Source organism: Sciurus vulgaris (genome assembly GCF_902686455.1).
Source record: "Sciurus vulgaris genome assembly, chromosome: 2".
NCBI classification, from domain to species: Eukaryota; Metazoa; Chordata; class Mammalia; order Rodentia; family Sciuridae; genus Sciurus; species Sciurus vulgaris.
In genome coordinates, this window is record NC_136462.1 from 120,730,008 (window position 1) to 120,790,955 (window position 60,948).

A 60,948-nucleotide genomic window follows, 5' to 3' on the forward strand; every position below is an offset into this window, starting at 1 on the left:
CCTCGCTGACCTGAATATCTGCCCAGGAATGTTTTGCAAGCAAGAAATTAAGTCATATTGTAGATTATTTGCTGCCTAGAGTAACTGATACACACCGCTGGAGTCATGCTTGTTCAACATAATGATTATGAATGTATGTGTCCCTTTTAAAAATAATTATTAATAGTAACATACTAAATACCAGGTAATGAACCTGGTGATTTTAAATTGTTATTTTAACTATTATTGGTGATGGAGATTGAACCCATAGCCTCATACATGCTAAGTATGTGTTCTATCACTGAGCTATACCCCGAGACCTTATTTTTACTTTTTGAATAGCTTGAGTGCCACTTGTTATTTAACCAGTTCCCTAGTGATGAATATTTATGCTGTTAAGGTTTTTTTGTTTTTTTTTTTTTTTTTTTGCTATTGTTCTATATTCCATTCTTTCAAGTTCTTTCAATTGGTACTCTGCAAATACAAGGAATAGGTCAGCTTCACATCCAGCATTGTCTAGTTCTACTTACCAACTTGAGACTTCCTTAGTTTTAACCAAATTGCAAAGCTAATACACACCCCTATTGATTCTCTGCAGTACACTGTGGTAAAGTGCATATTGAAAAATAAACTCAAGTGGTTACGAGTCAAATATTTACATTGGCCAGAGGACCATAGCAAAGCGGCCTAATAGCATGGATTACAGTGAGACCTACCGGGTTCAAACCCTGGTTCTACTACCTGTAACATGTGATTGAACCACAAGTAAGTTACTGAACTCCTTCTAAGGATTGGGAGTATCAAATGATAATGAAGAGTTCAGCAGATGATAAAATTCAGTTAACAAGTACTATACTCTAGATTTTTCCTTTATAATTTTAAATTATTAAAGAAACCAAAAGTTAACCTTTAGTCTAAAGGCAGGACATACACCATAACTGCCTTTATTGTTTAGAAGAAAAATTGTGTTTCAGCCAGGGCCTGTGGTGAATGCCTGTAATCCCAGTGGCTGGAGAGGTGGAGGCAAGAGGAGTGATTCAAAGCCAGCCTTAGCAATTTAGCGAAGCCCTAAGCAACTTAGGGAGACCCTGTCTCTAAACAAAATATTAAAAGAGGCTGGGGATATGGCTCAGTAGTTAAGCGCCCCTGGGTTCAATCCTCAGTACAAAAAAAAAAAAAAAAGTTTTTCAAAAGATCAAATCATCGTTAAGTATTTTCCTTTTCAAAATGATTTTATTTCACATACTTCTAACTTGCTGGTTTCTTTTTTAAATGTGCTACTGACATCGTGACATCTTCACATGCCAACTACATTTTTGGTAATCATTTTTAATAAGTAGAGATTCCTCAAGTTCCGTGGCTATTCATTTGAATTTTGTAATCCAGATACTAGGGTTAGATTGTTATCAGGTCTGATCTTGCAGTGTATGTTCAGGAAATTCAGTCATTGCTGATGCCATAATTAATGTTAAAGGAAACAACACAGAGACTTCATAGCTTTGTGGAATGAGAAGGGAAGGAGTTGTAGAAACACACACAAATGTAAATACCATTCTTCTAGCACTTGAATTCCAGAAGTGAAACTGGAGGGCAGAACTGCCCATATTAGGAAATGATTCATTGCTTGAGGACCGCAGTGTTAAGCGAAGTAATTTACTCCTTTTTCTGTGGGTAGGGCATATAGAAAGGAATTGGTCAGGAGGATTTTACATCAGTTAACTTTATATAACTGCTTATTCTCTTCCCACATAATCTCAGTACCATTATAAGCATTATGAAATCAAACTTCCACTTTATTTTAGAGAAACTAAAGTTCAGTATTCAAAGGTGATTATTTCTGAGTCAGATTCCCCAGTAAGGTTACAAGTTAGTCCCTGAAATTGTAGAAGGGCTAAAAATCTATGTTGAGATTGATTTGTATCAATCCAGTTATTCAACATGTGCTCTTGTCATAAAGCAGTTGAGTAAAGGCCTAGAGTGAAAACAACTTTTTACTCTCTCTGATGTTGGATATATTTCACCTTAATAAAATGTCAGGAAATCCAGTATACTGTATTTAGCTTCCTTTAGCTAAGAATTAGGGATAAAATATCATTCAATTTGCAACAGAAACATAGTTATGTGGTATGTGCTGTGTCCTGCAATGAAGCAGAAGTCCAAACGTTTCAAATCTAACAAAACAAGACTCCTCACCCTGCATTTAGGAAACTCCTTTTCTACCAAACTTTCTCCAGAATGCCTTGTATTCTCTGAGTTCATGCTTCTAAAATACTTGCCTAGTGTCCTCTGTAACTTTTCTATAGTTTCTCATGCTGAAATTGATAGTGTGTGTATGTGTGTGTGTGTGTGTGTGTGAGAAACAAAGAAGAATTCCAATCAACCTTAATAATAGAAAATGTTCCTTACTGTCTTTCAGTATCAGAGTTTAGAAACAAAGGATTTTTGATATATGTAAACTTCCCAGGCTTGGGTGGGGGTCTGTGGACACATTGGCAGCAATTGGTTAGCCCCACAATTCTCCCAGTCAGCCAACTTCACTGCCAGGCTGACTTTGGCTTGGGCTTCCTCTCCTTAGTTTCACCAAAACTAACACTTGACAGAGTCTGGTTTATCACACTCTGTCAGATCAGGGGCCAGATGGCTCCTAAAGAGCTCTGACCAGAGGCACAGGACTGTGACCAGATGTCTTGTTTAAGGACAGATGGCTTGAATTGCCTCCTGCTCCCTTTAGCTCTGGCAATCTGTGGGACTGTTGAGTGCTGGAGCCACCACAGAAATCTGGATGGAGTTTGCAAAGACAGCTTTCAATTAAGAATCACAGAGGGCAGTGCAATACAATATTTTCAAAGATGAATCACTTTGGGATCAGCCTTTGCTTGTCTTCCAGGTCTGATCTCTTCTATTCCCAGGTGAGAAAAACAATAATAAAGGTAAGTCAGTTCATCAGAATGTTGGCAAGTCACGGTTATGAGTTTGGAAAGGAACTTTGCTTGTGAGAGCAAGTTGAAAGGGAATGTGGTAAGAGAACAGTTACCTTCAGGAGAATTTACTCCCAGGACTCATCACTTTGAAAAGTTCTTAAAGTTTAGCTTGGGGCCTCAGGAACTAGGTGCTGGCATTTCCTCAATGTTAAGTGGCTAATGGAAGCTGCCTTATCACACAACCAAGTCACCAGACCCAAATACCAATTGTCTGATTTAAAATACAAACAGTTTTATGAAAGAGGAGACCCAGGAGGCAGATGGATGGGTAGATGCCCTTCCCTACCCTTCCCATAGGATCACACTCTGGAAGCTCAATCAGGCTGCACATGATGTTACTGGTTCATCCACCCCCACAACTACCCGGGTCCCCTCAGGAATGTGTCTACTCCATACACCTCCTTTCAGGGACCCCTTCTGTCACATTCTTTCTATATACACATTTACTATTTATACCATTTCCTCAGCAGAAGCTTCACACATGCTAATAGAGGTTCCTTAGGTATTCCTTGATCTGAGGACAATAAGAACCTTTCATCCTCTGGTTACATTTTAATTTTCAGTGACAACAAAAGGAACAGTGACTTCAGGACAGTTCTTTCCTGCCTTACTAGGGCGATTAATCCTGAAAAACTTGTGGAGCAGATTCAAGTTGAAAATGCAATCATAAATAATTTTAAAGGCAAAACATTTAGTATCTTCTTTGAATCTCATTCTAAAAACTAAGTTTCATTAAGATAGAATTACATCAACAACACTGGCTATCAGAAAAACAGACTAAAGGAAATTTTTCCTCATTAGTTATGATTCACTATATTAGTATTTGCTAAAAGTTATTTATCTTCTGCTTCTCAGCTTCCATGCAGTGTACATTTAAGACTAAAATTATAATAAAATATACATAAAAATGATGCTTTGGACTGAGGGTGTAGTTCAGTGTTTGCTTACCATGGGCAAGGCCCTGGATTCAGAAAGAAAGGGAAAGAAAGGAAGAAAGGGAGAAAGAAAGGATTGAGGGAGGAAGAAGGTAGAGAAAGGAGAAAGGAGAAGGAAGGAAAAATAATATATGATATTCATACAATTCAACTTTTAAAAAAACATTTGCTACTGGGTGCAGTGGCACCCACTTGTAATCCCAGTGGCTTGGAAGGCTGAGGCAGGAGAATCTAGAGTTCAAAGCCAGCCTCAGCAAGGCCTAAGCAACTCAGTGAAGACCTGCCTCTAAATTAAAAAAAAAAAAATATATATATATATATATATATATATCTGGGCGAGGAGGCTGGGATGTGACTCAGTGGTTAAGTGCTCCTGGGTTCAATCCCCGGTTTAACAAAAAATTTTTTTTGCTGAAATGTATTGAATATGCAGTGACTTAATATGCATATATATGTGCATTAAACACTGTTTCAAAATCAAGGATATTGAAATGCCACCACAACTTTATAGTTAATTCGTGTAATTTTATATAAAAAGATTTTGAGGTACTTGGTTCCAGTTAGTGTCCTCAGAAAACGATGTGCATGCTTTTGTCCTTCATCACTTTATCTTAAACAGAGAGCTATAGCAGAGGTAGCGGGTAAATCCTGGAAAGCCAGGATGTCCCCATATCCCTTTATGCAAAGGTTTTAAGCCTTCCAAGTTTGCCTAGTGACAGACTGCAGATGAGAAAGGTCTGCCTTTTAGCCCCAGGACTTGTTACCCAAGGCATGTCAAGTGCTTAATTTTAATTTCTAACTCTGAATTGGTCACTAGAATTTTCTCTGTAATGACGTAAAGCAAATCGAATAATTTGAGATATCCTGCCCATGTGTACTTTCTTTCACTCTTGGCACAGATTTTGAATACACAAGGCAAAAGGAAGTTTGACTTTTTTTTTTTTTTTTAGGAATGGTACAGTAGCCTCCCTTATCCACAGGAGATACATTCCAAGACCCCCAATGGATCCCTGAAACCTCAGATCTCAGATACTACCAAACCCTATGTATATAGTATCATTTTTCTATACATATATGCCTATAATAAAGTTTAATTTATAGACACAGTAAGAAATTAACTGTGACTAATAAAATCAAACAAATATAACAATGTACTGTAATAAAAGTCATGTAAATGTGGTCTCACTTTCTGTCAAAGTAATTTATTGTACTTTTTTATTTTTCACTTACAGGAAGCCCTATACACATTCTTCTTGGGGTTTCCAAACTTCCAGCACCATTATTCTTGTGATCTGGAAACATTTTACCATAAGTAAAATTATGTTCATTTGATCATAAGGACTGTGATGCTGCAACAGTTGAACTAACAACTGATTGGCTACTAAGTCACTAACAGGCAGGTAACGTATACAGTATGGATATGCTAGATAAAAGGATGATTCACATCCTGGGGGGCAGGAAGGAGCAGAATGGTGTGAGATTTTATCATGCTACTCAGAACAGCAATTTAAAACTCATGCATTGTTTATTTCTGGAATTTCCCATTAATCATTTTGGACCGAGATTGACCATGGGTAACTAAAACTGCAAAAATGGAAACTGTAGATGAGGGGGAACAACTGTAATAGAATCAATTAAAACCATGCAAATTACATTATCTTTACTAAACAAGTTGAAATAATAATAAAAGATATAATATGGAAACTATCCCTTACATGTATTCTTTACACATTTTTGCTATAAATAGGCAAAACGATAAAACAATTTGATGGGAGAACTTAATTTAAGGTAACAGAGGCCAACTATATAAAGATGAAGTTTGGTGGGTCTCTTCTTCAGATGCTTAGCAGTTCCAAGTACACCAAACTAAATCCAACATGACTGACATAAAGAAATATCTTGAGTATCAGTTATCTTTTATTGCAAATTCTCACAATTTATTGATTTAACTCTAAAATAATAAACACTTATTATTTTTCATTAACCTGTGAGTTTACTGGAGAGTTCTGATCTTGGATAGTGTAGAATGGTCAGGCTCACATGTCTGGTGGTTGGCAGGCTAGTTGGTCTAAGATTCCACACTCATATGTCTGGCACTTGGTTAGATGTCAGATGGGGTAAGGACCATATATCTGCTATCATCCATCAGGTTAACCCAGTCATTCACATGATGGTGGAAGAAATCCCAGCAGCAAGAGAACTAGGCCCATTTGTAACCACTTTTATAAGACTCTCTTGCATCATGTTTGCTAATGCCCATGGGCCACAGCAAGATACATGACCAATTCTAGCTTCAGAGAATGGAATAATAGACTCTGCCTCTTGATGGGAGGAGCTCAAACCACTGGCTATTCTGTTCAGTCCATCACACTTTGAAAGCTAAAACAGAGATTCAATTACATTCTTTGCAATATGAATGGGTATATATCTCAGGACTTAACCATATTTCTGTGATGGGAAGAGGAGCACTTTTTGGTTTCAGTTACTGACATCATCTAGTAGGGTTGCTTTCCTGGGTCCTGAGGCAAAGAGATAAAACCAGAGGTATGTAAGAAGCTAGATCTTCCTAATGCCCTGTAGGCCCTGTGAAGGAATTTAGGCCTTGACCTCAGGAGCAATGGGAAGCCATAAAGCATTCTAAGAAGGAAAAAGATTGGAGCACTTGGGCTGCAGTGAGGACAGTTTCTCTGAATACTGACAGGAAGGGAAACTGAATGGAATAGTCATGGGATGTGAGATCAAGGGAAAGACCTTTTTTATTTTGCAAAAGATGGGTGCTATAGTTTGAATGCATCCCCCAAAGTTCATACACTGGAAACTTAATTTTCAATTGCAACAGTGTTTGGTGAGGGGGTCTAACAAGAGAGGTATGATAAGATCATGAGGGCTCTACCTTCATGAAAGAATTATTATTGCAGGAGAGACTTGTTTTAAAAGTTAACTTTGGTCCTCTCTTGCCCTCTTTTTAAAAAAATATTTTTATTAACTGTTGATGAACCTTTATTTACTTGTATGCAGTGTTGAGAATCAAACCCAGTGCATCACACATGCTAGGCAAGTGCTCTACCACTGACCCACAATCCCAGCTCATCTTGTGCCCTCTTGCCCTTCAGCTTTCCACTGAGATGACACAACAGTGAAGGTCCTCTTTAGATAAGATCAGGTGCATTCAAGATGGTATGGCTGTAGACATGAAGGTCCTCTTCCAATGGGGCACCTTAACATTGGACTTCCCAGCCTCCAGAACTAATTTTAAGTTTTTTTTTTTTTTTTTGGTAGATGGACACAATGTATTTAATTTATTTATTTTTAAATATTTTTAGATGTTGATAGACCATTATTCTATTCATTTATTTTTATGTAGCGCAGAGAATCAAACCCAGTGCCTCAAACATGCTAGGCAAGCACTCAACCACTAAGCCACAATCCCAGCCCCTATTTATTTATTTTTATTTGATGTTGAGGATTAAACCCAATGCCTCACACGTGCTAAGCAAACACTCTACCACTGAGCTACAACCCCTCAGCCCTAATTTTTTTATTTAAAATAAATTATTCCGCCTCAGGCATTGTTATAGCACTACAAAACAGATTAAGACAATGAGTGAAAAAAGTTTGCTTGAAATTGATGGAAGTATCCAGTATTGCAAGAGGCTAAAGGGAGATCCCAGAGAATTGAGAAGGGAAACTTGAACATCTATGAAAGGTTTGGCTTTTAAGAAAAATCACTTCATACAATAAAATTAACTTTATTTTTCTTATATACAATTCTAGGGATTTTAATACATGTATACAGTCATGTAACTACCACCAATATGCATTCAGAAAAGTTCTGTGATCACCAAACCTTCCTTTTTACTATCCCTTTAAAAATACCCCTCCATCCCTTTTAAGGTGCTGGGAATCACTTGACTTATGCCCCATTAATGAGGGCAAGAATGTAGCTTGGTGTGGTGGTGCATGCCTATAATCCCAGCAACTTGGAAGGCTGAGGCAAGAGGATTGCAAGTTTGAGGTTAGCCTTGGCAACTTAGCAAGGCCCTAAGCAACTTATTAAGACCCTATCTCAAATTAAAATGAAAATGGCTGGGAATACAGCTCAGTGGTAAAGTGCCCCTGCGTTCACTCCCCAGTACCAAAATATATTTTTTTCCAAGAATGTCATTTTTTAAACTGACTTGTTTCACTCAGCAAAACATGTTATATATTTATGTACTTCTTTGCAGTACTGGGGATTGAACTTTGTGCATGCTATGCAAGTGCTCTACCACTGAGCCACATTCCCAGCCCTTTACTTATTTAGAGACAGGGTCTAAATCACTGAGGCTGGTCTTAAACTTTCAATCCTCTTGCCTCAGTCTCCTAATCGCTGGGATTGCAGGTGTATGCCACTGTGCCAAGCTCAAAATATTTTACTGTAATGCTATAATGCCAAGTTATTGTGTATATCAATTCTGCATTCCTCTTTATTGCCAAGAAATATTCAATTGGGATTGGTTTCTGATAGTATCCCCCAGGTCAGTGACACCACTATTCTACCAGTTACTTGGGTCAAAAATATTGGTATTCTCCTTGACTCTTTCCTCTAACCTATACCAAAGCAGTCCCTCAGCAAATCTTGGTAGTTCCACTTTAAAAGTGCACCTGGAGTCTGACCACCTTTCACCACTTCCACTACCATCATCTAATTCAGGCCACCACCATCTTTTGACAGGATTAGTGCTTCCACTTTTACCTCTCTATCCTCATGTCTATTTTACACCCTGAGTTAGATGGTCCTTTTAGAAACTTAAATCTGATCAAATCATTCTTCTGCTTGAAACTCTCCAGTGGTTTCAGTGGTGACTGGCAAAGCTGTCGCCATGTCCTACAAAGCTCTGATTGGTTATACCTTTTTTTTTTTTAAATATACATATTTTTTAGTTGTAGGTGGACACAATACCTTTATTTTTATGTGGTGCTGAGGATCGAACCCAGGGTCTCATGCATGCTAAGCAAGCACTCAACCACTGAGCTACAACCCCAGCCCTACCTCTCTGATCTTATCTCCTACTGCTTTTCCCTTCATTCACTGGGCATCAATCATAGGGGTCTATTTCTATATCATGTCAAGCATGGTCCTGCCTCAGAGTATTTAAATTTGCTGTCTCTTCTCCTGGAATACTTTCTCTAGATATACACATGGTTCACCCTCCATCAAGTCAATTCCAGTTTCTGCTTAAGTGATCTTTATCAGTGAGTTCTTTTCTACCATTTAAAATAGAGGCTACCTGAGACTATTGTCTAATCCCTTCCCTGTTTTGGACTATATTTTTGTTTTTCTGTATCCCTGACTTAGTAAAGATCCTGGAGGACAGGAAATTTGCTTTGTCCAGTGTTCAATAAGCACTGAGATATTCCTAGCTGGCATATAATGAGAGTTCAATTAATATTGCTAAAAGTATAATTTATAGAAGAGAAAGACAGAACTGTAACACTTGTAAATAGATTTCAAAATGTCTGGGAATTCTACATTTTGTTACTTTATGGTAAGGTAATCAGGGGAAGTGGTACGGGAACTGTAGCATTAGAGATTTGCAGAGACAGTGGAGAGCAAGTTGACTAGATGAATATAATGAAGTTTCCAGTCAGAAGTTCAGAATCTGTTGAAAGTTTATAATCAATTTAGCGATGCCGATCTATGAAACAGGACAATTTTCCACAACAAAGTACAAGCATAAAGAAGTACATAGGTCCATACAGGATGGAGGTCTTGGAATATAGGGAGTGTTAGAGCAGGACTGACAGTAAGCAGTATTGTAATGGTGTATCGTTGAATCTATGGATAAGGAGGAAAGTTAAGAGTGGAGGGAGTTAATAGCTAAGAGATAAAATAGAGTCTTTCAGGAGATTAGAGGTTCCGATAAGCTGAAAGAACAGTTATGCTAGAATTCTTGAGCAGTTAAACTGAGAGGGTAACGGGCTGTGGCTGGATAGAGGTATGTTCAAATTACTGATTCATGCCGACACCGTGTTTCTGGTGACAAGGTTCAGGTGTTGACTGGGATTAGAAGCTGATGTAAGTGTTGCTAGAGATGAGGCTCGATGTTCAATGGATTGTCCACCTAAACTCAGAGATGATCAAGGTAGATCAGAGAGGAAAAAATAATACAAGGGAGCTTCATGCGCAAAACGACAAATGTTCACTACAGAGGTGGGTAAACGAACAGTAAGTCTTAAGAGGAAGCATCGGAGAAGCCAAGGGTTTTTACACGGAGTGACAATATTCGGCACACAGTCTCTACTTTTGAACCCTGGTAAGTGAGAATATTAATCCATGTGAGAGGGTTCCAGGGGATGTAGCATTTTCAGGGGACAGTCAGGTCTCAGTCGAAAGAAAAAGAAAAGTTGATCTAACAGCGGAAATGACTGAGAACAACCAATTTGAGAGTAGGAGACTGGGAGAGGACAGAAGCAAAAGAAAACTCCTAAGACTTTTTTATTAGACTTTTTCTCAACCTACCGTTTGCCCCACACCAACCTCCGCCACCAGAAAACACTCGAGAAACTCTGTAAAGCCCAGCTCTTTTCAACTCCCCGCGGAAGTCTCCCACCGGAACTCTCCTGTGTCGGTGCTTTCCTATTGGCTGAAGCTTCCGCCCGCTTCAACTCGCTTCCCCTCACGACTCAGTCGGGTGGGGCCGTCCCTAGAGTCACTTCCGCCTCGCCCCATCCCCCACCCCCGTTCCCTTTTTGGCTGCTTCCGGTCTCAAGCCCCGCCCCAGCTCGTGGGCCCCACCCTTCCCCCGCCCCTCCGGCCCGCGGTCCGGCCCCGCGGCGCCGCTTCCGGTGCGGGCCCCGCCCCGGCTGTGGCCCCCGGCTGCGGAGGAGTAGGAGACGCTGCTGCCGCGCCGGGCACGGAGCGGCTCCTTTGCCGCCGCGGACCGGGAGCGCCCGCACAGGTAGGCTGCGCGGGTCCTGGCTTTCTTGGCCGCCGCGGGAGTGAGGCTGTGGCAGGTGGAGGTGACCGAGGTGGGAGGGGAGGCAGGTGCGTAGGGGGAGACACGAAGGCGCGGGCCCGCGGAGCGCGGGGACCGCTGAGGAAAAGTGAGAGCGCTGGGGAGGAGCCCCGGGGCGTCCTGTTCCCCAAGGCATGATTTGAGATAAAGGTAAAGAGAAGGGTAAGGGATCCCACGGGAACCTAGGAGGCGAGGCTAGGTGGGGTTGGGGCGATCCGAGAAGAGCCAGTGAATTGACTGAGAGAGCTTGGTAGAGGTAAAAGTGATAGGGCTGGATAGGGTGGGGGGATAAAGAATGGGAGGGGGCCACCGGAGTGACCTGGGAGGGGAGATTGGAGGGGCCCGGGGCCAGAGGATCCGGCAGCGAAGGTAAAGGGAATGGTCAGCGAGGCCCGGCTCAAAGCTACAAGCTGTCGGTTTTGCCTGGCTTGGTGGTCTCGGAACTTTAGGGAGGAACTGTGTGAGGGGATGAAGTGGTTTAGATTTCTGAGACTTAAGTTCTGTAAATGTAGGCAGGTGGTATTGTTTGGATCTCTGGCTACTGAGGGGCTGGGAGAAGATGGGCTCTTTGGGGGAAGAATGTATATATTGAGTTGTAGAACTGAGTCATCTCAGTCTTACTGAAGAGGCTGTGGGAAACCTCCCCCTCTGCTGGGGACAGCATAGAGAACATGGTGCCACAAGACAAGAAGCAGCCGTTCAGTGACTGGCAGGACTTGGTTGAAAAATCATTTCGATTGTGACTCATTTTACAATTACAAGGACATTTTTTAATGACTACCAGATCATTTGCTTTATTCTTTAATTTTCTCGGACCCACGTTGGCTTTTTTTTTTTTTTTTTTAATGAACATTTTTGGGCTAGGCATGTAGTTCAGTGGTTGAGCACTTGCCTAGTATGTGCAAGGTCCTAGGTTCAATGAAATAAATAAATGAATATTTTTGCCAACTAGTTTTAACGGGGGTTTAAATTTTTTTATTCCTTTTGACACTAAGAAGAGCTAGAGCAGAATGAAAATATTGCTTCAGGCATATCTCAAACTCACACTTTCTGAAGTGCCAGGAGAGGAAGTAGAGGCAGTGTGAGGCAAATTGGAATTTGAATCTTTTGCAGCCTACAGAAGGCACAACCAGTGCTTCTAAAATGGAGAGAAAATGAGAAAATTTAATCTCAGCTTTTCTGCCTTGCTTTAAAGTTTGTATCTTTTGTACTCAAACCTATTTAAAAAACTTAATCCAAACCATTTTTATTGCTATGGATGTGGTTACTTCCCCATGAATTTTTAAAGGTGCTAAAGACATTTACATTTTTTTTTGATCTTTCAAACCCAATCCCAAAACACTGAAACAATGCAAGTATCAAGTCCCAACCTGTGCAGTGCAGCTTCTTTCATGTGATGACAAAATTGTACACCATGCTGCAAGTCCTGTTCACCCTAAAATTTGCTCCTGCGTAGTAATTCACTTATGGAGACTTGCTGAGAAAACATAACTCAAGTGAGGAGTCTGGAGAGGAGGGTGGGGGTAGAGGTGGAGAGGGTGTGAAAGGGGTATGTGTTTGGAGACTGGTAAGAATGCAGATAAACCTGCCCCCAGAATGCTTTTGGCCTGAAAGCCTTTTCTTTTTGTATTCGTCATAGAATGAGTATCATAACAGAAATTAATCAGAAAGAAAGGGAATGTGAAGATATTTACTTCACCATTTATAAAAGAGAAGCAGCATTAACTTGTGTAGATAATATTGATACCTGTTTCAAATTAATTAACTTTAAAATCTCCAGAGGAATTCTCCCTGTTTGTTTTTGAGCAAGGGTTGCAATTTGAGACTCTTGCCTCCTTGTGTGTTTCTTTCTTTCATGTTGTTGAAATTGGATTCTTTCTGAGGCTATAATGTCTAGTTTGCCTGCCTCAGTACACTCGACAAGCAGGCTGGCAATTTGATCTGGGAAATTTTCAAAGTTTAAACCCAAGAGCAGTTTGGTTGGTTTTGCTTCTTCTGTTAAGGGAAGTCATTCTGTCTGCCTGATAGCTCTGTGTCAGCTTGGATGGTAATATCCTTCTTCAGTGGGCCTGGGAATATAAGCAGTATTCTCTCTTTTGCTGGCAGGCCTTTTTTCTACTTTATTATTGTGACTTTCATAGTTATAATCCCTGTATAATATAAACCCAGTTGCCTTTTCAGCAATAAACAGATTGTTTGATAATGTAGAGGGAGAGAGATCTGAAAATAGATATTAGCAGCCTGAATATCATCTGAATTGCTTCTTTAAAAATTCTCAACAGTATACCACTACTGAGATTCACCCCATTTTTCCTCTTAGATCCTGTTCCTCTTCACACCTTTCCCTACCCACCCCTCAAAACCCCAACACTCATTGAAAATCTGGTTTAGAAGCACTAAATTTATGTTTAGTGTTCAGAACTTATGGCTCTTTACTGGAGAAAAGAAATCCTTTTATACCTGTTTTACATAGTTTTTTTTTTTTTTTTTTTTTTCCTTTGTGGTTTTGGTTAATCGAATAAAGTATAGACCCAGTGTGCCTGCTGGGCTGTGCTCAGGTTCAGAGCCATGCCAATTTGTGGGCAAAGCTTGAAGTAGTAATGGAACCACTGCAGCAGCAGCAGCAGCAGCAGCAGCAGCAGCAGCAGCAGCAGCAGCCACATCTGGCTCCTCTGCAAATGGATGCCAGAGAGAAGCAGGGACAGCAGATGAGAGAAGCCCAGTTCCTGTATGCCCCCAAACTAGTCACACAGCCAACTCACCTTTCTGCCACACCTGGGAGACCTTCTGGCAGCCCCGCTCTGGGTCCCTTAGCCAGAGTTCCACCAGCCACATCGGTGGCCCGAGTTTTTGAACGGAGCAACGTGAATTCAGAGCCTGAGGAAGAAGAAGGCGGTTTAGAAGATGAGGATGAGGATGAGGATGTTGCAGAGGTGGCTGAAAAAGGGGCCCAGGCTGCTTCCAAATATTTTCATGTGCAAAAAGCAACTCGCCAAGACCCCAGAGTAGCACCCATGTCCAGTCTGCTTCCAGCACCAGGGCTGCCACCACACGGACAACAAGCTAAAGAAGACCATACCAAAGATGCTTCCAAGGCCCCACCATCTGTCTCCACAGCTGGACAGCCAAGCTGGAATCTGGATGAGCAGCTTAAGCAGGTCAGTCTTTCGGCTAGAGGAAGCCATTTATTCCTAAAGGCTAGCTAGAAAGAGTACTGGATGCTCTGGGGCTGTGCCAGCCTGGGCCTGCTAACCCCACTTCACTGACCCTCACCTAGTCATGAATAGACTTTAAATAGTTTTTTTCACTTAATATTTGTTTTCTTGGGCTGGGGGTATAGCTTAGTGGTAATATATTTATTTAGTATGCCTGAGGCTTGAGGTTCAATCACCATCCCCACCAGTCCCACACACACACAAATTAACATTTGTTTTCTTGATTAAACCAATAGGATGCATAAGTTACTCTTAATGTAAACTGTTTCAAGTTTGACCTAAAAGAACATCAGTGCAATCTTTTTTTTTTTTTTTTTTTTTTTTTAAGGAAGAATGAGGTTGCAACAGTGTTATGTTTGTTATGAGGATGCATCTAAAAATGAAATGCATGACACTGGAGTTTTTCTAATAATGTAAAAGAACAATCTTGCCCAAGAGCTTCTTATTTCCAAGCTAACCCAGGATCATGCTCTTTAAGGGAGAGTTGTTGTCTTATAGCTGAACAGAGCTGACAAGAAGCTCTTGTACTGTGTATGTTTCCCAGTGAAGAGGCTTATAGACATGGTTTCATTTCACCCTTATATCATCCTCATAGAAAGAAAGAAGGGTGCACCTCAAAATTCCCTTTTTAGCCAAGGAAAACTTCTAAATATTCCTGAAGTGACTTCTAAACATCAGAGTCAGTTGGAAAACTTTTTTAAAAGACGGACTGTGGAGTCCTAATAAATTGTCTTGGAGGGTGGAGCCTTAGGGAATATGTATTCTCATTCTAAGCCTTTTAGTTTTAATTTATTTTTTCTTTATGATTTACACTGTAGTTTGTCCTCACTCAAACAATGAGATGGTTTAGGTCGGGAGTTCATGATAAAGCCATTAGTACCTGGATACTCAGAATATGCACATGCTCTTCATGTGTTCCAAGTGGTGCTATTTAGAAATTATTTTTTAAGAACTGTGGGTTAACACAGAACAACTGAAAGATGTAAGAAAGGTCCTTTGGAAACTTAAAAATCAAGCATCTTTGGATCAAGGAGTCCTGTGCAGTTGTCCTGTTTTACAACAGCAGTGTGTAGTAGATTCTAGAATGAGAAATAAGGCTCAAATCCCATCTTTTCGTATCTTACCTCTGTGGTTGCTCTAAGCCTGTGTCTTGTCATCTGTGGAGTAAAAGTAATGAAGGTGCCTCTCGAGGATACTGTGAGGATTAATGAGCTAGTCCATGTGAGCATCTGTGCAGTGCCAAGCACATGGTAGCTAGTAGTGCTCCAGGAGCTGTCTTATGCAGACAGTGCCATCTTCTCCTGCATCTACACTGACGTGCCTCTGAACCAGAGAAAGTACTGAGATGTACAAAGGATTTCCCTCACATGACCCTGGGAGATAGCAGTAGAGCTAGGACTAGAATCAGAGAATCCCAACTTCCACGACAGCAAGCTCCCTGGCTGCCAGCCCAGACCGGCCTCCTGGCTGATTGCTTTGGTTTAGCAAAACATCTGTGAGTTGCTGGCAGCCCCGCACTGCTGTATGGTTGGCAGAGTTCCATGCTGGCCGCTGAGTCAGCTCATAGCGGGATCCTGCCCTGACAGCGCTGGGAAAGTTCAGGCTTGAGGCGACTGGGCTGCCCCCACCTTGGCAGCTGGCCAGCCTCTGCGTGTGTGCGGTCGTTCCTAGAAAGTATAGCCGCGTGCAAGGAACAAGTGGAGCTCCAGAGCCTGTCTGTCTTCAGGAAGTGCAGCAGGTGTTGAGGTCAAGCCATTAGAGCTTTGAAAAAAGACTCTTCAGAACTGGCTTGTGTGTGCACAGACGTGTGTGCTGTGGCAAGGCAGACTTCCTCAAGTTCTGGACTGCAGCCACTGCGTGGCTACAGAACTCAGCACTCTGGGGGCTGGCTGTTGGCATTTGAAACCCTTTGAGTTCATTTAGGTTCCTGAAACACACTCACTAATTATAGACTGCCTGGCAGATCACTTGCCAAAATGTTTTTATAAATGGCAGAGTATCTGAGGCCTAATCCCTCACCCTAAGTTTACCTCCCCAGTGAATTTGGAAATCAAGAACTGGGTCAGGGAGGCATTGGGCAACACTGACTTAAAATCTTAGATGGACATCTCCAATTCCTCTCATGGATTTTATTTTTCAAAATGAGTTTGGTGTTTTCCTTTATCTAAATCTTGATTTTTAAAGAAGTAGTATGCTTGGGGATTAAAATTTTTTTAATTGTGTTTTAAAAGGAAGACTAAAAATCTATCCTTGAGTCTTGCAAACTATGAGACTAGCTGTTTATTGTTTAGTCTTTTGGTTTTTTGTTTTGTTTTGTTTTTTTTTAATGTAACTTCTAGAGAGCATAATTTGGGCTGCTCTTGCCTCAGCAATTGAAAGACTTTTTTACAGTTGACATAAGATCTTATAGTTAATGTGTTACAGTGTCCATTTTCTTTTAAACTACAAATTTGTACAGAAGGCTTCTTTGTGCCAGGGGTATGCTCCTTGAAATAAGTCATGTCTTTCCAAGGAACTGGCATGATGGCACTGTGGAAACCTCAAGGTGAATTGGAGTAAATTACTTTGTCCAGGGTCAGCTAAAGCCAAATCTCCAGTCTGTGCTTTTGTGTAGATATTTCTAAGATAGATAGATAGATAGATAGATAGATAGATAGATAGATAGATAGATAGATAGATAGATGATAGATAGATAGATAGATAGATAGATAGATAGATAGATAGATAGATAGATAATTTTTTGCAGTACTGGGGATTGACCTCAGAAGCACTTTACCACTAAGCAACATTCCCCAGCCCTTTTTATTTTGAGATGGGGTCTTACTAAGTTGCCCAGGCTGACCTCCAACTTGAGGTCTTTCTGCCTCAGCCTCCAGAATTGTTGGGATTTCAGGCATGCACTACCACATCTGGCTATGATATAAGTATTTTAAAACAGAGTTTTGTTTCATTCACCAAAGTAAAAAAGTTAGTTTTGTTTTCTTTTTAACACTATAGCATAGCTTGGCAAACCAACAAGAGTACTCTATTTTGGAAGATTTGGTGTGTGTGGCAGTGGGAAGGGGGTGTGTGAATGGGTGAGATGAGGGTATGAGAGGTACCTGCCAACCAAAAAGCAAAACTAGAAAACTTAAGGGTGCCATAGATTATCCTTTGTTTCTGAAATCCTTCTTTTAGACTATGTGAAGTCAGATTTATTTTATGGATTCTCTTTGAATAAACTCTTAGAAAATGTTTGCTTCTGAAGGTCTGGATCATTAAGAGTATAATATTCTGACACAAGAGTGATGGGGAGAATAAATGACACCACCTAGCCCAGCATTCTAAAACTAGATTTCTATGAGCAGAGTAAATAATTGTAGAATAAGACAACAAAGAACTGAGTGTTTCTTCTCTCAAAGGAGATCACACAGCCAATGGGGAGGGGCTGTTGTTGCAGGCCTTTTAGGGGTGGTCTTCTGCTGTCCTGGATAGAGGGTGGTTCAGGCAATATAGGCTTTGTCTGTCTTGAGCCTGGTAATAGAGCTAGGTTTCCAGAAGGGCACAGACTTCTTTCCACAGAATAGGAAGATGAGTGGTGGCTTGATGGCATGTGGGGGCCAGAGTGTATATGTCTGGTTTTCTGCATACTTTTGGAGTCATTTGTGTTGCTGTGTGTGATTTTTGCGTAGCTAGCTCACTGCAAAACACTAGGAGTCATTACTCAATAAATGTAAGCCCTCTCCTTCTCCCCTCCTCTTCTTGCATATTTTACAAGATTTTGTCTCACTTGCCTTCTAGGATCAAGAGTCTTAATTTCAGAAAACTTGCAATTAAAGAATTCCCAACACTTCCTAAAGCTTGCTAATCATGCATTAACAAGGAGAGTGTATTGCCAATTCTAAACACCTGGAAGTTATTTGGAGCACTCTCAGCTCATGACAGCTGTGTAGGCTTTCTTTGAATTCATTGGAGCAGCATCTCTGCAGGACTGAAGTAGAGAAAGCTTCATGGCAGACACAAAGGACTATATTAGATGGGCACTGGGAGACAGAGGGAAGATGACAGGAGAGAATTTTGTCTGTTTCTCCCCCCCACACACACATAAATAATTGATTTTCCCTGAAAATAAAAGTTTTACTATTTATAACTGTTTACTATTTTATTAACAAAATCAGTCTTGTTTTACTGTGAGAGATGACTTCCTGCTGAGCAATTAGTGAACAAAGAGGTATCTGCCTTTTTCTCCTAAATGCTATGACTGCTGCTTTCTAGAATCTATCCCTCCAAGTAAAATGTGAGTCTTTGGGCTAAACCTGTTTTTCTTGGTACATAATGCATGACTATGAAACATTTGAGACTTTTTGTGTAAACTGTTACCCTAAAAAGAAAAGAAAAAATTGTAGGCTTTCCTTACTCTTTTTAGGGATGTCTTACATACCCTTGGCTTCTATAATCACTGTAGAGTCTATCTAGATCAGAGGTACTCAATTGTAGGTGGCCCTCCCCTCTCCCAGGAGACATTTGGCAATGTTAGGAGACATTTTTGGTTGCTGTAACTGGGGTGAATGTAGATGTGCTACTAGCATCTAGTGGATAGAGGCCAGAGATACTGCTAAATGTTCTACAGTGCACAGTATGGTTCCCCACACAAAGAAAAGTATTTCCCAGTACAAAATGTCTAGGTTGAGAAAACCTCTAGATTGTGTCACTGGAAAGAAAAGCATATGCTATGCTTTTCACAGACACTGCTCTAGACTTAGCTCCTTTGTGTTTCAGTCTCAGTAACTGAGGAGTTTATCATTCTTGAGTTTTCTTCACTTCTATTTTCAGTGTATGGGTTGTTGGTGATCTTCTGAAATCATCTGAGTGAATGCACTGCTACCTGGGAGAGGACTGAGACTAAGAACTTGAGATCTCTTACTTGGCTCTAAGCAGGGGTTCTTCCAGCCCAGTACCCCATGACATCTGTGGTGATTTGTGAGAGAGCTTGGTTGCCTTTCTAGACATTAACCCCAAAAGATTAAGGCACAGTCACTTGGCAGACTTGTTACTTAGTAACAGATTTAATAATTGACCCAACTTTGGTTTGGGAGGCACAGAATGTGGATTTAGATATTTAGCTCTACCACTTGCTTACTGGACAAGTACTTTGGACAAATGCCCTAACCTGGCCTGGGTTTGTGACTCAATGATAGATCACTTGCCTGGCACATGTGAGGCACTGGGTTTGATCCTCAGAACCACATTAAAAAATATAAATAAATAAAAGATTGTGTCTGTCTACAACTAAAAAATATTAAAAAAAAAAAAAAAAAGTCCTAGTCTCCTAACCTTCCTCTTTCAACCTATGCATACATTTATTCCAGAGGATGATAATTCTTTTCCACCATCTTCAGGAAGCTATTTTAAGATATTACAAACATGAAAGAAAAATAGTATGAAAGTTTTTTGTAAAATGTGTACACTATACAGAGATCAGGTCTCTGAAACCTTTCAGCATTGTGGGAGCATAAACCATTGTACTTTTGAAGCTGCTGCTTTCCATATTAGGATAAGGAGATGTGCATATTTTCTCTTTAGGTAGAAGTAAGCTTTATAGATGTTAAATCCTTGTAAGTACATGATCACTGATTAAACTCAGTTCTTATCACTCTTTAATCCCTCTGTTCATGTCCTAGAACCCATCCTCTCCTAGATTTTCAGGGACTTGTTCCATCAGTGAATCCCTCAATTTCCTGATTCTTTGAACTCATGCTCTTCTGACATCTACACATTTGTACTCATCTATCTCCCAGCTATAAAAAATTTAAAACTTTTTCAGTCTTAAAATAGCCCTTATTCAGTTACTAACAAGGAATGAGAGATCATGTTTAAAGAATTTTCCTTCTACTACTCCTCTCCCCCAGGTATTCCTGCCTACTCCCTCCCTGCAGCAAAGCTTCTCCAAAGAATTGTTTGTATTCCTTAGTTCTCTTTTACCACCTCCTGCTCACTCCTCAACACACTCCAGTCTGAACCCTGTCCCTTAAATTGTTTGGATTTCTAATGACTACCATGTTGCTTAGCCAAGACTGCCCATACTCTTGATTTCTCGGCTTTGTTGAATATAGTAGACCACTTCTTCCTTGAAACACTGGCTTCTTTCTGCGTATTTTCCTTATCTCTCTTATGCTTTCTCTTCTATCTTGACTTCTAAAACTTAAGTTCCCCAGAGTTCAAGCCTAAGTCCTCTTCTCTGTATTCCCTGCCTCTTTTATTTTTGTGCCTTTAAAAACTGTCTACAAGCCAGTGATTTCAAAATATATATATGTATATATATATATATATTTTTTTTTTTTTTTTTGGGCTCACATTTCTAGTCTGAGCTCAATGCACATATTCCCAGCTACCTGCTTGGAATTTCCATTTAGATATTTTAATCACATCTCAAGTTTAATATGTATAAAACTGAACTCTTGATTTCTAAGCTCCTCCACATCATTGCCTTCTCTATTTCCCTTCTCAGTAAATGGCATTTTTATCCACTTAGTCAATTATACCAGAAACCTTGGAGTTGATCTTTCATATCTCCTACTTTGTCACTCCTTGTGTCTGGCCATCACCAAAAATTATCTGGATATTTAGAATCTTGCTGCTTCTCTTCTCCAGCATAACCTACCTAATCCAAGCCACTTTCCTACTGCTGTAGCTCTCAACAACTTTCTGTGTCCCCAAATTCTAATCCATTCTGTACACAGTAGCTAGAGGGATCTAAAAAACAAATAATCACTCCTTTAATGCCCTCCAAGTATGACATCTGTTGCTCTAATTATAAAATCCAAAATCTTCATGATCCGGCCCTCTCTACTTGTCTAGCCTTATCATTGTCAATCTCCTGACCTATCGCTGTACTTTAATCACCCTCACTTTTGCATATGCTGGATTACCTTTATTGGTTACTTCCTCAGAAGCTTTGTTTTCACTCTCAATGTAAATCAGATTCTCCCTTTATATGCTTTCATTGAGCATTATTGTTTTACATTTGTGTGTGTGGTTGTTTGATTCCTAGACTAGATGGTAAGCTCCAAGAGAACAGGGACACAATTTGATTTGCTTGTCATTGTACAGTAATGGTACATACTAGGCACTCAATATTTCTTTTCTTTGTCTCACTTTCATTTACTGTTTTTTTTTTATGTGAGTGACTTCATTTCATATTTTTAAAAAACACATTTTTTTAGAGCAGTTTTAGGTTCACAGCAAAATTGAACAGAAGGTAAACTGGTTTCCCACATACTGTCCTCCCCCACACATACACACCTTCAAAATCCTGCACCAGAGGACACATTTTTTACAATTGATAAGCCTACAGTGATCCATTATTATCATTCAGAGTCCATAGTTTACACTAAGGTGCACTTTTATTGTACAGTCTGTGGATTTTGACAAATGTGTGATGACATGTATCCACTATTATGGTATCATAAAGAGCAGCTTTACAGCCCTAAAAATCCTCTGTACTCCACCTATTTATCCCTCTCTTACCACTAATCTCTGACAACCACTGATCCTTCTACTGTCTTCATGGTTTTGCTCTTTCCTGAATGTTGTATGGTTAGGATCATTTAGCACGTAGCCTTTTCAGATTAACGTTTTTCACTTAGTAATATGCATTTAGTGTTCTTTCATGTCTTTTCATGACTTCATAGCTGATTTCCACATTGAATAATATTTCATTGTGTACCACAGTTTATCCACTCACCTATTGAAGGATGTCTTGCTTGCTTCCAAGTTTTGGCAACTTATAAATAAAGCTGCTATCAATGTCCATATGCAGATTTCTCTGTGGACATAGGTTTCAGTTTGTTTGGGTAAATATTAAAAAGTGCAATTGCAGGATAGTATGGTAAGACTATTTTTAGTTTTGTAAGAAATAGCCACACTCTTTCAAAGTGACTATATCATTTTGCGTTCCCACCAGCAATGAACATACCAATACTCACTGCTCCCATTTCCTCACCAGCCCCTTTAATAATGTTAGTTCTTGGATTTTGACCACATTCTTTTTTTAATTTTTTTCCCCCCAATGGATACAATGCCTTTATTTGGCTTATTTAGTTTTACGTGGTGCTGGGGATTGAACCCAGTACCTCGTAATAGGCAAATGTACTACCACTGAGCCACAACCCCAGCCCACACATTCTTTTCTTTAGTTGAAAATTTTATTGAGATAACTGTAGATTCACATGGAGTTGTAAGAAATAATACAAAATGATCACTTTCATACATTTTGTCTGATTTTTCCCTTGGCAACATTGTATAAAACTGTAGTGTGTCAACACAACCTGGATATTGATTTTGATATGATCCACTGATATTTAGATTTCTTCCTTAGTTTTTCTTGTATTTATTTGTTCTATCTTTAAGCCATTTGGGTTGGATGTTTAGCATATTTTCTGAAATTCTTGTAACTTAGTAAATGTATTTGAGGCTGTGGGATTTTTCTCTAGATATCTCACAAGTTTTCATGTGTAATGCTTTCATTGTTGGTTATTATTAAACACTTTCTAATTTCACTTGTGATTGGTTCTTTAGCCCATGGGTTGGTTGTTCAGAAGTGGTGTTTGGTTTCCAATATGTGTTTTATCTTTTTTCTAATATTATTACATTGTTAGAGAACTGGCGTACTTCTGATTCTCTGGAATTTAAGACAGTCTTTTGTTTTGACCTTGTGTAGAATTAATCTCAATAAATGATCCATATGTACTTGGAAAGAGTGCATATTTGCTATTTGTTAGAGGCAATGATGTGTATAATGAATCAAGTGTACTGATTTCTGTTTAAAGTCTTCTTTACCTTAAGTTTTCTTTGTGTGATCAAAGAAAGGTGAATTAAAATATTCCAATGTAAGACTTACTTTCTTTTGATTAGTATTTATTCAGTTAATTTAATTTTTGGTTATTGGGATTGATGATACATTTGGATTATTTCTGTCCTCTTATTTCAATTTATTCATACTTTTTCTTTACTTTTTATTTTCTTTCTGCCTTTTGATTTGATTAAGAGATTTATTCAGTGTCTCTTCTACTGTTTTGGAAGTTAGGCTTTCTATTTTAGTTCTTTTACTGGGTTGGGTTTTTTGGGGTTTGTTTTGTTTTTGTTTTGGGACTGGGAATTGAACGCAGGAGTACTTAACCACTGAACCACATCCTCGACCCTTTTTATTTATTTATTAATTTTAATTTTTTTTAAGATGTAGATGGATACAAATATCTTTATTTTATATTTTTTTATTTTTGGTGGTGCTGAGAATAGAACCCAGTGCCTCATACATGCTAGGTGCTTACTCTACTACTGAGCCACAACCACATCCCCCTATTTTTATTTTGAGACAGGGTCTCACTTGATTGCTTAGGGCTTCTTAGTTGCTGAGACTGGCCTTAAACTTGCAATCCTCCTGCCTCATATTCCCAAGTTCCTGGGATTAAAGGTTTGTTTTGTGATAGGATCTTACTGTGTTACCTAGCTGGTCTCCGACTTCTGGGCTCAAACAATTTTCCTGCCTCAGCCTCCCAATTAGCTCAGGCTACATGTGTTTTTATTGATTACTCTTTTTTGGTGGGGCTTGGGGGTGCTGAATGTTAAACCCAGGGATGTATTGCTATTGAGCTACATCTGCAGCTCTATTTATTTATGTTTTGAGACATGGTCTCACTAAATTGCTTAGGGCCCCTCTAAGTTGCTGATGTTGTCCTCAAACTTGCCATCTTCCTACCTCACCCTTCTGAGTTGCTGGGATTACAGACATGTCACCATGCCCTACGTGACTGCTATTTTGTACCTTCATGACTGTATTCTAAATTTGAACTTTATTTATTCCGCTTGGGGCTTTTTTTTTTCCTACCACCATTTTTTTTTAACTTGGGTCTTTGTGTGCTCTTTCAGCTTTATTTGTGTGTTGTCATCATGTTCCCCCTTTGCCGCTCACTTGGGCTTTATTTTATTTTTTGGACCAGTATTCTTTTAGTATTTTTTAGTTGTAGATGGACACAATACCTTTATTTTGTGTATTTATTTTTATGTGGTGCTGAGGATCAAACCCAGTGCCTCACATATGCTAGGCAAGCACTCTACCACTGAGCCATAACTCCAGCCCCAGACCAGTATTCTAATAGGAGTTCGGGAGCCTTCTCACAAAGTCTTCTAGGTTTTTTTTTTTTTTTTAAATAACCTTGTCTCTTATGGCATTCTGCATTCACATTCAGTTTTCCAATTTCTAATTCCCTCTTCAGCTCTATCTGCTCTACTACTCTTTAAATTTTTATCTCAATTATCTTGTTTGTTATAAATTTTGGAGAGGTATTTAAAATTTTGTCTGTTCTTACCTTGTGGTTTCTATTCCTTCCTTTAGCTCTTTGAACATTTTTAGCTTTTTAAACTTTATATTGTGAAATTTACTAAAATTTTTTATTACGAAAATTTTAAACAAACAAAAGGCAACAAAGGTATGTGTCCTTTGCACTGCTTTTTTTCACCACTCTTTTAAACGTGACTATTCGAAAGATGCCTTTAAATTAATCTTATTTTCTCTTAATTCTTCGGGTGCAAACTCTTTCTCTATCATATCAGTCTCCTGTATAATGGTTTATTTTCTCTTGTGGGATTTGTTTTTCTCATTTTGAGTGGGGATTTGTTTCCATGGAAGTACTTCTAAGGGGAATTTTTTTCTTTCTTCTGGGGCTCCGTGGCTTAGCTGGTTGCATTCGTTTGGATGATGTAAATTTGAAGTCTACATCTGTGCCTAATGAAAGCATGAGTTTCTATGGACACTTTTTTTCCCATAAGTTCCCTGGCAGATGACAAGTTTCCTTGCTGCTTCTCTGGGTTGGTGGGCAGTTTTTCTGAGGTGGTAATGGAATTAGTCTTTCAAGGCCTCTGGCTTAAATGTAGTTATTTCAGTTCTGGTTCCTGACATGCAGGAGATTTGCAACCTGGACTTCTCTCCTGGGATGGGTGTGTGTGTGACTTAATCTGTACTCCTCAGCCCTAAGCTGAGTGCCATTCTCCCTTGAGCTCTTCAGCTTTGATGCTTGCTCACTGACTTCTTCCTTTTTGTTTCTGACACTGTGGACCCTGCTTTCTTTGTTTTCATGTTTAGATATATGTGTAGGAGGTGGAGACTCTTAAATTTTATCTAGTTTTTCTTTTCCTTTCTTTCTTTCTTTCTTTCTTTCTTTCTTTTTTTTTTTTTTTTAAACCCAGAGATTGAACCTAGGGTCTCACACATACTGAGCAAGAGCTCTACCACTGAACTACATCCCTAGCCCTAATTTGGGTTTTTATCATTAATTATCTCAGACTTTTCAAGCATTTATAAAAAAATCAAAATATAGAAAAATTTAGAGTACAAACATAGTTTAAGAAAACATTTCAACATTGTATTACCTATACTGTGTCTTCCCATCCCATCCTCTCCAGAGGTGAGCAAAATTAGGAGTGAGTAACTTATTGGGCTGTTTCTGTGTGTTTACCTAAGTGTATAGTCACAGAATGTGTGAACATGAGTGTACTTGTGCTTTTTGTGTGTTTAGCATAAATACAGATTCTTTGTATACACTGTATAATTCTATTCTCTGGTATATGCATTTCTGCAGTGGGATAGGTTATTTGGGGGATTGCATTAGGTATGTTGGCTATGTATACATATTAACTTTTTATATACCATATTTACTGCTAGATTACCCTCAAATATATTATTTGCTACTAGTAATGTATTTCCCCAACCCAACTTGTTATCAGTTTTTTTTTTTTGTTTGGTTTGGTGATACTGGGAATTAAACGCAGGGCCTAAATCACACAGGCTGGCTTGGAACTTGGTATCCCCCTGCTTTAACCTCTTAAAGTAGCTAGGATTATAAGCCTGTGCCACCATATCCTTGTAGTTCTTATTTTAACTGTCTTTTCATATGTTTATATACCTTTTATATGTTTTTTTTTGTGTGTGTGTGTGTGTGGTGCTGGGGATTGTTATATCTGTTTTATAAATTGCCTGCTTTCAGCTTTTGACCATTTCTTATTTTTTTCATAGGACTTTGTGTTTTTGAATATTTCTTTGTCTTTCAATTTGACCTGTGATTCTTGCATATATATATTAGTTGTAGATGGATACAATATCTTTATTTATTTATTTTTTATATGATGCTGAGAATTGAACCCAGTGTCTCACACCTACTAGGCAAATGCTCAACCACTAAGCTACAACCCCAACCCAGGATCAGATGTTTTTAAAAAGCAATTTTAATGACTGCATAACATTCTGTCATATAGATAGTGCCTTTGCATATTGCTTGGTCCCTTAATGTCAGACACTTAGGCCCTTTTGAATTCTTTGCTCTTATAAATAAGATTGTACCATATTTCTACTTATTTCCTTAGAATAGATTTATTAGAGCAGAATTACATCAGGAGGAGACTGAGAAAGTGAGGCAGTTCAATCAGGAACTTAAAACTGCACTGCAGTTGATTGTGAACTGTACCCTTTGGTCATTTATAACCTTGTTCAAGTCACTGAATTTTTTTTTTTCCTCCTTTTTTGGTATTGGGAATTTAACCCAACTGAACTACATCCCCAGCCCTTTTTATTTTTTGAGATAGGGTTTTGCTAAGTTGTTTAGGGCCTCTCTAAATTGTTGAGGCTGGCCTTGAACTTGCTATTCTCCTGCCTTTGTCTCCCAAGTCCCTGGAATGATAGGTGTGCCCACTATGCTCTACCACTCAACTTCCTTTTGCCTTGATTTTCTCATCTCAAAAATGGCAATAGTACCTGCCTCCGAGCATTGTGCTAGGAGTATTTAGTGTTTCATATACATAAAATGCTAGAATAGTGCCTATCATTCTTTGAAGCTTTGCTAATTTTACATATATATGAATGATCAGCTCCTTTTTTGATGTATACTCAGCTTTACCTCTTAGATCTTAAAATTAAACTCTATTTAGGGGAGCTGGTCGTGGTGGCACATGCATGTAATCCCAGCAACTTGGGAGGCTGAGGCAGGAGGATCACAAATTATGAGCCAGCTCAGCAACTTTGAGGCCTTAAACAACTTAGCAAGACCCTGTCTCAAAATAAAAAATAGAAAAGGACTGGGATGTGGCTCAGTTGTAGAGCACCCCTGGGTTCAGTCCCTAGTAGCCAAAAAACAAAATCTCTTTTGGAAATGGATTATACTGCCTTCTAAGTCCCCGTAGCTTAGGACTTGAAATCAGCCTTCTTTTAAATGTGTTCTGATTCATCACTTAGATTATGTTGATTTCTCCTAAGTTTATTACTATTAACTTGTTCTTTGGATACCAGTACTTATTTGAGCCCACCATCTGCCAGGCTTATATGCTGGGTACAAGAGCCTCACAGAGGAGTCAGTCACCATCTGTATGTGAAAGAGAATCAATCTAGTAAAAGTGGCAGACAGCACAGGGATAGCCACTATCAAAACAGGAATGCTCACACCATAATATCCTGAGAGGGACGTATGGGCTGGGTAGGTACCCTGGAGGAAGTTCTGAAAGTCTGTGTATGGCCCGGGCATGGTGGCACACACCTATAATCCCAGTGACTAGGGAGCCTGATGCAGGAGGATTGCCAGTTTGAGGCCAGCCTCAACAACTTTGCAAGGCCCTAAGCAACTAACAGGGCTCTGTCTCAAAATAAAAAGGGGCTTCTGCATTACTGATGTGATCCTACAATATGTACAATCAGAAAAATTAGAAATTATACTCCATTCATGTATGATTTACCAAAATGCATAAATGCATTCTGTCATGTATAACTAGAACAAATAAAAAAAATTAAAAAGTGGGGGGCTGGGATGTAGCCCAGTGGTAAAGCACCTCTGGGTTCAGTTTCCCAGTACCAGAAATTTAAGTAAATAAAATTTTAAAAAATTTTTTTCTTATGCATTTAAATCATGTAACTTGAAAAATAGTTCTATGAAATATTTGTGGAGCAGTGATTTTTGGTCAGTTTCCTAACCTCTTCAGGTCCGTTTTCTCTGCTGTGACACCAGATAGGTGCTCTTCTACTAGGCTTTCCAGCCCTGACTCTAACTGAGTTGAGTTCTGTGGTATGAATGCATATCAGCAACCACTGTGGAAGTACAAGTTGCAGTCTGGGTTTACAGGAATCCATAGTGCCAGATTCCACAGAGAAAAGGAGGTAGGACTTTGCTCTGTGGCTCTCAGACTTGGACTTGGCTGGGCCATTTCATCCCTTGGTATCAGGGTTTTCTCTTTGCCAGTGTTACATTTTAGTTTTTGTCCCTCCTTTGGTAAAACCACCCCATATCAGCAGTCTTCTTGATTGCCTGGTGGAGTGAATATGTGCCTAAATGGAAGGCAGGACTTTCCACTTCCCACTCCCCCACCCTATCCCCTTTCTATTGCTTCATCAGAAAAGTATCCCTTAGCTCTTTTTTCCAAGCCACCGAATTTGAATTGATCCTTGTTGCTACTAGGAGTTAGGCAGGCTCTTTCTGGTTCCTCCTAAAGTTACCTGACAGCGGAAGGTGTGCATCTGATAATTATAACTCCGGTGCTTCCAAGGCCTGAGTGATTTAGTTAAGAGCAGTAATCCTGATCTTATCAGAAAGGTTTTGTAGTCCAACAGTGTTGCTTATAACAGTATCTGTTTTACTTCCTGGGGCTCACCTCTCCTTTAGGATTCTTCTGTCACCCTGCCCATTACCCTCATGTCTCATTACCTCCTGAAATTTGTTGAAACTAGTGGAAGGGCAAAGAATGTTTTTCTTTTCTTCTCACCAAAATCTAGCAATTGGACTATTAATATTACAACATCACCAGCTAGGTCACCAACCAAAGCAGTCACAGATGTAGAACATAAATCATGTTTACAGAGCTACAGATCTAGTCAAAGGTAAGGTAGTTTATGTGTTGAGGATTTTTTTGTTTTGTTTTTTCCTAAATCACTAAGAACCACCTTCACATTCAGCCCAAACACTTTGGTTACAGTCTGTATTTCAGAGCAATTAATTAGAATCTGGGAGCTTGTGATCAGCCCCTTTGAAGTCTAGTAATTTTTGCTAATGACTACTTTTGAGTTTCAGGTCCTAGAAATCAGCCTAAATCCTTGACTTTGGGGTTCATATCTATCAGATAATAGATAGTACCAAAAAAAAAAAAAAAAAAAGGAAACACATTACCACTCTGTGTCTTCAGAAAACACTCAAGAATATCCATTTTTAAAGTTGTCAGTGTGCTCAGTGGTGTTTAAGGATAGGATCATTTCTTAGAGGTTTCAGGGTGTGGGGAACCCAAGTGAAGAAATTGGTAGCTTAGCCCTGTACTTAACCCCGAGGAAAGAGTTAACTTTTGCCTTGGGTAGGAGTGAGGAATGGGAACTAAAATTGCTTTGGACATCTGAGCTGTGCTTTAATAAGATATTCCAGGTGGTCAAGAAGTAATCCTAAAATAGCCTAGATACTTAATTGCTTTTAAAGTCAGGCTCCTGTCTCTGGGGAGGTACAGCTCTAAGGAATGCAGTGCTGGCTCCTAAGATCTTAAAGGCGTGGTCTGGTTGGGTCCCCTCCTTCCCCTAGTCTCAGTAAAAGGAAAGGCCCAGGGTAGCTTTCTTGGGTCAGGAGAATTTACATTCTTCACAACAGAAGGTTGGCAGTAAGTCTTTGTCTTCTGCTGCTGCTTGTTACCTTAACCTGGCTTTCTTCTGAGCTGGATTTTGTGACCTCATCCCCTAGGCAGTGGTCTGTTTTCATTAGTGCTCTGAGACTTCCTGCTTGATCCCCTGCCCATCTTCTGTTTGCATAGAATATGTTTTGTTCGCTATAGAAATTCAGAATCACCCTTCCTTCTCTCTTTCATCCCTTTAGTCCAAATCCAATTGATTTCCTGACTTGGCTGCCTCTTATGACAGTCATTTGTCCCTGGTTCTTCTCCTCCCGCTAAACCCAGATTCTCACTGTGGGCCCAGCCACCCAGTTCAGTACTGGCTTTTCCTCAAGTTTTCAGTGCTGTTTACAGAAGCATTGTAAATCACTGCTGAGGGATTAAAACACATTTTATTAAATAAAGAAACAGACTAATCTCTTACTTGAAAGACTAAGTATCATGAAGGGGTCATTTCTATAAATTATTCCATCCTTTCAGTGATATCCAAATGCAAATCTTTGTTGGGGACTAGGGAGAGCAGATGGTAGGTTTTTAACACAGAGGTCAAAAATTAATCTAGAAAAAATAACAAATTTTAAATAAAAAATAGCACAAACATAATTTTTGTTCTGTTGGTTTTCTCACACACACTGTGTGTGTGGTTTTTTTTTTGTTTTGTTTTGTGATGCTGGGAATAAACCCAAAACCTTGCATAGGCTCTAAGTAGCTGTCCTACTTACTACTGAGTTTTATATCCCCAGCCCCCATAATTAGTTTTTTTATAGTGTCTCTCTCTCCCCCATTAGACTGTAAGCTCCATGAGGTCAGAGGCTCTGAGCTGTCTTGTTTTTTCCCCCTCAGAACCTTTCACAGTATCTAATATATCCTAGGTGATCAAATGTTTATACATGGCCGGGCACAGTGACACATGCCTTTAATCCTAGTGACTTGGAAGACTGAGGCAGGGGATTGCAAGTTCGAGGCCAGCCTTAGCAAAAGGGCTAGAAATGTGACTCAGTGGTAAAGTGGCCCTGGGTTCAATCCCTAGTCCCCCCAACCACCCCCCACAAAAAGTTTGTACATGAATGAATCAACAAAAAAAATGAAAGACTCACAATTCCCATCTAACTAGATATCTGTTGTGCATGTGTATTTGTGTTTTATATTTATTTCAATATAAAGGGGCCGTTAAAACGATCCAGGACATTGATTTAATCATTTGCTTTTGTGTTCAGAAAACATCCTGCCTCCCCACTGTTCACAGTTCAGAGTTTAAATTTCCTCCTGGTATTTAAGGCATTTCACAGACTATTTCCACCTTAACTATTCAGACTTGCTGTCCTTATGTCCTCCCTGCCAAAACATGCCTCAATCATCTACTCCATGCTCATTTAAACTGTAAATCTCCCCTCAGCTCATTCTTCAAGGCTAGCTTAACTTCCACCTCTGAGCACCCAGCATTTTCTTCCACCACTCAGGCACTTTGTGTTTTTCATACTTGTCCCTTAGCATTATCAAATGCTATATATGTTTCACCTTGTTTTTCTAACTTATGGTAAAGCTCCTAGTGGTGGGACTATATTTTTGTGGGTGGGGTGCTCTCCTCAGCAGCTTGCACAGTGCTGTTCCATGGTTGGTTCTCAGGAAATCTGTGTTGAATAAATTTGTCATTGGATCTTTGCTTCTCGGGGCAGATAGGGCCCCTAGAGATCATCTCCTCCAACCATGTCTCATGTTGAATTCCACACTGCAACATCCCAGTTAGATGATCATCCAGAAACAGGAAGCTGCTCACCTCCTGAGAAGACTCACTCCAATACTAGGCAGTTCTAATTGTTAAGAAAAGGCCTTCATCTGTAGACTTGGAACTTTTCCCCTGGCAACTTCTGCCCAGTCACCCTAGTTTTGCTTTACACAGGGGATCAGATGTGGGGGGTGGCTCCTCTTTCACAGGCAGCTTTTACATTTTCAACTGTAGTGAATCTGTTCATTTTCTTCTAAGATTGAGATGTTAGAGAAACAATTTTTTAATTTTGAGTAGCAGTTACGTTAGATTTAGGGGGCTGGGGAGATAGCTCAGTTGGTAGAGCTTGCAAGCACAAGGTTCTGGGTTCGATCCCAAGCACCACAAAAAAATTAAAAAAAAAAAAAAAGATTTAGGGTTTATTGTTTTTAACACCTTATATGTACATGCCAGGGTGCTGGGTGCCGTTTTTCTCTGGATCCCTCAGAAGTGTAATCTCCCTGTCTACCTGTCAGTTTTTTTCTCTCCGCCCCTTGCCCTCTCTCACCCTTCCTCTACCCTCCCCTCCTCCTGTCCCCTGGGGGAATTTGGGAGCTCATCCTACGTGGGGTGGATGGTTTGTTTTGGAGCTAGGGATAAAGTTTAGCAATTCTTATTTCACTTCCCCCATATAATTCTTAGGGGCATGTGTTGTGTTTGGTTATTTCATTTGGTTGAAATACCCAGATGATGCCAATGAGATGAATCAAGGATTAAAAGAATCTCCCTTTGATGGGAGCCACCCAGGGCTGTGACTTTGGTGAACTGAGGATTTTATTCCCACTTTTTTTCTCTTCTTTCTTCTTCTCGATCTCTCTGCCCAGACTCTGTTCCATTATTCTTTCAACCCTTGAGGCTGCAAGATGTTACGAAGTGAGCCAGACAGACCTAGGCATGCATTCTGTTGCTGCTACTTGGAAATTCTAAGGCCCTGGGCTAGTTGCTTAGAAGCGTTGAACCAATGTTTCCTCAACTCTTAAATAATCCCCTATACCTTGCAGAATTAAGTAATAAAAAGCTTCTAAGGCTCCTGGTCCAGACCTTAACACACATAAAGCACACAAATACTAGTGTCTTTGTCCTTCCTCCCCCCAACCTTCTTTCACTTCCATTTTGGAGGGATTTAAAGGCAAACACTTTGACTTCCCTGGGGAAAATAAGTCCAATGTGGATATAGAAACCAAAACTAGTGGTGGGTGGGTATTTGGTAACAAACTGTCAGTTTCCTGTGAGCTCCTGGTGAGATCAAAGATGTTTAAAGAGTTCTAAAGTAGGGGAGGCTGTAAATGACAATAAGTGACCACTCTGGCTACTGCCGACTTCCCACATTCATTTCTGGGTTATTTAATTCTGTGGTCTGCTGCCAATGGGGTAACAGAACTAGTTCCTTAGCAGGGTATACTTGCATGCAGCAATCCTTCATCTGAAATGCTATCTTCCTGGATCCCTTGTGAACCCAGAAGGGTTGAGCTCTTTTTGCATGTGTTTCTCCACACTCCTCCTGCTTCCACCATTTCCTGCTTTTTTTCACCACTGTAGCCTCTGTCAGCCAATACTCAGCATCCTAGAAAAATTATTTTGGTGTTGATAGCTTTCTGGTTAGTCACACCCATAGCCCATTGATAAGCCAAGAAACTTCTTGCACATAAACTTGAATTGTATAAGTGAGCCATGTTTTTATAGAAGTCAATCAGAGAACCGAAAGAATAAGTGGTTAAGTTTGTAATCTTCCCAGTTGGGGAGGGAGAAACTAGTGGAGAGAGGAGTTAAGAGGTTGAAGGTTCTGGGAGTACCCATGCCTGTCTTTCAGCATTTATGTCAGTGCTTTCTATGTGCTGGGGGCAGGGGATACCCATAGATGCTTTAAGAGTGGAGACAAGGGTACAAATAGCCAGAATTTGAGTAGAAAGGTGTTGAATCTGCCTGGTGGGCAGAGTGCAGGGACTGGCATTCCAGCGAAACTATGAAGGTTGGGTAGGCTATAGGAATTACACTCACCTCAACCGGAAAATCCTGTGAAGCAGGATCAAAGTTTAACTACCTCAAGACAAAGACATTACTGCATATTAGACATTTCTCCATCAGCCTCAACTGAATATTTTAAATCAGTGGGCCATCCTTGAATTAGAACTAGGCTAAAGATAACATGCCCACTCTGAGTCAACTGTTTTCCGTGCATTTTCTTTCAGTAGTAACTGACAATTCCTTTCTATGAAACAGCTTAAACAGTGGGATTACTCAGAGAGTTGAGTGTCTCATTTCTGTCCTCTTCTGGTCTGTGTTCCTGTCCTCTGATCACTGAGTTGGAAGCCTTTTAGGCTGAAATTGTATTGGAAAGCAAATTTCTAAGCTGTATCTGGTGCTCAGATTCCCTTCCAGTTTAGATAGAGCTGGAGAGTGAGTCCCAGCCCCCACCCTACCAAAACATTCTTCTCTGTCTCTCGAACTGAGCTCACACTTGGGTGTTTATTTTCACACATAGTTCCATGGTGCTCACACTGGCATGCTTGTTCTCACACTCCTGTCCTGCTGGGAAAGCCCTGTCTTGAGATTCTAGGTTGTGGATTCTGTCCTCTCTCTCCAACGGAGTGTTAAATAGTTTCTGAGTGAGCCTTCAGCATGTCTGCAAGTTACAGTAATTAGCAAAAAAAACTGGGGTTTTCATCTCTTGGTAACCTATAGAGAAAGAATCCTCTTATGAACAACAGTGGCCTCAGATCTGTGGCTGCAGAGTTGGGAATTGAGCTGCCACCATAAACAGCTGACATAACAGAAGCAGCAATGATCCCCCCATTAAATGTCTTTCAGCTGATGGGGGCTCCTGGGATAATTGACTTTCCAGCAGGAATTACTGGCTCAAACAAAATCACTGGGCATTAGGGTGACCTACTGCATCCTTTGAAAGGGGGAATGTAACTGTCTGGTTTTGCTGATCTGACAGGCATAATTCATCTTGATTATTCATTGTACTAGTCACCACCAGATGACACTATATTTGTGGTGACCGTGATTACAATGTGTTGTTGAGGTTTAAAAAAAAAAAAAAAAAAAAACAAGCTACAGAGTTTCTCCATCTTGCTTATTGTGTTCTCTGAACTAAAGGTGCCATAGGAACAGTTCTAATGTGGAGGCAATGTATGCCTCCAGACCTGATGAGCACCTGGTAGGATAGCATTTACCAAGCCCTTCCTTACACCCCTATTTTCTTCTTCTTTTTTTTTTTTTTTTTTTTCTTTCTTTTTTTGGTACCAGGGATTGAACTCAGGGGCACTCAACCGGTGAGCCACATCCCCAACTTTATTTTTTGTATTTTATTTAGAGACAGAGTCTCACAGAGTTGCTTAGCACCTCGCCATTGTTGAGGCCTGTTTTGAACTCTTGATTCTCCTGCCTCAACCTCCTGAGCTGCTGGCATGCATCACCACGCCTGGCCATACAACTTTACTAAATAAACAGGGAAACAATTTGGTGTAGACTGTTTCATTTCAACTGACAGGGTGTCACTTCTTTGTTAGATTTACCTTTCTGTGTGCTGAATTGCTGCTATTGGGAAGTGGCTTTGCATCTCAGAGCCGACTCTGAGTAGAAAAAAACTAAATATGGCCTCTAAATATAACTGAATGATGCCTCCTACTTTCAGGCTAGCTTGATGAAAGGGAGAGCTGGGGTAAATTGGAATCCAGTCAGGCTCTCATTTTTTTGGCATGGTTTTAGAACTAGATCCCCATGCAGTCCAAAGAGTGTGCTTCCAAGAAACCTCTGCTCTAAGACCCACAGGCCCCTCCCCTACCACTTATGTATCCCAACTATCTGGGTGATGTTTACACATGTGTCTGTGATCATAGGAGACAAAGGATAGCATGTGACAGGTTCAGGGCATCCAGTTGCATCCACTGGGCCCTCAATTGGCCTGCCCATGGATCAAGAGTGAACAATAAAGTTACACAGATTTCATACTCCCCACTGGCATGGAGACATTGTGGCTGTACCATATGGAATGTGTATTTATATATTTTTTTGAAGAGATGTGTAGTTGGTGCCAATGTGCTGTGCGCTGGGATAAAAAGATAAATAAGATGCCTTTGTTCTCAAGGAGTTTTCCTTCTGGTGGTGATGACAGATAATTTCAAATTACTGTTAAATTTTAAGCTACGAATAGACAGAGACTGCTCCTGGGGTCTTTTGTGCAGCTGGGGGTGAAGGGAGGCACTTTTGCAAAGAATTGAAGAGTAAGAGTTACGCAGCTGATTAAAGGTAAGAAGCAAGTTTAAAGACTATAAGCATAGGCATGTTTACTCTCTCTCCTGTTCAGTTGAATGGTATTCGTTTAACCTAATCAAGCAATCAGGCTTAGATTTTCCATTATTTTCATAATGAAAGTGAACTGTGCCCAAGAGACTCTTAACTCTGTACTTTGGGAACAGGTTCAGGCTGTGGTGACCCTCATATCACTAAGGCATTTTCATCACTAGGCTTAGGGCTTCTGATGTGAGACTTGGCATAGAGACCACAACCTCTCCAACCTGTCTTTACCCTGCTCCTTTTGGCCCTTTATCTTACACAATTGGCATTGTGTAGGAAACATACGTATAAGTATCTTCACACCTGTGGCTCAAGATATCCCAGGGTGATGACTTCTGGAAGATCAACTGGGGAATGAAAGGTTTTTAGAACAGTGGGCCTTTGTGGCCTCTTTTTACAACTTTATCAACTATAATTAACACCTACTCTTCTCCAGCAGTGGAGGAGATACTTATGACTCTGTCTTACTTTTGAACCATAATTGGAAAGCAAAAAAGTAAAAAACAAAAAAATTCTTCTAAGGGTGGTACAGGTGGTGGTCACCTAGCAGTCATTTCTAGTCTGAGCCAGGATAGCACTAACACTGAAGGGTATCATCTTCCCCAAAAATGGTTGCTTTGCCTCCACACTCTTTCTCTTCCTATTCCCTTCTCATCATTGTGTTTTGTTCCCCTTTAGAATGGTGGTTTGGCCTGGAGTGATGATGCCGATGGAGGTCGGGGAAGAGAGATCTCTCGAGATTTTGCCAAGGTCTGTAATATGTCCTGCGTGATAAAGATAGGGGCAGTTCTGGAGTGGGTTGTGTCTGATCCCCAAGAAATAAGGATGTGAATGGTCAGTCAGTTGCATTGTAGTTATCTCTGATATGAGATCTCTTACAGTGAAATGGAATGTTTCATTGTTTTTCTCTTGGGGTTGGGATTGCAGCTGTATGAACTGGACAGTGATCCTGAAAGGAAAGAGTTCCTGGATGACCTCTTCATCTTTATGCAGAAGAGGGGTGAGTGTGCAGTATTCCAATTCAGTGCTTATTTATTGGGAGTTTACTGTATGCTAGTCATTGTTACCCATCCTTTCTCACCCATCCTTGTCCAGGAAGATGAGCATCATTTACTGCTCAGGTAAATGGTTCAGGAGTTGTCTGAAAATTGACAACCACATTGAAGAGGATAGAGATGACTGGCACATCCACATTTGGTCCTGCCTTATTTTTGTCTCTCTTCTAATTAACTGGTCTCTGGAGTCATTTCAAATTCAAATATGCTTTATTCTCAGCCTTATAGGCTGCCTTGGGCTTCATTTATACTAGAGTGTGGGGCTTCTTGTTGATGTATCTAGTTTCATAGAGACTAAGAATGGTAAATAGAAGGATTTTTTTTTTTTGGAAAAACTGAAATGATCCAGAAAGAGGAAAAATCAACATTTTCTTCTTATCCATTGGCTCTTTGACATTTGCATCAATTGGTTTGGTTGGAACATATTCTACGGTTCAACTGTAGGGTACGTGGGCATCTGCATTGAAATGCACCCACTCAATTCTTTCCTCCTTCCGTTACCTTCTCTTCTCATCAACCCCAATAGCTATCCCACTGTAGATCATGATATGACTGTCTTGAGCGCACTGACTTGACTTCCTGGTTTAATATCCTATCATAGGAGTGGGTTCACCAGCCAGATCAGTCCTCAGGAAGCATAGCCAGAAATGCTTTCTAGAAGGTTCCCACCAAACTGTGTGACTCCAGTGTTATCACCCTGGGAATACAGACCTAGGAGAGAACTGCTTCCAGGACCCTGCTGATACCTGATCATGCGTCTTTGGGGGTCTGTATCAGCAACTTTATTGAGACTTCAGAGTGAAATTCTCCTTGTTATCCTATGCTGAGCTTCTGTTTCTTTCCTTTCATCCTTCCCTCTCTCTTTCCCTTTCTCTTCCTCTCCCTCCCTCTCTCCCCCTTCCTTTCTGTTCCCTCCCTCTTTTCCTCCTCCCCTCCCTCTCTTCCTCCTCCTTCACCTTCCAAAGCCTTATTACCTTCTTGGTAGCAGGGTTATTACTGCTGGTTTACTTAAAAAGGCAATCGAAAGTTTTAAGTCTCCATTCCCTGCAATCTCCAAGCCTATAAAAGCAGTTTAAGCAGCCCTAATTAGTTTACTTCTCCAGCGGTTATCTGGAGCTGCATGTGTTAGTAAAAAACAAGAATATAATCCCGAAAGATAATGTGACTGGCAGCAATGAAACTCCCTGGTTGCCCTGAGAGAGAGAAATCCACTTAATACTTTGGTCTCCCTTTCCAATTACCTTTTAATTATTTACAAGCTTCACAAGCCCAGCTGGTGCAAACCCAGGAGCTGATCCCGTCTCAGAGGGGCTGCCATAGCAATATAGATTTTAATCGGCAATGTAGCTCCACTGCTTTATTTTCTACTTTATTGTTTTTCTCCCTTCCCAGAAGAATTTTTAAGGGGAAATGGAAGTTAGATCAGTCTAGCCAAAGGCAAATGTCAGTAATTGTTTACTACTACATGTCTCCCCTAGACTAGAAGCTCGTCGAGGACAGCTACTTTGTCATACCTCTATGTCCCCAGTGTTAGCCCAGGACCAGGCAGAGAGGTACTGGACATGCCGTATGAACAGTTTCTTCTTGTTGTGACTCAGTTTGCCATGCTGGGCAGCTGAGCTGCCTTGAGATTTTGGGTGCCTCTGCCTCCTCCTTTCAACAGCCACCCTGTGATCGGAGGTCAGCAGTAGAGAGCACTCTTTGCTGTCTACCCAGCTGTTCTGGGGCTGCCACCTTGTCATCTAGTATGTTTCTGACTGAAACCCAAAGCAGGAGTCTGTGCCTTTGGTAATGTCAATTTATGGTTATTTGGGTCCTGAGTAAATCTTTGTCCTCTCTTCAACATTTATGTCAGATATTTCACTATTTGCTATCATCACCAATAAGAGGGAAACAGTTCAGTCTGCTGCTTGTTAGTTACTCTGTTACAAGCTTTCTTGGTCACAGCACTATTTGCTTTGTGGACTGGATTATCCTATGCACTGGAGGACATTAGCAATAGTATCTGTACCTCATCTCACTAGGTGTTAATATCAGCACCCCCAGTCATGACAACCAGAAATGCCTCTGGATATTGTAAGTGGCACCTGGAGGGGTCAAAATTGCTTCCTGGTAAGAACCACTGCCATAGAAGGATGGGAAAGAGTGTAAACATATAAATTATTTTCTGCAGAGTCCAGGCACAGTAATCCCAGCTACATGGGGGTCTGAGGCAGGAGGTTCTCAAGTTTGAAACCAGTCTGAGCAAATTAGTCCTATCTCAAAAAATAAAAAGGGCTGGGGAGGTAGCTTAGTGGTAGAGCATCCCTGGGTTCAATCCCCATTTACCACCCACCTTCCAAAATGATCTGTAAGAAAAAAAAATCTCTTTTTGGAAATCATCTTGCCTCCTTTCAGTACCTGAGGCCTGTGTCAGGTGCTATCTTGAGCTCCCCTGTGTGACTGAGTGCCAAAGAAGTGGATACAGGGAACCCACCCTGGGCTGGAATGCAAAGAAAGCCTCTGAGAGGGGCTGTGGCTCTAGTTTATGAAAGACCTAGAATCTCCTTCCTGTAATGCTTTTATCTGATAGTCTACATTAGAGTGATAGTTCAAAAGAGCTGGGAGTAGATTGCACTTTGAATTATGTGACGCTTTCTGTCTTTTCTCTTCATGGAATAGGCAGGCCAAGAGCCCCTAGACACACATGACTTATTTGTCATTCCCAAAGTGGAGTGTCTAGGACACTTAGCCAGATCTTGTTAATTGGGACCAAGGAAAAATCTCATAGACCTTTGACAGAAGGTCAGCAACTCAACTTCTGGAGCTAATGTAAGAATAAGCAGTAGATTGCACAGGAGCGCTGAGCACAGCCTGAGTTTTAAGGCCTGATGATGTCCACCTGCAGTGTGAGCAAGAATGGGCATCTTTGACACAGCAGGCCACCACTGAAGAAGTAGACAGGGCTCCAAGGGAGGCAGCACTCAGCAGGCTGCTCCAAATGACTGCAGCTGCAGGTGATAAAACGACAGTCCAGTGGGAGAAAGGCACAGACTTTAACTGCTGCTTTGTGCTGTCTCTTGGCTGTTAACACATTTGGGTGAATTGACCACAACAGATGGTCTTTTCAGCTGTCAACCCGTGGTGTCTAGGCCTGTCTAGGGGCTTGCACCCTGGTAAGCACCCAGTAGAACAGCCGAGGAGCCTGAGAATAGTAGAGTGAACCAAGGCAGTGCCCAAGTCATGCTGTCTCCTGCTAGTCTTGGAATGGCACTGCTACAATCATGTCAGGAGACCTATGGAGAGGAAAGGAACTCTGGACTGATGAGTGCAAATCCAGAGCTAATATCCACCCCTCTTCATGATCTTGAGCAAATTCTTCCCTTCTGGTAACTGTGCTTTCCTTGTCTGTAAAATGAGAAGGTTAACTAAGAATCAACTTGTAAGCTTTTGTGTTCTGTATTGTTGTGTCTGTGATTGTTCCATTGTCCTTTAGCAATTTTCCACCAAAATAATTATGTGAAAACTATACCAAGCATCTCTGAGACCAAATATTTCTTCCATTTCTTTGCTAAATAATGTATTTCATCTTTTGCTGACTGAAGCCAAATTGAATAATGCAAGTTGCTCTGTATCTCCAGCCCCCATGGAGAATACTCTTAAGAAAGATTAGTTAGATTTCAGAACTCTGATGTCCCTTTGTCCCTTTTTGCTTATTTTTACTGTGGACATACATGTACATACAGGTGTCTGTGTATGTTTCTTTACCAAAAATAAAGTCAAGCACTTCTTTTAAAAAAGTAAATTGATTTAACTCGCTGTGGGTGGTTTCTGAGATATCATTCCATGATAGATTTTCCATTTAGTTTTCCAGCGCCCAAGGGGAAGGACTGATTTGTAAGTCTGATAAGCAAAGGTTCTGTATAAACAATTCTATTTTTCATCAGTGAGAAAGACAAGCTTATTTCCTGGCAGCTGAAACAAAAGTATAGTCTCATTTAAGATGTCGATGATGATGATGATGAAAATTACATTGGCAATTTTGTAGTTGTTTTTTATTATTAACTCATATACTGTACAGAACTCTTTTGGCCCATTATCTACTCCCACAGCTACAATTCAGTGGGGTAGAGAAAGCAAAGGTTATTACCTGTAGCCATGAAGAATCAACCCCAAGTTTCAGGGACTTACCTAACGCCAGAGAGCAGACTTAGCCCTTAGTATTCTAACTTCCAGACCAGTGTTCTCACCTTCTTCTTTTATTTTTAATTATAGATGGATGGAATACCTTTATTTTATTTAGTTATTTTTATGTGGTGCTGAAGATCGAACCCAGTGCCTCACACATGCAAGGCAAGCTCTCTGCCACTGAGCTGCAGCCCTAGCCCCTGCTCTTCTTGCACAGTTTTGGAAAACTGTTCCCTAACACTGACAACCCCATTACTTCCCTTTGGAGTACCCAACAAGCCTTGTCTCTCCAGCATTCTGAACCCCACAGAGTGCTGGCTACCTCCATTGGCCATGGTCCAGCAGAAGGTCCAATAGCATTTAGCTGATGAGCTCAGAGTAGAAAACTGCGTGCAAGAGGAATCTTCATGCCAGGGTCATCACTCCTATCTCTCAGAAGAGCAGCTATGACAACTCACAGGGGTAAGAAACTGCCATCTGTCAAGGCAGCATGGAGTAGGGACAGAGGAAACACACCTAGAATACCCTCAAACAGGGCTGTCCTTTCCTGCTCCTCCCACCCCTGACCCCCTGGCTAATGAACTCCCTGATCACATGGAAGACAAGTTTTGTCAAGACCTCACTAGTAGAACTGCCCTGCTACCCCCACTAATTCTGCGCACTGCACACTGACCTTGGTTTTCCCCAGTGGATTGTTGAATCTGTTTTTGATGTGTATATACAAAGAATTTACTGTGGGAAAAGGGCTTGGTCTTCTCAAAGTGCAATTTGAGTGTTTTTCCTTCTGTTGTGTGCTTATCTATCCATCTCAGGCAAGGAAATGTTCATGACATATATTGCTTTTGCCTTTTGGTGGAGGCAGTTTCTTCTATATTCTTTGTATCTTGTAGTAAATGGTCTGTGCCCTGGACACCCTTCCTGGTAGAATAAAATATGTTGTCTTTGTCAGATGATATATGCTTGGAGTCTTCACTTTCTAACTTTATCTCTAAATGAAAGTCTAAAATGCAAATCTATGAATTTAAGGATAAGCCCTTTATCAGGGGCCAGGTCCTTTTCCTGCTTCAGGTGATCCAGCTGCTAAGATAAATACCATATTTCTCTTTGCATCTTATAATAGTCATTTAATACTCTATAAGTACCCAGTTTTCCACAATGATTAGGAAGGGAGCCTGAAAATTTTTTTTTCATACCAGGGATTGAACTCAGGGGTGCTTAATCACTGCGCCATATCCCCAGTCCTTTATTATTATTATTATTATTTATTTATATATTTTTTAGTTTTGAGACATGGTCTCACTAAGTTTTTTAGGGCCTTGCTAAGTTGCTGAGACTGGCTTTGAACTTGCAATCCTGTCTCACCCTCCCAAGCCCTTGGAATTATAGGCGTGCAATTAATGGTGGCACAGTTTGTCATTAAATTCAACATTTTTTCTTTCAAAATCTTAAATTGGTGGATTGGGGAAGTGGCTTAGTGGTAGAGTGTCTCCCTAGCATGCATAAGGCCCCAGTTTCAATCCCTAGCGCTGCAAAAATTAAAAAAAAAAATGTTGTTGGTACTTTTAGCACATGGATGATAAAGTTGAGTTGTTTGATAGTTTTGCTTGTTTTGTTCCAATATGAGCCAATATTCAATTAATTATCCAAGGACTAATCTAAGAAAGATTGAAGTGAGTTTGGCTGAGAGGACACTGTAAAGCCTAAGAGCCTAGTGGCAAGGTTGTCAGTAGAAGCTCAAATGAGGGTGCATATCCAGGCACTTGAAGTGTACCCCCTCCCAGCCATCCTGCCATTTCTCTCCTATGACACCAGCAAGGTGTGGTAATCCAGCAACAGGCAGAACAGAGGGTCTCACAGCCTACTCTTGCCAACTTTTCTAAATTCAGGGTTGTTTTTTGTTTTGTTTTTTTTTTCTTTTGTGTTTTGTGTTTTTGTTTTGGTACCAGGGATTGAACCCAGAGGCACTTAACCACTGAGCCACATGCCCAGTCTTTTTTTGTATTTTATTTAGAGACAGGGTCTCACTGAGTTCCTTAAGGCCTTGCTCAGTTGCTGATGCTGGCTTTGAATTTGAGATTCTCCTGCCTCAGCCTCCTGCACTGCTGGAATTACAGCCATGCGCCACTGCACCCCGGCCTAAATGCAGTGTTTAAGGAAAGAGATGGAATGGCCATAGTCATCATCTTATTATTAACAATAGCAGGATACAATATTACATACACTATTGACTTTCACCCAAAGCAATTAGTCGTCCAAATTGGAGTATCAAAAACAGTGATTAACTGGGCATGGTGGTGCCTGTCTGTAATCCCAGCTACTTGGGAGTCTGAGGCAGGGAGATCACAAGTTCAAGGCCAGCCTCAGCAACTTAGCCAGGCCCCTGACTCAAATAAAAGTTATAAAGAGCTGGAGATGTAGCTCAGTGGCAGAACACTCTTGAGTTCAATCTCCAGTACTGAATTGGGGTGGGGACATTGAAGTTTGAAATTAGCCTCCCAAATTGTAGAGTAGCTAGAATTCCCATACATTGCCAATGGGAGTATAAATGGGTACAACTACTTTGGAAGTCTGTTTTGTGGCATTTACTAAAGCTAAACGTGCTGAGCCTGTTACCTAGCAGTTCTACTTCAGGTATATACCCAACAGAAACAAGTGCTGCTGTTCATGAAAGACACATGCAAAGTTATTGGTGGCATCACCATCCATTATAGTTAGAAACTAGAAATAACTCAAATGCCCATCAGTAGTTGAACAGACTAATAAAATACAGTACAATAAAAAACTGAACTGCCTTTCACCTGGAGTGACTCTCACAGTCCTAATGTTGAGCAAAACCCAAACACAAAAGATTATATATTTAAAAAAAAAATGTCTATGGGGCTGAGGTTGTGGCTCAGTGGTAGACAGCTTGCCTAGCACATGTAAGACACTGGGTTCGATCCTTGGAACCACATAAAAAATTCTTTTTTTTAAGGTGAATTTCAAAAAAATAGTATGAGATTTTTTAAAAAGTTATATACTGTATGATTCCATTTATATAAAGTTCAGGAAAAATGCATGTCAGGATAATGGTTAGTTACCTCCAGGTCGGTAGGGTGGGAAGATGAATATTGATTGAGAATGGCTGTGATGGAGTTTTCTAGGACCCAGGAAACATTCTGTATTTTGTTCTGAAGGATGATTACATGAATTCATATGGAAGTAAACTTAGATTAGTATGCCATAGCATACATAAGTTAGACCTGCTCAGTGTGCACTTGGAGGCAGAGGGCTTAAGCATACCTGTCAGCCCAGTAATAGGATACTGGCATGTGTTGCCTCTGCCCCTGCCCTCTGGAACAGTCAGCCCACAGACTGCCCTACAGTACTGCCCAGTCTCCCCATGGGAGGTATTTTCTACATAAACAAGTTGGGGAGAAATCACCAACTGTGTGATTTGTTCCTGGTGAGCAGGACTAGAGTAGGGCAAAAATGCTGGAATGGTTAGGAAGCTGGCCTGCCTGCCTGTGCACATTCGCTGCCTAACATGAGTTTTTCTAAACTCTTCTAGGCTCTCTGGTCGGCTCCCTTGACAGGCTACGGAAATGATTAATGACTTCTTTCAAAGCCAGGAAGAAGCGGCAAGGGTCCCTGGCAGGGCCACGCCCTGGGTCCTGTGCCCTCACCCCTGACCAGTAGGCAGGAAGGCAGCTGTGTGAGTCTGCCTGGGGACCCTGCCCCTTATTGCTTCTGGTCTTCACTGGAGCATGCCCATATTTTGATATGGAAAGGAAATGACTTTCCCTTCAGCACTCTGCCATCTTCCATCTTTTTCTCTAGAGCCAGAGGTGGCCATCTCTCTTCTTGCCTTCACCCCTACAGCTGCCTTCTTCCGTATTGTCTGGTAGAAAGGAAGGTAAGGTGCCAGGGAGCAGTTTTTGTTTAGCCATATCTGCAGTGGAAGAGCCTGATGTCATCTCTGGCCTGCTAGTGTCAGTGCCCAGCAGTGTTCCCACCAACAAGGGTTAAAGCCCCAGGAGTCCCAGAGGGAGGCTTTGCTGGGTCCTTGGCCCTCATAAAAGCTTTTTACATCCGTCCCTGGGGCTGCCTCAGGCTCCCTGGCTGAAATCTGATAAGGAGCCTCTTTGTTGCAACTGTCAGTCTCCTTTATTGAGGAGGGAACTGGAGACCAGCGGTATTTCTTGGGGTGCAGATAAGGCCCTGGATGCCTGTCAGAGAGAGTATGATTAATTACCCTCAATCCTAGCTCCTGCTTTGATAGCAGTGACTGACAGTCTGCAGGCTTCCCCATCAGGTGCTCTGCACCCACCCCCCTCAACCTGTATATCGGGGGCAGAGGTTTTCTGCAGAGGTTTTCTGCAGGACTCTGAAAGAGCTCTCTTCAGTTTGGTGTTGCCTCCTCAGTGGTGCTCAGCAAACTGCTTTTGTGTTTATTGTGGTCACAGGTTTGCCTCTCTCAGGTGAACAGCTTCCTTAGAGGAGGATATAAGAGAGAGTCGTAGACCCCTGCCCCCTTCTCCTAAAGGATGGAATAGGAACCATTACTTGTGGACTTGAACTTCATGTGCCTGGTCTAAACCTTAGGGGTCCTTCATAGGAAAAGATCCCAATCTTGCATTTCAGAGTCACTTGGCAGCATTATTCCCTAAAAGTGAGTCATCCTTTCTGGTAGTCACAATTATCAATTTTTGTTTTGATTTTTTATTCTGAAAGTCATAAGACTTTAGAATTGAAAGTCAGTTCTAAAATTCCTCATTTCACAGATGGGGAAACTATATCTGTGAAATCTGTTGATTCCCACATCCCCACTCCCCAGGAATATGTATTGGCAAACTCAGTTAAAAGACCTCCTTTTTTCTTCATAGTAGAATCTTTGGCAAGGAAAATGGCTACCAGGTCCATTCAGCATAAAGCAAACTGCTGAGACAGACCAACCCGAGGATTCCAGTTGTTTCTTGGTCATTACAAGAATTAAAGCCAGGGCAGGTTTTTATATCTGGATTGTCTAGATGTGTGAAAACCATACTGTTATCTAGAGCTACCCAGTGGGTGGCCTCAGCTGTGTTTCTGACAGTGCCCAGGGCCAATCTTCCCTGGGAGCTACTTTAATCCTTAAACAGAGGAGACAGACCGATTCCCTTATTGACTTGATCTCTGGAACCAGAGTGCCTGACCAGAAGGGGTCCATGTGAGGAGAGTGCACCGTGTGTGGGGTGAGGGAAAGCAGGATCCCAGTATACCCAGGGTGGGGCTGGCCATAGGGGGTCACTACCAGGGTGTCCCTGCACTAACTGCAGTCCTCTGGTGTGAGGAGACAATTCCCAGGAATGGCTTCTCTCCCTTTGCTGAGAGAGGCCTCTTTATAACCTAGACTTCAAACACCACTTTGACCCTTCTTGTCTTCTTAGGTTCTGCATCTTTCATTTCCCTTCCCTAAGCAGTTCTCATTCCAACACAGTCACACTTGGGGTGGCCATAGAGAGGCTAATTTTTAACAAAATTTCTACATCTGTAACAGTGTTACCCTTCAAAGAAGGTGTCTCAAATGGTTGAACATTTAGTCCAGTGACTATTCAGAATGAACATGTAATTCCTCTCTAGGGAGATGCCCTCAGAGGCAGTTGGAGCCATACTAGAAAGTCTATCTTGGATGTCCACATCTCATCTTCAGTCAAAAAACAGTATAAACACCCTGGTCCCTTCATCCTGTTCACTTGTCTTGTTTCCAAATGAATGACGACCATTTCTAAAAGTATAATACTTTCTCTACATTTGACAATTTATCACTGCAAAGAGATCCAGAAGAAAATAGTGCAAAGTCTAAAAGCTATTCATACATGGAGTTCCAAAACTGTATGCCATGTCTCTCCAAGGTGGCCTAATTCACTCAGCTGGGCAAATCCTGCCATGCTGTTTAAACTTAGCTCAGCCACAACTGCTCTGTGTACTCACAAACCCAGCCACATACACTCTTAACACCTTATTTCCATTCTTTTTGACCCCATTGTATTGGAACCATGGTTTCTCTCAAAATCCCCAACTCTTCATCCATTCTTTACCTGTGACTAGACCTTGTACTATGGGACCTGGCAGCACAGAGCTTAAGCACTCTGGGTCTTACTTCCCCCAGCTGTTTAATAATGGTTTAATAATGCTCCATGTTGCTGAATGTGATGGCACATGCCTGTAATCCCAGCAATCCAGGAGGCTGAGGCAGGAGGATCACAAGTCCAAGGCCAGCCTCAGCCATTTAGTGAGGCCCTAAGCAACTTAGCAAGACCCTGTGTCAAAATAAAAAATAAAAAAGGGCTGAGTGAGGGGTGTGGCTCAGTGTGGAGTGTCTCTGGGTCCAGTCCCCAGTACCAAAATATAATAATTAATTAGTAATAACCTGTTTTAAGATTTTAAAGGGGAAGGTGACTTCTGTTGGGGCTATCAGCATTTGACACTCAAAACTGGATCTCAGCAGTCCTCCCACAAGGTTCCCAGTTGAGTTACCATGGAGCTGAATGCCTTGAGAAGCATTTTTTTCTCTTAATCTGCACGATAGGCTTATTTATTATCCACAATAATATTCAAGGTGTGGCAAAGGAAAGACTGTCCCTGCCTTCACAAAGCCAACAGTTCTCCTGAGATACCACATGGCATATGTGAAACTGTTTATAGAATAATTGCCAAATTTGGAAGGGTATCAGAAATTCCTGAGGGAAAGGATCCATGCGAACTAGGGTAGTTGGACAATTCTCTCTAGAGGGAGTGGACATTGAAGGACAGTGTTGGGGGGTCTGAGTGAAGGCAGGTCATTTCAGGACTAAGGAGGGACAGTGCAGGTGAAGCAGAAGTTAGTGTGATCCAAGGGGCATGGTTAGAAGTCCCAGCTAACTAGAATGACAAGAGTTGTTAGGATATGTTTGAATACCGTATTTCACCCCATGATTGTGGTAGATTTTATGTTCATTTTTTTGGTGGGGAGAGCAAAAAAGTTGTGTGACCATTATGTGAAACTTTTTTTTTTTTAATAAGATTGTGCCAGTATTACTAGAATCATTACTAAACTATCTTTGGTATAAGATTTGGATGCACAGAATACTCATGGTGGCAGCAGTGAAATGTGGTACTTCATAGGTGATCTTTTAAGTGAGTGTTGGGGAACATGGGTCATAGGATTGGACATGAGGGATGGAATGGGCAAGCAATAAGGATTTTGTAGGCTTTAAACAAGGGAGCAAGTGATATGGTAAAAGTATTTTAGCTGGGCACACACCTATAATCCAGGCTACTCAGGAGTCTGAGGCAGAAGGATGGCAAGTTTGAGGCCAGCCTCAGCAATTTGGCCAGGCCCTAAGCAACTTAGCAAGGCCCTATCTCAAAATTAAAAATTTTTAAAAGGGCAGGGGGGTGGGATGGGGGATGTACCTCAATAGTTAAGTACCTTTGGGTTCAAGCCATAGTACCAAAAAAAATAAAGTCGTATTTTAATAAGATTATGTGGCATTATTATGCAAGTCAAATGTGTGGATAGAAGCCACCACAGGTATCTTAACTGTGAATCAGAGAGGTCTTAGTCCAGTGTCATGGCTGCTAGCCAGAAAGGAATAAACCTATGAAAAGAACCTCAAAGGGTGAATCAGTGGAGCCTCCTACCAACCTAAAAGTGGGTAATAGAAAAAAGAAGCCAGTGCTGACTTTGATGTTCCTGCCTAACCTCCAAGAACAGTGGTATTTCTGGGGGTGGGGATGAGGGATGGATAACAGAAGATGTGATGGGGAAAGGGAGTTAGATAAAGGTGAGGTCATACACACATTCCAGCTTGAAAGTGAACAGGTCGCATGTGAGGATGCCCTGGAAGCTTCTGGAAATGTGAAGTTAGGGGGCCTCTGTGAAGGGACCTGAAGTGGTCCTCCCAGACTCTCAGGAGATACATGGAATCTGTGTATTTATCAAAGCCATGAGTGTACTTGGGCAGACAGGCCTCCAGAAGGAAGTAGTACCAGGAGATCAATTCTGCCATGCTAGGCTTTTGTATTATGGTAGGTGTAAGATTCACTGTCAAGAACAGCATGGGGAGATGTTAACCACTTTTGTGAACTGTATTTCTGAGTATACCAGTAATCTGCTGATATTTTACCTATGAATATTTTTAGTCTTAATTCCATGACTCCTTTGTCCTTGTCTCTCCAAAGACTAGCTGGTCAAGACAAAGGTCTTCAAGATTGGTCACTCCCTCCCACTCTTAGAAAAGAGGTATAATCCTGCCATAGTATTCCCACATGCTTCCTCTTCAGAAGTGTGGGGCCCTTGACTCCATTCTCTGACTTCTGATATTTAGAACTGAGAAGAAAACTGGCCTGCCTTTAGGGGAGAGCAGGAGAAGCAGAAGAAGCAAATAGCCCTCTCTGCTCAACTGTTGTGACACCACCAGATAGCTCAGTATGTCTTCAGTGAGATGGGAGCAGGCAGGGGAGGTACACGACAGAAGCAGCAGCCTGTGTACAGTAAAAGGAGTTTGCCATCAAAAGGCAACAAGTCTCATACTCTGCCCTGGACGGTGACCCTTCCCTGTGGAATTCTCCCCTCTGACCCACAGATCATTAATCCCGAGGTTGCCAAATGACAGTCATCCATCACGCCTCCTGACGAGCATCCCAGCCGGCTGTGAAAGGACCCCAGTACCGCCCTCCCTTCCATCCCCTGGTGCTCATTAGTAGCCCTTCCTGCCCGGTGCCAGGTTTCCTAATCAAGTCCCTGGCTCCTCTCACTTCCCCTCGGGGCTATTGGGCGGAAGCTGCTCTGACCCTCCCTCTTTCAGAGGCCAGAGAAGGGGTGGAGTGATTAGTGGGGAGAGAATTGTTGAGTGGCTTTTCATTCCCCTGGAGATCTGTTTGTCCAGCAGCTCCTTTGACATGATGAGGCACACAGGAAAGAAAGAAACCATGTCTCCATCCTGCAGCAGGAGGGGAGAAAGTAGGCAGGCAGTATGCAAAGAAATACACTGTTAACAAACCGCTATCAGGGAGTAACAGAGAGCTAGTCAGGTGGGTGATCAGGCAGGGCCTCCCCTTCCAGGGAGTCAGGATAAGGCCTCCCAGAGGAAGCAGCTCCTGAGTGGAGTCCAGATGCTCCAGAGGAGTGTAAATTTCCAAATCATTAGGAAATAATCTGTAATTGTATTGCAAACAAACAACCCCACTGAATTCATCTAGTCCTGCCCTCTTATTTACAGATGGGAAAACAGATCTAGAGAGGCTAAGTGTCTTGCCTAAGGCCACTTACCCTGGGAGTTGGGGTTGTCCTGCTCATCCCAAAGAAAACTGACAGCTAGTCTGACAGCTTTCAGGTTTGGGGAGTTTGAGTTAAATAACACTTCTAAGCAGATTCATGAACAGTGTTTCTAATTCAGCTAAGGGTGAGCATACAGACATCTTTATCAGCCCTGACTTTCTTTTATTATACAATCACAGGGACCCCCATCAACCGGATCCCCATCATGGCCAAGCAAATCCTGGATCTATACATGCTGTATAAGCTGGTGACAGAGAAGGGGGGCCTGGTGGAGATCATTAACAAGAAGATCTGGAGGGAGATCACCAAAGGCCTGAACCTGCCCACATCTATCACCAGTGCCGCCTTCACCCTCAGGACCCAGTGAGTGACCAGGGCTGGGGAAAGAGGTGGAAGCTGGAAAAAGGGGATGTTTTAGCCCAGAGGTGGAGGAGGAAGGAAGGACATTCCATTGCACAGTTAGCAGGAGGAGTGGAATTCCTGAAACAGTGAGGAGCTTTGGAGATGAATCTCACACTAGATCAGGTAACAATGAGAGTCACCCTGACCCAGGGTCTTCTGTGTGCTACTACTTACCGTTCTCTTTCATTTAAACCTCTCTCTTGTGACGTACGCATTTCCCCAATTTCTATATTATAAAAACTAAGTCTTTGAGGTTAAATAATTTGGTCAAGGCTATACCAGCCCATAGGTGGTAGAGTTGAGATTCAGACCTTAGTGTCTATCTGTAAAATGCACACTCTTTCCAGAATATTGCCTCCCAAACAGCACTTGTGCCACAACTGGTCCTTCTTACCTGACACTCACACTCAGCTTGCAGTCAAGCCCCATGGAATCACTGACCTATTTTTGTCACTGTTTGACTTAGTTTCAAAAGTCACAGAAGCAGTAAAACCATGAGTAGCACTGGAGAATGAGGACCAGAAGGGAATCTGTTGTTTGAGAACACTCTGGAAGTTGCTCTGTGAAGAATAGGGAATGAATAGCTGACATGTCAGTTTGGTAGTATGTCGTGGTCTTGCTGAAAGGTCGAGGCGTTTTGTCTGTTGGAATTATTCTAGTAGAAGTTAGGAACAGAGCTATGACCAGAATAGCAAGGTTTGTGGGGAGAGATTTGCTTCTTGGGGCACATGTCACAATGAAGGGCATTACTTCTAGGTCCCAGGCACAGCAGAAGAATTGTTCCTCTGTCTGAATGTTAAGATCAAGGAGTCAGGGAGACATTGCAAAACACGGGCCTCATTTCTCTCAGGGCATTAAAAAGGCACCAAAACAAATGTGAAAATGTTAGCTAAAATGTTACTAATTTCCCTTAATGACCAGTGCTTCAGATTTGAACAATGTTTAGAATTAAGTAGCAGTTAAAGGGACCTCTGTCAGTGTGTCCAGTGATCCCAAACTTTTCCACTAAGTGCACCAGTGTGCCCTAGATCTTGCCTAACAGAGGCTGCTTCCGGTCTCTGATGCTGTGTTCTGGGGTAGTTTTCGTTTTTGTTTTTTGGCACTAGGAGTTGAACCCAGGGACACTTATCCACTGAACCACCTCACCAGCCATTTTTAATATATTTTTAAGAAACAGGGTCTCACTAAATTGCTTAGGGCCTCACTAAGGCTGAGGCTAGCTTTGAACTCACGATTCTCCTGCCTTAGCCTTCCAAGCCACTGGGATTACAGACATGTACCACCACACCCTGCTGTTCTTAGTTATTCTTGCTTGCTTGCTTCCCCTCAGGTATATGAAGTATCTATATGCCTATGAATGTGAGAAGAAAGCCTTGAGCTCCCCAGCCGAGCTCCAGGCAGCCATTGATGGCAACCGGAGAGAGGGCCGGCGGCCCAGCTACAGCTCCTCCCTCTTTGGCTACTCACCTGCTGCTGCTACTGCTGCCGCTACTGGGGCTCCAGCCCTTCTCTCACCACCCAAGATCCGCTTCCCCATCCTTGGGCTTGGCTCTAGCAGTGGCACCAATACCAGTAGCCCTCGGATATCCCCAGCAACCACTCTCAGGAAAGGTCAGCAGGGCCCTTGTGGGAAGAGGGAAGGGAAGAAAGGAGGGAACCCACTTCCCTTGTGTCTAAGATGGGGTTGTTGGGTGGGAAAGATGATTGTGGATTAGTCCAGCTCCAGTTCCTTCACAGGTGATGGAGTCCCAGTGACCACAGTGCCCGTGCCAAATCGCCTGGCTGTGCCCATGACTTTGGCAAGCCAGCAGGCCAGTACCCGGACTGCCACACTAGAACAGTTGCGGGAGCGGCTAGAGTCAGGGGAGCCTCCCGAGAAGAAGGCTTCAAGGCTATCAGAGGAGGAGCAGCGCCTAGTGCAGCAGGCCTTCCAACGCAACTTCTTCAGCATGGCACGGCAGCTCCCCATGAAGATTAAGATCAATGGCAGGGGTGAGTGCCAGGCTCAGGGCTCAGCCTTCTGTTCCTGATACATGCCAAACCCAACTACATTCAAGTCCCATTCATATCTCCTGGGACTGGGCAGGCGAGGAGGTAAAGTATTAATCCTGACCTAGAACGGGCCCCTTCAGGTCTGCCTTCTAGGACCTAGAAGGTTCTAGAGGCCAGAAGAGAGCCACATGGGGTTTCTTTGGCAACTGATAACTCTGTACACCAAGCTGAGGTTTTCTAGGGAACCGGAAGTTGCTTCAGGCAGTGCCCCGAGAAACCAAAGACAGCTGCTGTACTTGTCTTCCCCACCCACCTTTTGATCTATCTAAATTAAAGGGCTTGGCCTATACCCATGTACTTCACTGGATGTAGGCCAGAGTAGGGTACTGTGGTCTGGCCTGCTAGTCTGGGAGGAAAATACCCCTGTCATTCCTAAGGCTCAACAAGGGGCCAGCAGGGAAACAGCAGGGTGCTGGTGGCCATCAGGAATAAGAAGTAGGAAATACAAGTTTAGCAGCATAATTGACATCTTTCCCCTTCCCCTCTACATTTTTTTTCTAGTGCCCCGCCTCTTTCCAAACCACACTCTCCATTTTCCTTGTTCCTCTTTCTCCTTTTCCCCCTCACACACCTGTTCTTTGTCATTCTTTCTGTGACTCTGTCTCACAGCAGACATGCATAAGCATGTCCTGGAAGGAGGCAGGTGTGAAGAGAGCTAGTGCAGATTCCAAGGTAACTGATCTCTACCCCAGTGTTCCTGGGTGAGGAGCAGAAGGAAGCTAGGTGGTAACAGCATTTCAGGGACCTGCTGCCCTGCCCCTGCACAATGCCCAAGGCTAATAGAGAGGCAGCTTACCTGAAAGAATTCTTGGTGCTCTGTGTGATGAGAAGACAGAGTCCCTGTGTGCTGACTGGCCTTGTGTTGAGAATATAGACTCTAACCCTGAGGGAGTTACAGTTAAGGGGCAAGGGACAAGGTGGGTCCTCAAGAGTCAAGGTTGGGTTTTGTTGGTCTCTAATTTCCTACAGTGCTCAGTTAGGGTTTGCCAAATCACCTCAGAAGTTTTAGTGCACTACTGTAAACTGACCAACCTATCTGCTGACTGTGATCCCTTCTCTCCAAGAGCAAAGGGAATTGGGGAAAGAGAACTGGCTCACTGCAGGAACCAGGTACATTGGCACACAGCTGTAATCCCAGTAACCTGGGAGGCTGAGAAGAAGGATCACAAGTTCAAGGCCAGCCTTAGTAACTTAGAGAGATCCTGTCTGAATAAAAGGCCTGGGAATGTGGCTCAGTGGTTAAGCACCCCTGGGTTCAACTTGGTACCAGAAAAAAAGAAAGAAAGAAAGAACTAGTTCACTGGAGAAAGTCAGCAGTAGGAATCTGACCAGCCTGGTTCCTTCCCACACCATGTGTTCAGGAGGTGGTTTCATAGTTACTTTCTAACATTGTGAGGCCTGGTGTGGGGGGTTGCCAGGAAGTACCAGAAAAAACAATGGGAGTACCATGGGAAGCTTGACCAGGCTTGCTTCTCCCTTTCACCACCAGAAGACAGAGCAGATACCTCGACTGCAGCGCTGAACCTGACTACAAGCAGCATTGGGAGCATTAACATGTCTGTGGACATTGATGGCACCACCTATGCAGGTAGGCCCTGGAGTCCTGGAAGATGCCCACACAGTGGTGGCCAGCAACAATTCAGCTCCCTGACTGGCCCTGCTTGTCACACTTAAGCCCAAATACCTTCCAGGGAACTTCCTTTTACATTGTCGCAGTTCCAAAGGTAAAGGGGTTCTTCTATACTATAGAAGAAAAAGGATGCTAAAGGATGATACCCTCCACATGACAGAAAGACTTCATCTAACTCTTTTTTTGGTTGGTGGTTGGTTAATTAATTGAAGAAGTCATTTATGTGAGGATTCATAATTGATACTACATTAGTGCCTTTAAACATTGTAGTAACTTACAGTTCAGTTGGCGCCCACCATTAGTGGGTCTTGCAATGCACACATCACCTTTCCTGACTGTAACACGCACTCATATTACATTGTGGGTCATTCCTTATCTTTAAAATGGACTGAGGATTGAGACACTGGCAAAGGAATCTAACTGCAGCAGAATCAGTCTACATTTTTTATGGTTTCCTTCCCAGTCTTTATCAGTTGTCCCTAAACCTAATTTACCAACAGTTTTTTGTTCTTTGGTTGGTTTTGCCCCTTTACCAAGCCTCTTCAAAGTGTCCAGCTTTGTATTCATAGAAATGGCAATTCTTTTCCACTGCCATTCCAGTGGTTTAGGGACCAACTTGGGAACAAGTCCAGCTGACTGTTGGTAAGTACAACTATCATTGGGGGCCAGAAGACCTGGGTTAGGTGTCACTTGTCTTTTTTACCCAAGATGTAAAGAGTATCAGGTAGCCTGGTGAGGCATCCAGTGCTAAGGCTTTAAAGCCCTACAGCTGTACCTTCCATCAAAACTGAAGGTGTAGCTAGGTGTGGTGATGCACACCTATAATCTTAGCAACACCCTGTCTCAAAAAATAAAAAGGGCTGGGGATGTAGCTCAGTGCTAAAGCACCCCTGGAGTAAATCTCCAGTTTCAAAAACAACAACACAACCACGGGTGTTTTCCCAGGGCCTTGCCTGTTTGAATGCTTCTGTTCTGAGACTACACCACAACACACACTGAACCATTGTGTAGGCTTTATGGGCCCCTCATGCTCTAGGTCTCTGCTGGGCTACCTGCCACAGGCATCAGGGACATGGAAGGAACAAAGCCTTTCCCCTGCCTCCCAGTGCATCTCTGTTCTCTAGCTCCTCCTCTATCCTTGCTGCCACCACTGAAGTAGAGTCCCTGCAGGCCTCCTCTTCTCTATCACCCATGTTCCTCTCACTCCCACAGAACACTCTGAAACCCAGATACCATGATATCCTTCCCCTGCCCAAAATTTTCAGGGCCTCCATGACCCCTGCAAACCACACCACCTTGACCATCCACCTCTACAACCCCATCTTCTGTGGTCCTGACCACCAGCACCCCTTGGTTGTCCCACACTACTCAACCAGCCCTGGTAGGTTTGCACCTCTCCCTGCTGTGTCTATGTCTCAGCTTCTCTGGCCATGCTTTTCTTTACTTGGCCCCTTTTCCCCTTCAGTAGCTTAGGCACACTCTCCTGCTGGATCCTTTCACGTCCTACCCTCGCGACCCTATTCAGTGTTCCCACAACATTGGCTACCCTGGTCTCAGAGCATTTGTGATATTCTATCAAAGTTACTATTTGCTTGTCTGTCCCCTCAGCAGTGTGTGAGCACAGGAAGGCAGGACAGTGTCTGGGCTTCTGTTGGCACCTTGCACTGTGGGGAGAGCAGAGCGTACTCAGGGTTAGACCTGCAGTCAGTCCTTGATGAACTGAGTCCGCTGTCTCTCTTTCTCAACCCAGGTGTGCTGTTTGCCCAGAAACCAGTGGTCCACCTCATCGCAGGCTCTGCTCCCCAGAGCATCGGCAGTAGCGCCAGCAGCAGCAGCAGCAGCTCTCACTGCTCACCAAGTCCTACCTCATCACGGGGCACCCCTAGTGCAGAGCCCTCCACCAGCTGGTCCCTCTGACGGGCAGCAGCCAGTTGCCCACTCCTACTCCTGCTGAGAGTGAAGGAAGTTGATGCACAGAATTTACCTCATCTCACGGAGCCCAGGTCAAACACCATTTGGCCAGACATTGAGAGTTTGGACATGATGGTCTGTCCAGGCTCCTTTCAGGTCCTGCTGTTCTCTGGGGACAGGGAGAGGCTAGAGGGCGGGACAGGTCAGCGTTGTCCAATCAGGGATTGTCCTGGAGAACTGGGCAGAGGTCTGGGTGTACAGCTTTCTCTAGGGTTCCCCAGCCACCTCCCATCCCAGGGCACAGTGTATCGACAATCTGTAAGCCGACACAGGGCTGGAGACCCTCCATATCCCTTCCCCTTTAATTTATTTCCCTTTCCCTGCCTTCTATCAGCACCCCAATTTCACTGGCCTCTTCCTCTGCCCAGATCCTCAGTTTTAAATCCTTTGTGGTGCTGCTAGGAGCCAAGAGCATGCCTTCCTGGCTCTTGTCTGCCAAGCACGGGATGAAGGTCCTCCCAACCCACCTTGCCTAGTGTCTGGTTCCTGGAGGGTGGGTCCCTCAAATCCAAGTCTTGAATCAGTCCTCAGGATCCTATATCCTCCTTTTAAAGGTCCTGAGAAAGAGCATGTGAGGACAGACTTCAGTCCTAGGGCCTCCAGTCATCTGCTGAAGAGAAGCAGAGCTTGGGCTGGCCAGGCCCTGGCACCCACTTCGCACAGCCCATGTTCTGACCCTCCCAAACCTCAGGCTCCCCACTTGCCCTTGTTAGCCAGCTCTCCCAAGACAACCCACTTGTCCCTGGCTCCTGTTATTGTCTCTTGGGGCCATTTCAGCCCCATCAGCCCCAGATGTGCCGATGTCAGGTTCACTGAAATACCTCAGATTTGTAATTGTTGATGTTTGATTCTTCAGGAAGTATTTGCATCTCTGAAATCTTTTTTATATGTGTTTTGCTGACTTTTGTTTTTTATTTTTTAATTTTTATTGTTGTTGCTGTTGTCGTAGCACCAAAGAAATGAGAGCAGATCGCTCTAGCCAGGCGCAGCTCAGTAGCCAGCCCCTCCAGCCCTGCCAAGGCCCCAGCCCACAGGCTGGGCAGGAGCAGGTGGGATGACTCAGGGATCACTGTGGTGGGAGGGAGGAGTGGATGGAGAGGCACACTCTTGCTGGCTGCTTCTGAAGAGGGCCTTGACTCCTGTGTTCTGCCACCCTCTACCCCAGCTGACAGGGTAGGGCAGGATATCTCTCCCCACTCAGCGTTCCCACCTCAGGACACGAGGTGGCTGTGGGCCCTGCCGGTGGCCAGGGTTCCCAGGGAATGAGGAAATGCTGAGAGAGCTCCTTCTCTCCTCTTGGCTCCAGCTGCTCCTATATGGTAAAGAATGTGTGATGCTTGCACAAGGCTTGCCTCTCAGCTGAATGAGTTCACTGGAACACCACTCTTAAGGACTCCCTGGGTGGTGGCAGTGGAGACCACAGCATGGCCCATACTTGGTCCTGTCTAGGGAAAGAAAGGGAAATCAAAAGCTTGCACCCAAGACATACCTCAACCTGGTAAGCAGCCGCTCTGCTGACCTGCATCCCCTCTTCCCTTCCCCCAGCCCTCCACATGTGTGTGCGTGCACGCACACACACATCCACACACACACACTTCACACATGAACACACCTGCATTCTCACATTTATACACACATTCACATGTGTTCACACACATATGCACACATTCACTCACACACATGGGCACAGCCCACTCCCTGGGGGCTGCCCCTCTGGCCTCAGAAGCCTTTCCCACCAGGCATATGCCAGGTATGGGCAGAGAAGGGCATCTGGAATCTGGGGCTAGTGAGGATACCAGGTGACTGATGCTGGACCCACTTGAGAATCTCAAACATTTGACCAGTGTGGATTTCTCAGGGTTTGGTCATAGAAGGATGGACTGTTCCCACCTAGAAGACATAGGGACAGTGCACTGATCTTTCTGGTCATTGATCCCTTTCCTCAGGCATTGTGCTGACCTGTCCCTCTGAGTGCCCTTCACTTTTCCCAATGCCAGCAGCAAGGGCTTAGCCAGAAAGTGTGAGAGTGGAGGCACTAGCAGGTGCCCCAGCATCCAGGCCCTGACCCAAGCAGAGCTCTCCCTGGAGATGCAGTCCTGAAGGCCACATGGTAGGCAGTTGGCCAGGGCAACTCTGTCCCCTCCCCTCTTCCCATCTTATATGTATTTTAACCAGGAAAAAAATGTGATAGCACATGGGTAGCCTAGGCAGTGAATAAATACCTCAGACATCCTCTTGCAGCAAATGTCTCTGTATGTTGTGGTTATTTTCTATCTTACATGTTCTCGAATGTTTATATTTCAATAAACCTCTACCTCTTCACAAGCAGGTCTCTCCGTTGCTTTGAGTGACTCTTGCACTGGGCGAGGTCCTTCAGAGTGAAAAGGGACCAAGTGAGCTGCTCCTCTGGTCCCCTGGCTTTTCCTCACACTTTTCCCCTTGACTGTTGGCCCATCATCCCCAAAGCATCCACTCTCAGGTTATCTGCTGTATTAGTAGTATACTCTGTCATTACATAGTCCCAAAGCTGATTCCACTAGGGTCACATCAGTGTCCGGATAAACACAGGGCCAGGGATTACCTCTTTGGCTTAGCAAACTCTTGCTGAACTCTTGCTGGGTGAGATGCTAAGGGAAGAGACACAGCATATAGACAAAGACCTGTTCTTTGGAATATAGTATAACGAGAACTCTATAAACAGTAGGCGGTGGACAGGTGGAAGCTGGAACAGCTCACCTGGGAATCTCTGGAAGGCTTCCCAGAGGTGCCATTATAGTTGGAAGAGCCAGCTGGAGATGTATAAGAAGAGCCTTTCTAGCAGGGGACTGATGGGTGTGGAAATGCCGTGGCATCAGAGAATCTGGTATTGGGGGACTAGCCAGTGCCAAGGGCCAGAGGGGTGGGAGTGATGGTGGGGATTGGGAAAAGATAGACCCCAGGCTAATGGACTTACCATCTTTTGAGAATCAGAGGTTGTGTTTTAACCAGGGTTCAGGTTTAGAAAGGCTCTTCTAATGCCAGGTGAAGTAATACACACCTGTAATCCTAGGGACTCAGGGATGCTGTGGCAGGAGGATCCCAAGTCTGAGCGTAGCTTAGGCAACTTATCAAAGACACTGTCTCAAAAGGGCTGGAAATATAGTTCAGTGGTAGATAGAGCTCTTGCCTAGCAGGTGCAAAGCCCTGGGTTTGATCCCCATCACCACACACACACACAAAATGCTTAAAGCGGCTTCCCTTAAACTCGCCCTGATGTGCTTTCCTTCAGTGAGGGGAAGGAGCAAGCCAGTAGCCAGTGTACTAACCAGAGGGAGGCAGGACTGTTTGTCCCCAGGTCTGTACTGTGCCATGCTGCGCCCAGCCAGAGGTCACTGGGTAGCAGCTCAAAGAAAAACTTTCCCAGGGCTGGGGAGATAGCTCAGTCGGTAGAGTGCTTGCCTTGCTAGCACAAGGCCCTGGGTTTGATCCCCAGCACCGCAAAAAAAAGAGGAAAAACTTTCCCATTAAACTCAGCAGGCCACACCCTCCCCTGCAGGTTTTGGGGGTGGGGAGTATGGCAGAGGGCTCAATGGCAAAGCCTAGATATGACTAGCCTAATTGCTATGACAGAAAAGGGGAGATCCCCTAAGGCTGCCCCTCTGCCTGCAGGGAAGGAGGGCTAGCAGATGGGAGTGAAGGTCATTGCCATGAAGGTAAGGGGAAATGGTGCCTGAGAGGCTTACTGCTGCAGAGAGGGAACCAAGGAGTAGCCAGAATAGGAAGGGCAGAGGGGAAGGTACTGGACTGGTGGAGCAGACCTCTACAGTAGCTAGGATACAAAGAGCCAAGAGGAGCTGAGCACTGTGGGACACAGTAGTCCCAGCCCTCCGGAGGCAGAGGCTGAGGCTGGAGCATAACTTGAACTAAGGAGTTTTAGGATCAGCTCAGGGAACATAATGAGGCCCCATCTAAAAAAAAAAAAAAAAATTCAAAAACAGTAACCAAAGAGTTGGAGTGGTAGGTGATCTTTGAAAAGCCCCTGGCCTTCCCTTCTTGGAGTGTGGGTTCTCCATGTGTCAGGGAGACATACAGGAGTTGGGGCTGTATGAGGGCAGAGGACTGAGGGAACAGACAGGGAGACAGGATGCAAGGAGGGACATTCAAGACAAGAGTCTAGTGGGAGCAGCAGCACTGGGGATGTTTGCCTGGCAAGGGCTCCTTGTGAGCCGATAACCAAAACCACTCAGGAGAGGGATTTATTCTTGGACCCCAGGGTGTATGGAGGAGTCCAAGGGAAGCTGGACCTCATGCTGGCTCCAGAAAAAGCCTGAAAGCTGGGAAGCTCTGCCCATGGAAGGTGTTCTCCCTCTGAAGACCACCCTAAAGGTCAGTTTTCTGTCTTCATATGAGACCCCCTTGGCTGAACTAAGATTTCTCCATCCCAATTCCACTTTCTTCATTTACTGTTACTGAAATCTAGTTCTTTCCACATGGTGAAAGCCAGGGAAATTGATAGTTCTCAAGTTTTATGTGTCTGGTCTTCAGCCCTAGAGGCTATCAGCACTGCTCCAAGTCCA

The 60,948-nt window shown here is 42.7% G+C and overlaps 1 protein-coding gene across 3 annotated transcripts; it reads left to right on the plus strand.

The window, feature by feature from the left end:
• Window positions 1–10,717: 10,717 nt before the first annotated feature.
• ARID3B (AT-rich interaction domain 3B) lies at window positions 10,718–59,830 on the plus strand. 3 transcript variants are annotated; one of them, XM_079127322.1, is made up of 9 exons: window positions 10,718–10,836; window positions 13,418–14,051; window positions 36,511–36,582; window positions 36,760–36,832; window positions 50,517–50,700; window positions 52,070–52,350; window positions 52,477–52,731; window positions 54,281–54,379; window positions 56,172–59,830. In XM_079127322.1, exons 2-9 carry the CDS (start codon window positions 13,494–13,496, stop codon window positions 56,336–56,338), a joined length of 1,689 nt encoding a protein of 562 aa, XP_078983448.1. In that variant the 5' UTR covers window positions 10,718–10,836; window positions 13,418–13,493; the 3' UTR covers window positions 56,339–59,830. The 3 variants fall into 3 exon arrangements, with proteins under 3 accessions (XP_078983448.1, XP_078983450.1, XP_078983449.1); XM_079127324.1 differs by having other exon boundaries at window positions 54,284–54,379; XM_079127323.1 differs by having other exon boundaries at window positions 10,748–10,836; window positions 13,423–14,051.
• The last annotated feature ends 1,118 nt before the right edge of the window (window positions 59,831–60,948 follow it).

Bases quoted from the DNA above. Each gene is read 5' to 3' on its own strand.
- ARID3B (XM_079127322.1), top strand. From the start codon at position 13,494: ATGGAACCACTGCAGCAGCAGCAGCAGCAGCAGCAGCAGCAGCAGCAG. The intron at 14,052-36,510 runs GTCAGTCTTTCG...GTTCCCCTTTAG, and splicing joins TGGATGAGCAGCTTAAGCAG to AATGGTGGTTTGGCCTGGAG. The intron at 36,833-50,516 runs GTGAGTGTGCAG...ATACAATCACAG, and splicing joins CATCTTTATGCAGAAGAGGG to GGACCCCCATCAACCGGATC.